The sequence below is a fragment of the Capra hircus genome (assembly GCF_001704415.2).
Source record: "Capra hircus breed San Clemente chromosome X unlocalized genomic scaffold, ASM170441v1, whole genome shotgun sequence".
Classification (NCBI taxonomy): Eukaryota; Metazoa; Chordata; class Mammalia; order Artiodactyla; family Bovidae; genus Capra; species Capra hircus.
This window is the reverse complement of record NW_017189516.1, coordinates 2,173,443-2,245,531: the sequence shown is the minus strand read 5'-3', so window position 1 is coordinate 2,245,531 and position 72,089 is coordinate 2,173,443. Positions and strand designations below refer to the sequence as shown.

At 38.1% G+C, this 72,089-nt stretch overlaps 1 protein-coding gene across 2 annotated transcripts; it reads right to left on the bottom strand.

Annotated features, from left to right (window-relative positions):
• Positions 1–41,246: 41,246 nt before the first annotated feature.
• LOC102184234 (putative P2Y purinoceptor 10) lies at positions 41,247–60,726 on the bottom strand. 2 transcript variants are annotated; one of them, XM_018044037.1, is made up of 3 exons: positions 60,613–60,723; positions 59,154–59,233; positions 41,251–42,629 (listed from the first exon to the last, which is right to left on the bottom strand). In XM_018044037.1, the coding sequence occupies exon 3, from the start codon at positions 42,578–42,580 to the stop codon at positions 41,594–41,596; it is 987 nt and encodes a 328-aa protein (XP_017899526.1). In that variant the 5' UTR covers positions 42,581–42,629; positions 59,154–59,233; positions 60,613–60,723; the 3' UTR covers positions 41,251–41,593. The 2 variants fall into 2 exon arrangements, with proteins under 2 accessions (XP_013831841.1, XP_017899526.1); XM_013976387.2 differs by lacking the exon at positions 59,154–59,233 and having other exon boundaries at positions 41,247–42,629; positions 60,613–60,726.
• Positions 60,727–72,089: the final 11,363 nt, after the last annotated feature.

Here is a 72,089-nt window from a genome sequence, read left to right as displayed (position 1 = left end):
AACTGTAATCAGAAACCTTCCAGCAAACAAAAGCCAGGTCCAGACGGCTTCACAGCTGAATTCTACCAAAAATTGAGAGAAGAGCTAACACCTATCCTACTCAAACTCTTCCAGAGTATTGCAGAGCAATGTAAACTTCCACACTCATTCTATGAGGCCACCATCACCCTAATACCAAAACCTGACAAAGATGCCACTAAAAAAAAGAAAACTACAGGCCAATATCACTGATGAACATAGATGCAAAAACCCTTAACAAAATTCTACCAATCAACAACACATTAAAAAGATCATAGACCATGATCAAGTGGTCTTTATCCCAGGGATGCAAGGATTCTTCAACACTTGCAAATCAATCAACATAATACACCACATTAACACATTGAAAAATAAAAGCCCTATGATTATCTCAATAGATGCAGAAAAAGGCTTTGACAAAATTCAACGTCCATTTATGATGAAAACTCTCCAGAAAGCAGGAATAGAAGAAACCTACCTCAACATAATAAAAACTATATATGACAAAACCATAGCAAACATTATCTTCAATGGTGAAAAATTGAAAACATTTCCCCTAAAGTCAGGAACAAGACAAGAGTGCCCACTTTCACCACTACTATTCAAAATACTTTTGGAAGTTTTGGCCAGCAGAGCAGAAAAAGAAAAGGAATCCAGATTGGAGAAGAAGAAGTAAAAATCTCACTGTCTGCAGATGACATGATCCTCTACATGCTGCTACTGCTGCTAAGTCGCTTCAGTCATGTCCGACTCTGTGTGACCCCATACACAGCAGCCCACCAGGCTCTCCCATCACTGGGATTCTCCAGGCAAGAACACTGGAATGGGTTGCCATTTCCTTCTCCAATGTATAAAAGTGAAAAGTGAAAGTGAAGTTGCTCAGTCGTGTCTGACTTTTAGCCACTCCATGGACTGCAGCCTACCAGTCTCCCCCATCCATGGGATTTTCCAGGCAATAGTACTGGAGTGGGTTGCATTGCCTTCTCCAGATCCTCTGCATAGAAAACCCTAAAGACCCCACCAGAAAATTACTAGAGCTAATCAATCAATATAGTAAAGTGGCAGGATATAAAATCAACTCACAGAGATCCCTTGCATTCCTATATAGTAATAATGAGAAAATAGAAAGAGAAATTAAGGAAACAATTCCATTCACCATTGCAATGAAAAGAATAAAATACCTAGGAATATCTACCTAAAGAAACAAAAGACCTATATATAGACAACTACAAAACACTGGTGAAAGAAATCAAAGAAGACACTAATAGATGGAGAAATATACCATGTTCATGGATTGGTAGAATAAATATAGTGAAAATGAGTATACTACCCAAAGCAATGTATAGATTCAGTGCAATCCTTATCAAGCTATCAGTGGTATTTTTCACAGAGCAAGAACAAATAATTTCACAATTTGTATGGAAATACAAAAAACCTCAAATAGCCAAAGCAATCTTTAGAAAGAAGAATGGAACTGGAGGAATCAACCTGCCTGACTTCAGGCTCTACTACAAAGCCACAGTCATCAAGAGAGTATGGTATTGGCAAAGACAGAAATATAGAACAATGGAACAAAATAGAAAGCCCAGAGATAAATCCACACACCTATGGACACCTTATTTTTTACAAAGGAGGCAAGAATATACAATGGATTAAAGACAATCTCTTTAACAAGTGATGCTGGGAAAAGTGGTCAACCACTTGTAAAAGAATGAAACTACAGCACTTTCTAATGCCATACACAAAAATAAGCTCAAAATGGATTAAAGATCTAAATGTAAGGCCAGAAACTATAAAACTCCTAGAGGAGAACATAGGCAAAATACTCTCCGACATAAATCACAGCAGTATACTCTATGAGCCACATCCCAGAATATTGGAAATAAAAGCAAAAATAAACAAATGGGACCTAATTAAAATTGAAAGCTTCTGCACAACAAGGGAAACTGTAAGCAAGATGAAAAGACAGCCTTCTGAATGGGAGAAAATAATAGCAAATGAAGCAACTGACAAACAACTAATCTCAAACATATACAAGCAACTTATGCAGCTCAATTCCAGAAAAATAAATGACCCAATCAAAAAATGGGCCAAAAAACTAAATAGACATTTCTCCAAAGAAGGAATACAGATGGCTAACAAACACATGAAATGATACTCAACATCACTGTTTATCAGAAAAATGCAAATCAAAACCACAATGAGGTACCATTTCACGCCAGTCAGAATGGCTGTGATCCAAAAGTCTACAAGCAATAAATGCTGGAGAGGGTGAGGAGAAAAGGGAACCCTCTTACACTGTTGGTAGGAATGCAAACTAGTACAGCGACTATGGAGAACAATGTGGAGACTTCTTAAAAACCTGGAAATAGAACTGCCATATGACCCAGCAACCCCACTGCTGGGCATACACATCGAGGAAACCAGAATTGAAAGAGACACATGTACCCCAATGTTCATTGCAGCACTGTTTATAATAGCCAGGACATGGAAGCAACTTAGATGTCCATCAGCAGATGAAAGGATAAGAAAGCAGTGGTACATATACACAATGGAGTATTACTCAGCCATTAAAATGAATACATTTGAATCAGTTCTAATGAGACGGATGAAACTGGAGCCTGTTATACAGAGTGAAGTAAGCCAGAAAGAAACACACCAATACAGTACACTAACACATATATATGGAAGTTAGAAAGATGGTAAGGATAACCCTGTATGCGAGACAGCAAAAGAGACACAGATTTATAGAACAGTCTTTTGGCCTCTGTGGGAGAGTGAGAAGGTGGGATGATTTGGGAGAATGGCACTGAAACATGTATAATATCATACGTGAAACAAATCGCCAGTCCAGATTTGATGCACGATACAGGATGCTCGGGACTGGTGCACTGGGATGACCCAGAGGGGTGGTATGGGGAGATAGATGGGAGGTGGGTTCAGGATGGGGAACACGTGTACACCCGTGGCAGATTCATATTGATGTATGGCAAAACCAATACAATATTGTAAAATAATTACCCTCCAATTATAATAAATAAATTTATATTAAAAAAACTAAAAACAGAAACAACAACAACAAAAATTCTCCAAAGACACTCTACTTTTTCACCAGAATAACCAACCCATATATTCTGATTTGCCTGCAAAGGTCCTAATTTACACCTGTTATCCCAGTACAATAAATAAATAATGGCATGTCCTTTCATTTGAAAAGCGTCCTACTTTGGATAATGTTATATGATCACTCTGCAATCTGCCCATGCACACAATCTAGGTGATACTTTTAACTTCATCATCTGCTAAAACAACCAAATACAACCTTCAAATAATATGATTTCTAACATCCTAATTTTAAAATTTAGCCAACCCTCTTTTTCAGCATTGTCTCTATCCTGTTTCAGAAAGCCATCATCTTTAAAAACATGACTATGGCAAAAAAAATTCTGACTAAAACATATATATTGTTTCCAAATAATCCAAAATGTGAAAGAAATAAGAAATGATGGTTAAAGATGTCAAGTCTCAAGGAAAAACATGACACGTAGTTTAGTGTGTGTGAACGCTGAAGAAGTCCACAAGTGAGAAAAAATATTCACAAAAAATGGCTGAAAGTTTTACAAATTTCATGCATGACATAAATCTATGAATTTTAGAACTGAGTTTACCCTAAATAGGCTGAATGCAAATAAATTCACATACAAGAGCATCATAATCAACCTTGTAAAAAAAATAAGATTACAATAAAATATCAAAAGACTCAGAAGGAATACATCATATATAGAGTAACAGCAGTTCAAATGGCAAGAGATTTCCCATCTAAAACCACGAATGTCAGCAAAATATCTTTTGCAAATATGCAGATGAAGTAAATTAAGTTGATATGTTCTAAAAGTACTGCAAAATAAAGTTTTTCAAGCATAAAAGACATGCTAACAGGGGGGGAAAAAAGCCCTGAATTTTGAGAACGAAGAAAAAAACAGCTTACAAAATAAAATACCCAGAAAAATCATCTGTCAAAATGAGGGAAAATTAAGACAATCCCAAATAAATAAAAATTTAAGGAAATCACCTATACTGGTGTTCTCCAATAAGATATAATAAAATTAGTCTTTTTAAAAAATATATTGGAGTATAGTTGCTTTACAATGATGTGTTTGTTCCTATTCTACAGCAAAATGAATAAGTTATACAATATCCACTTCTTAGATTTCTTTCCTTTTTAGTTTGCCACAGAACATTGAGTAGAATGCCCTGTGGTAAAGAGTAGGTTCTCATTAGTTACCTATTTTATACATATGTGTATATATGTAAATCTAAATATTCCAGCTTGTTCCCCTTTTCTCTCTTGGTAGCCATAAGTTTGTTCTCTACATCCATGACTCTATTCTCTCTATGCCAATATGTTCATCTGTACAACTTTTCTAGATTCCATATATAAGTGATTTTATACATTTTTTTCTCTTTCTGACTTATTTCATATTGTACAACTATCTCTAAGTGCATGCACGTCTCTGCAAATTTTAATTCATTCCTTTTTTTACGGCTGTGTAACATTCCATGGTATATATGTACTGCATATTCTTTAAAAAAAAAACTTTTTATTTTGTATTGGGATATAGCCTATTAACAATGCTGTGATAGTTTCAAATGAACAGAGAAGGGACTCAGCCATACATATACATGTATCCATTTTCCCGCAAACTCCCCTCCCATCCAGGCTGCCACATAACATTGAGCAGAGTTCCACATGCTATTCAGTAGGTCCTTGTTGGTTTGTATTATTTCTTTTTTAGATTCCACATATAAGGAATGTCATATGATATTTCTCCATCTCTGACTTACTTCATTCAGTATAACAATTTCTAGGTCTATCCACGTTGCTGCAAATGACATTAATTCATTTTTAATGGTTAAGCAATATTCCATTTTATATATGTACCACATCCTCTTGACTCATTCCTCTGCTGATGGACATTTAGGTAGTTTCCATGTACTGGCTATTGTAAACAGTACTGCAGTGAACATTGTGGTGCATGTATCATTTTGAATCTTTTTTTTTTTTCTGGATTTATCCTCAGGAGAGGGATTGAAAGTTATATGGCAGCTCTCTAATTTTTTTTTAAGGAACCTTCATGTGTTTCTCCAAAGTTGCTGCAACAATTTTCATTCCTACCAAAAGTATAGGAGGGCTCCCTTCTCTCTACATCCTCTCTAACAATTATACTTAGTGGATTTTTTTAATGATAGCCTTTCTGGCTAGTGTAAGGTGTTACCTCGTTTTAGTTATGATATGCATTTCTCTAATAATTGGCAATGTTAAGCATATTTTCATGTGCCTCTTAGCCATTTGTAACTCTTCTTTGGAAAAACATCTTTTTAAGACTTTTACCCATTTGTTGATTGGGTTGTTTGTTTTTGATGCTTTTAAACATCATGGGATGTTTGTAAATTGTGGAGACTAATTTTTGTTGGTCACATCATTTGTAACTATTTTCTTCCATTCTGTGGGCTGACTTTTCACTCATTAACAATTTCCTTTGCTTTTGCTGTGCAAAAGCTTTTGAGATTAAGAAACCTGAGCACGGAAGAATTGATACTTTTGAACTGTGGTGTTGGAGAAGATTCTTGAGAGTCCCTTGGACTGCAAAAGATCCAATCAGTCCATTCTAAAGGAGATCAGTCCTGGGTGTTTTTTGGAAGGAATGATGCTAAAGCTGAAACTCCAGTATTTTGGCCACCTACCTCATGTGAAGAGTTGACTCATTGGAAGAATCTCTGATGCTGGGAGGGATTGGGGGCAGGAGGAAAAGGGGACGACAGAGGATGAGATGGCTAGATGGCATCATCGACTCAATGGATGTGAGTTTGAGTGAACTCCGGGAGTTGGTGATGGACAGGGAGGCCTGGCATGCTGTGAATCATGGGGTCGCAAAGAGTCAGACAGGACTGAGAAGCTGAACTGAACTGAACTGAGGCCTCAATTGTTTATTTTTGTTTCTGGGTCCATTATTATGGGAGATGGATCAAAAATAATATTGCTGCAAGTTATGTCAGAGAGCATTCTGCTTATGTTTTCCCTGCGCAGGCACAGAAGGGCCTAGAGGAGCTATTCCATGTTGAAGGTCAGGAACGGCAGTGGTAAGGAGATACCCCTCGTCAAAGGTAAGGAGAAGCGACTGTGCTTTCCTGGAGCAGCCTTGAAGAGATACCCCACGCCCAAGGTAAGAGAAACCCAAGTAAGATGGTAGGTGATGCAAGAGGGCATCAGAGGGGAGACACACTGAAACCATACTCACAGAAAAATAGTCAATCTAATCACACTAGGACAACAGCCTTGTCTAACTCAATGAAACCAAGCCATGCCTGTGGGGCAACCCAAGACGGGCGGGTCATGGTGGAGAGATCTGACAGAATGTGGTCCACTGGAGAAGGGAATGTCAAGCCACTTCAATATTCTTGCCTTGAGAACCCCATGAACAGTATGAAAAGGCAAAATGATAGGATACCAAAAGAGGAACTCCCCAGGTGAGTAGGTGCCCAATATGCTACTGGAGATCAGTGGAGAAATAACTCCAGAAAGAATGAAGGGATGGAGCAAAAGCAAAAACAATACCCAGTTGTGGATGTGACTGTTGATAGAAGCAAGATCCAATGCTGTAAAGAGCAATATTGCATAGGAACCTGGAATGTCATGTCCATGAAACAGGGCAAAATTGGAAGTGGTCAAACAAGAGACAGCAAGGGTGAACGTCGACATTCTAGGTATCAGTGAACTAAAATGGACTGGAATGGGTGAATTTAACTCAGATGACCATTATATCGACTACTGTGGGCAGGAATCCCTCAGAAGAAATGGAGTAGCCATCATGGTCAACAAAAGAGTCCAAAATGCAGTACTTGGAAGCAATCTCAAAAACGACAGAATGATCTCTGTTCGTCTTCAAGGCAAAACATTCAATATCACAGTTATCCAAATCTATGCCCCAACCAGTAACGCTGAATAAACTGAATTTGAATGGTTTTATGAAGACCTACAAGACCTTTTAGAACTAACACCCAAAAAAGATGTCCTTTTCATTATAGGGAAATGGAATGCAAAAGTAGGAAGTCAAGAAACACCTGGAGTAACAGGCAAATTTGGCCTTAGAATGCAGAATGAAGCAGGGCAAAGACTAATAAAGTTTTGCCAAGAAAATGCACTGGTCATAGCAAACACCCTCTTCCAACAACACAAGAGAAGACTCTACACATGGACATCACCAGATGGTCAACACCGAAATCAGATTGATTATATTCTTTGCAGCCAAAGATGGAGAAGCTCTATACAGTCAACAAAAACAAGACCAGGAGCTGACTGGCTCAGATCATGAACTCCTTATTACCAAATTTAGACTCAAATTGAAGAAAATAGGGAAAATCGCTAGACCATTCAGGTATGACCTAAATCAAATCCTTATGATTATACAGTGGAAGTGAGAAATAGATTTAAGGGCCTAGATCTGATAGATAGAGTGCCTGATGAACTATGGAATGAGGTTCGTGACATTGTACAAGAGACAGGGATCAAGAGCATCCCCATGGAAAAGAAATGCAAAAAAGCAAAATGGCTGTCTGAGGAGGCTTTACAAATAGCTGTGAAAAGAAGAGAGGCGAAAAGCAAAGGAGAAAAGGAAAGATATAAGCATCTGAATTCAGAGTTCCAAAGAATAGCAAGAAGAGATAAGAAAGCCTTCTTCAGCGATCAATGTAAAGAAATAGAGGAAAAGAAAAGAATGGGAAAGACTAGAGATCTCTTTAAGAAAATTAGAGATACCAAGGGAACATTTCATGCAAAGATGGGCTGAATAAAGGACAGAAATGGTATGGACCTAATAGAAGCAGAAGATGTTAAGAAGAGGTGGCAAGAATACACAGAAGAACTGTACAAAAAAGATCTTGACAACCCAGATAATCATGATGATGTGATCACTCATCTAGAACCAGACATCTTGGAATGTGAAGTCAAGTGGGCCTTAAGAAGCATCACTATGAACAAAGCTAGTGGAGGTGATGGAATTCCAGTTGAGCTGTTTCAAATCCTGAAAGAAGATGCTGTGATAGTGCTGCACTCAATATGCCAGCAAATTTGGAAAAGTCAGCAGTGGCCACAGGACTGGGAAATGTCGCTTTTCATCCCAATTCCAAAGAACGGCAATGCCAAAGAATGTTCAAACTACTGCACAATTACACTCATCTCTAAAGTAATGCTCAAAATTCTCCAAGCCAGCCTTCAGCTATACGTAAACCATAAAGTCCCTAATGTTCAAGCTGCTTTTAGAAAAGGCAGAGGGACCAGAGATCAAATTGCCAACATCTGCTGGATCATGAAAAAAGCAAGAGAGTTACAGAAAAACATCTATTTCTGCTTTATGGACTATGCCAAAGCCTTTGACTGTGTGGATCACAATAAACTGCGGAAATTTCTGAAAGAGATGGGAATACCAGACCACCTAACCTGCCTCTTGAGAAATCTGTATACAGGTCAGGTAGTAACAGTTAGAACTGGACATGGAACAACAGACTGGTTCCAAATAAGAAAAAGAGTATGTCAAGGCTGTATATTGTCACCCTGCTTATTTAACTTATATGCAGAGTACATCATGAGAAATGGTGGACTGGAAGAAACACAAGATGGAATCAAGATTGCCGGGAGAAATATCAATAACCTCAGATATGCAGATGACACCACCCTTATGGCAGAAAGTGAAGAGGAGCTAAAAAGCCTCTTGATGAAAGTGAAAGAGGAGAGTGAAGAAGTTGGCTTAAAGCTCAACATTCAGAAAACTAAGATCATGGCATTCGGTCCCATCACTTCATGGGAAATAGATGGGGAAACAGTAGAAACAGTGTCAGACTTTATTTTTTTGGTGCTCCAAAATCACTGCAGATGGTGACTGCAGCCATGAAATTAAAAGACACTTACTCTTTGGAAGAAAAGTTATGACCAACCTAGATAATATATTCAAAAGCAGAGACATTACTTTGCTGACTAAGGTCCGTCCGTCTAGTCAAGGCTATGTTTTTTCCTGTGGTCATGTATGGATGTGAGAGTTGGACTGTGAAGAAGGCTGAGTGCCAAAGAATTGATGCTTTTGAACTATGGTGTTGGAGAAGACTCTTGAGAGTCCCTTGGACTGCAAGGAGATCCAACCAGTCCATTCTTAAAGAGATCAACCCTGGGATTTCTTTGGAAGGAATGATTCTAAAGCTGAAGCTCCAGTACATTGACCACCTCATGCGAAGAGTTGACTCATTGGAAAAGACCCTGATGCTTTAAGGGATTGGGGGCAGGAGGAGAAGGGGATGACGGAGGATGAGATGGCTAGATGGCATCACTGACTCAATGGACATGAGTCTGAGTGAACTCCGGGAGTTGGTGATGGACATGGAGGCCTGGCGTGCTGCGATTCATGGGGTCGCAAAGAGTCGGACACGACTGAGCGACTGAACTGAACTGAATGAGATTTATGGTATCTGGTCTTACATTTATTTAGGCCTTTAATTCATTTTCTGTGTATATTAGTGTATGGCATTAAAAGATATCTAATTTCAATTTTTACATGTAGCTATCCAGTTTTCCCAGCATCATTTGTTGTAGAGACTATCTTTCCAACATTGTGTAGTCTTGCATCCTTTGTCATAGATTAATTGGCCTTAGGTGCATGGGTTTATTTCTGGGTTTTCTGTCCTATTAATCTATATTTTTAATTTTATGTTAGTAAAATAATTTTTATAATTGCAGCTTTGTAGTAATCTGAAGTCAGGGAGCCTGATTCCTCCAGCTCCTTTTTTCTTTGTATTTCTGTGGTATCAGTTGTAACTCTTCCTTCTTCATTTCTTATACTGATTTGAGTCTTCTCCCCCCCCTTTTTTTTTCTTGAATATGGATGAAGGTTTATTGATTTTTTTTTATCTTTGCAAAGAACAGATTTTAGATTTTACTTGATCTTTGCGTTTGTTTTAGTTCTATTTCATTTATTTCTGCTCTCTTTATGATTTCTTTCCTCCTACTAACTTTAGGTTTTGCTTGTTCTTCTTTCTCTAGTTGTTTTAGGTATTAAGTTGTTTACTTGAGATTTTTCTTGTTTTTGAAAGTAAGATGGTATTACTATAAACTTCCTGTTACAACTGCTTTTGCTCATCGTATAGGTTTTGATCATTGTGCTTTCATTTTCACTTGTTTCAAGGTATTTTTTAATTTTTCTGTTTAATTTCTTCAGTGATCCATTGTTTAGTACCATACTGTTAAACTTCCACATATCTAAATTTTTATAGCTTTTCTCTTGTAGTTTACTTCTCATCTCATAATACTATGATAAGAAAAGATGTTTGATGTGATTTCTGTTTTATTGAATTTGCCATGGCTCACCTTGTGACCCAGCATGTGGTCAATTCTGAAGAATGTTCCATGTGCCCTTGAGAAGAATGTGTATGTAGTCTGCTTCTTTTGGATGGAATGCTCTATAAATATCAATCAAGTTCATCTAGGCTAAAATGTCACTTAAGGCTAGTGTTTCCTCATTAATTTTCTGTCTCAATGACTTGTCCACTGATTAAATTGGGATGTTAAAGTCCTCCACTTTTATTATACTACTGTCAGTTTCTACCTTTATGGTTGCTGGTATTTGCCTTACATTTTGAGGTGCTCCTATGTTGGATGCATATAGATTTCTAATTCATATATCTTCTTAGAATGAAACCTTGATCACTGGATAGTGTCCTTTTTCTGTCTTTATAAAAAGACTATATAAGAGTCTTTGTTTTAAAGTCTATTTTGTTTTATATGAGTATTGCTACTCAAGCTTTATTTGATTTTTACTTTCATGGAACAACTTCTCCCATCCCCTTATTTACATTCTGTAAGTGTCCCTAGGTCAGAGGTTGGTTTCTTATAAACAACATATATACAAGTCTTAATTTTGTAACCTCCCAGGCAGTCTATGTCTTTTGGTTGGTGCATTTAATCCATTTACATTAAAGTAATCTTCAATATGTATGATCCAATTGACATCGGTGATGCCATTGAGTTGGCAGTGCCATGGATGGCATCACCATCTCTATGGACATGAGTTTGAGCAAGCTCCTGGAGTTGGTGATGGACAGGGAAGCCTGGTGTGCTGCAGCCCATGGGATCACAAAGAGTCAGACATGACTGAACGACTGAACTGAACTGAATTGATGATCTCATTACATTTTATTAATTGTTTTGAGTTTATCTTTCATAAATCATTTCCTTCTTTTGTGTCTCCTACCTAGAGTAGTTTCTTTAGCATTTGTTGTAGAGCTGGTTTGGTGGTGCTGAATTCTCATAACTTTTGCTTGTTTGTAAAGCTTTTGATTTATCCATCAAATCTGAACAAGAATCTTGATAGTATTCATGGTTACAGATTCTGCCCTTTCATAATGTTAAATATATCATGCCATTCCCTTCTGGCTTGCAGAGTTTCTGTTAAGAAACTAGCTGATATACTTATGGGAGTTCCCTTGTATGCTATCTCTTGTTTTTAACTTGTTGCTTTTGTTTATCTAATTTTTAATATTTGTCTGTTTGATTTCTATGTATCTTAGTCTGTTCTTTTTTTGTTTTATCCTGTCTGAGACTCTCTGCACTTCCTAGCCTTGGTTGATTATTTTGTTTCCCATGTTAGGGAAGTTTTCAGCTATTATCTCTTCAAATATTTTCTCTCTCTTCTCCTTCTGGGATCCTTATAATCTAAATATTGGTGTATTTAATGCTGTCCCAGAGGGCTCTGAATCAAGGTAAACTGGTCCATGAATCAAGGTAAATTTGAAGTGGTCAAACAGGAGATGGCAAGAGTGAATATTAACAATTTAGGAATCAGTGAACTAAAATGGACAGGAATGGGTGAATTTCATTAGATGACCATTATATCTACTAGCATGGGCAAGAATATGGGCAAGCATTGCTTAGAAGAAATGGAGTAACCCTCATAGCCAAAAAAAAAAAAAAAAAAAAAAAAGAATGGGAAAAGCAGTATTTGGGTACAATCTCAAAAACGACAGAAAGATTCTGGTTCATTTCCAAGGCAAATCATTCAATATCAGAGTAATCTAAGTTTATTCCCCAACCATTAATATCGAAGAAGCTCAAGTTGAAAATGGTTCTATGAAGGTTTACAAGACCTTCTAGAGCTAATATCAAAAAAAGATGTCCTTTCCATCATAGGGGACTAGAATGAAAAGTAGGAAGTCAAGAGATACCTGGAGTAACAGGAAAGTTTGTTCTTAGAGAATAAAATTAAGCAGGACAAAAGCTGACAGAGCTTTGCCAACACACACTGGTCATTGCGAACACCCTCTTCCAAAAACACAACAGACAACTCTACACGTGGACATCACCAGATGGTCAATAATGAAATCAGATTGATATTCTTTGCAGCCAAAGATGGAAAAGTTCTATACAGCCAACAAAAACAAGACAGGGAGTTGACAGTGGCTCAGATCATGAACCCCTTATTGCAAACTTCAGACTTAAATTGAATAAAGTAGGAAAACCACTAGGCCATCAAGGTATGACCTAAATCAAATCCCTTACAATTATACAGTGGAAGTAACAAATAGATTCAAGGGATTACATCTGATAGAGTGCTTGAAGAAATATGGACAGCAGTTCTTAACATTGTACAGGAGGTGGTGATCAAAACCATCCCAAGAAAAAGAAATGGAAAAAGCCAAGATGATTGCCTGAGGAGACCTTACAAATAGCTGAGACAGGAAGAGAAGTGAAAGGCAAAGGAGGAAAGGAAAATTTAGCCATCTGAATGCAGTTCCAAAGAATAACAAGGAGAGAATACAAAGCCTTTTGAAGTGAACAATGCAAAGAAATAGAGGAAAACCATAGAATGGGAAAGACTAGAGATCTCTTCAAGAAAATTAGAGATACCAAGGAAAAATTTCATGCAAAGATGGGCACAAAAAAGGACAAAAATCATATGGACCTAACAGAAGCAGAATATATTAAGAAGAGATGGCAAGAATAAAAAGAACTATACAAAAAAAAAATCTTACTGGCCCAGACAACCATGATGATGTGATCACTCACCTAGAGTCAGACATCCTTTAGTACAAACACAAGATGACCTTAGGAAGTATCACTATGAACAAAGCTAGTGGAGGTGATGGAATTCCAGCTGAGCTATTTCATATCCTAAAAGATGATGCTGTGAAATTTCTTCACTCAATATGCCAGCAAATTTGGAAACCTCAGCAGTGGCCACCAGACTGGAAAATGTCAGTTTTCATTCCAATCCAAAGAAGGGCGGTGGCAAAGAATGCTCAAACTACTGCACAACTGCACTCATTTCACATGCTACCAAAATAATGCTCCAAATCCTCTAAGCTAGGCTTCCACAGTATGTGAACTGAGATCTTTCAGATGTACAAGCTGGATGTACAAAAGGCAAAGGAAACATCAAATAGCCAACATCCATTGGGTCATAGCAAAAGCTAGAGAATTCTGCTTCATTGACTATGCTAAAGCCTTTGTATGAATCACAACAAACTGTGGAAAAATTCTTAAAGTGATGGGAATACAAGAAGACCTTACCTCCTGAGAAATCTGTATGCAGGTCAAGCAGCAACAGTTAGGATTGGACATGGAACAATGGACTGTTTCAAAACTGGGAAAGGAGTTCTTCAAGGCTGTATACTGTCACCCTACTTATTTAACTTATATGCAGTGTATATCATGTGAAATGCCAGGCTGAATGAAACACAGTCTGGAATCAAGATTGCAGGGAGAAGCAAAGATAACCTCAGATATGCAGATGACACCACCTTTATGGCAAGAAGTAAAGAAGAATTAAAGAGCCTTTTGATGCAAATGAAAGAATAAAGTGAAAAAGCTGGCTTAAAACTTAACATTTAAAAAGCAAAGATGATGGCATCTGGACCCATCACTCCATGGCAAATAGATGGAGAAACAATAAAAACAGTGAAAGACTATTTTCTTCGGCTCCAGTATCATGGGAGAGTGACTACAGCCATGAAATTAGAAGACATATGCTCATTGGAAGAAAAGCAATGACAAAACTAGACAGCGTATTAAAAAGCAGAGATATTACTTTGCCTACACATGTCTGTATAGTCAAAGCTATGGTTTTTCCAGTAGTCATGTATGTATGTGAGAGTTGGACAGTAAAAAAGGCTGAGCGCTGAAGAACTGATGCTTTCAAACTGTGGTGCTGGAGAAGACTTGAGAGTCCCTTGGACAGCAAGGAGATCAAACCAGTCAATCGCAAAGGAAATCAGCCCTAAATATTCATTGGAAGGACTGATGCTGAAGCTGAAGCTTCAATACTTATGCAGGGAAAGATTGAAGATGGGAGGAGAAGGGGGCAACAGAAGACTAGATGGCTGGATGGCATCACTGACTTAGTGGATATGAGTTTGAGCAAACTCTGGGAGATGGTCAAGGACAGGGAAACCTGTTGTGCTGCAGTTCACGGGGTTGCCAATAGTCTGACACGACTGATCGACTAGAACAACAGAGATCTTTTAGGCTGTCCTCTTTTTTTTTTTTAATTCGTTTTTTCTATATTCTGTTTTGTGCAGTGATTCCTATCATTCTGTCTTCTAGGTCACTTATCCATTCTTCTTGCTCAGTTATTCTGCCATTGATTCCTTCTAGCATATTGTTTATATCCATTTGTTTGTTTTCTAGTTCTTGAAGTGACTTAGCAGTAGCAGTAGCAGCCGCAATAGGTCTTGGGTAAACATTTGTTGTCCGTTCTCCACTCTTTTTCCAAGATTCTGGATCATCTTCATTGCAATTATTCTGAATTCTTTTTCTGAAAGCTTGCCTATCCCTACTTATTTGTTTGTTTTGGCAAGTTTTATCTTGTCCCTTCATCTGGGACAAAACCCTCTGCTTTTTCATCCTGGTTAACTTTCTGTGATGTGGTTTTGTTGCTACCCACTGCAAGATTGTGGTTCTACTTGTTTCTTCTGTCTGTTCTCTGGTGGATGAGGCTAAGAGGTTTGTACAAGCTTCCTGATGGGAGGAACTGGCAGTGGGGAAAACTGGATCTTGCTCTGGTGTCCAGGGACATGCTCAGTAAAAAATTTGATCCAATTGTCTTCTGTATCAGGCTGTACTCCCTCCCTGCTGGTTGATTGACCTGTGGCAACCCAGCCCTGGAATCTACAGGTTATATGGTAGGTCTAATACTGGTGGCCTCCAAGAGAGCTCACACCAAGGAGCACCTGCAGGACTGCTGCTGCCAGTGTCCTTGTACCTGTGGTGAAACTTTGATAACCAATTCCTCCACAGGAGACCTTTCAATATTAGCAGATAAGTCTAGTTCAGTCTTCTGTGGGGTCACTGCTCTTTCCCCTGGGTCCTGGTGCACACAAAATTTTGTTTGTACCCTCCAAGAATGGAGTCTCTGTTTTCCCCACTCCTGTGGAAGTCATGTAATCAAATCCTGCTGGCTTTCAAAGTCAGACTTCCTGGAAATTCTAGTCCCTTTGTTGGATCCCCAGTTTGGGAAGCCTGGCATGGGGCTCAGAACCTTCATGGGAGTTGGGACACTTCTTTGTTATTATTAAGCTGGGCTTCCCTGATGGCTCCCATGGTAAAGCGTCTGCCTGCAATGCAGAAGACTCAGGTTCGATTCCTGGGTTGGGAAGGTCCCCTGGAGAAGGAAATGGCAATCCACACCAGCACTCTTGCCTGGAAAATCCCATGGATGGAGGAGCCTGACAGGCTACAGTCCATGGGGTCGCAAAGAGTCGGAGAAGACTGAGAGATATCACTTTCACTTTCGACATCACTTTGTTATTATTGTTCTCCAGTTTATGAGTTTCCCACCCAACAGATATGAGATTTGACTTGATCTCCATTTTGCCCCTCCTACTGTTTCACTGTAGCTTATCATTTGTCTTTGGATGTAGGGCATCTTTTTTCGTGGGTTCCACCATCCTCCTGTCAATGGTTATTCAACTGTTCATTGTGATTCCAGTGCTCTCTCAAAAGGAGATGATCACACATCCTTGTGCTCCACCATATTGAACCAATTTGTACAACATCTTCTTTATCCATATCTCTGTTGATGGATATCTGCATTGCTTCCATGTCTTGGGTATTGTAAATAATGCTGCAATAAATATCCGTGTGCATGATTCTTTCAAATTACGGTTTTCTTCAGATATATGTTTAAAAGTGAGCTTTCCGTGTCATATAGTAGCTATCATTTTAGTTTTATGTAGGAACTCTATACTGTTTACCATGCTTGCTGTACCCGTTTACATTCCCATTAACAGTTTAGGAGGATCCTCTTTTCTCCACACCCTCTCTAGCATTAATTGTTTATAAATTATTTTATAATAGCCTTTTTGACCAGTATGAGGTGATATCTCATTGTAGTTTTAATTTTCATTTCTTTTTCCTACATCTACTGATGCAATCAATCATATGGTTTTTATTCTTCAATTTGTTAATATGGTATATCTCACTGTTTCATCTGCCTTTATTGAAGAATCTTTGATGCCTGGGATAAACCCCAGTTGATAATGGTATATGATCCTTCTAATGTATTGTTTTAATGTGTTTTCTAGTATTTTGTTGATTTTTCCATCTGTCTTCATCAGTGTGATTGGTCTATAATTTTATTTTTTAGTGATATTTTTGTCTGTTTTTGGTATTACACTAACAGTGGCCATGTATAATCAGCTTGAAATAGTTCCTTCTTCTGCATCTCTAGAAGTTTTTGAGATGGGTAAGTATTAGCACTTCTCTAAGTATTTGCTAGAAGTCACCTTAGAAGTCATCTTGTCCTGAGCTTTCGTTTGTTGGAAGATTTTAAACCACAGTTTTCATTTCATTACTTTAATCGCAGTTTCCTTTTTCACCACTTTACTTCATTACTTCCCATTGCATTACTTGTGACTGGTCTTTGCATATTTTCTGTTTCTTCCTGGTTCAGTCTTAGAAGGTTGGACCTTTCTACAAAATTAACTGCTTGTTCCAGTTTTACTTGTCTATAGTTTTTTGTAGTATTCTCTGATGATCCTTTGTATTTCTGTGTTGTGAGCTGTGAGTTCTCCTTTGTAGTTTCTAATTTTATTGATTTCAGTCCTCTCCCTTTTTTCTTGATATGCCTGGATAAAGGTTTATCGACTTTATCTTTTATAAGAACCAGCTTTTAGTTTCACTGATCTTTTCAATTTTTTTATTTTTCCTCTATTTCATTTATTTCTGCTCAGACCTTTAGGATTTCTTTCCTTCTACTTACACTGATTTACGTATATTTGTATTTCTCTAGTTGCATTATGTATAATGTCAGGTTGTGTTTGTTTCTTTGAATTTTTTTTTGTTTGTTTCTTAAGGTAAGATTGTATTGCTACAAATTTCCTTCTTAGAACTGCTTTTGCTGCATTTTCACTTGTTTCTAGGTGTTTTCTGATTTCCTATTTGATGTTTTTCAGTGATCTACAGATTATTAAGGTAGCATATTGTTTAACTTTCACAAGTTTCTGCTTTTTACAGTTTTTTTTTTCTGTACTAGATTTTTAATCTCATAGTTCTGTGGCCGAAAAAAAAAATGTCCAATATGATTTCAGTTTTGTTTGTTTTATTGTAGTGTAATTGCTTTATAATGCTGTGCTAGTTTTTGCTATACAATGAAGTGAATCAGTTATATATATATATGTATACCCCTTCCCTCTTGAACCTCTCAACCAACCCACATCCTACCCCTCTTAGCCATCTCAGAGCATTGAGCTTAGCTCTCTGTGCTATATACAGCAGCTCCCAATTAACTATTTTACAAATGATATGTATATATGCAATTCCTACTCCCCAAATTCATTTCACTGTTCTCTTCCCTTGTCCCTGTGTCCATTCTTTACATCTTCATCTCTATTCCTGCTGTGCAAACTATTTGTGCTGACTTTCTAGATCACATATGTATGCATTAATATATGATATCTGCTTTTCTCTTTCCAACTCACTTCACTCTTTGCGATAGACTGTACCTCTACCCACATCACTACAAATGAACGAATTTCAATCCCTTTTAAGACTGAGTAATATCTCATTGTATATATGTACCACATCTTCTTTATCTGTTCATCTGTCAATGGACATTTAGGTTGCTTCCATGTCTAGGCTATTGTAAATAGTGTTGCAATGAATATTGGGGTACATGTGTCTTTTTGAATTATGATTTTCTCAGAGTATATATCCAGCAGGGGAGTTGCTGAATCATATGGTAGTTCTAGTTTTTGATTTTTAATTATTCTCCATACTGTTCTCCATAGTGGTTGTAGAAATTTACACTCCCACCAACAGCTCAAGAGGATTCCCTTTTATCCACACCCTCTCCAGCATTTATCATTTGTAGGGTTCCTGATGGCTATTCTGACTGATGTGGAGTGACACCTCATTTAGTTTTAATTTTCATTTCTCTAATAATTAGTGATGTTGAACATTTTTTCATGTGTTTGTTGGCCAACTTTGAGTCTTCTTTAGAGAAATGGCTGCTTAAGACTTCCATTCATTTTTTGGTTGGCTTTTATATATATATATATATATACACTAAGCTGCTTGACTTACTTGCATATTTTGGAGATTAATTCTTTGTCAGCTGATTCATTTCCAAGTATTTTCTCCCACTCTGATGGTTGTCTTTATAGTTTCATTTGTTATGCAAAAGATAAGCTTAATTAGATCCCATTGTTTTTTGTTTATTTTTATTTTCATTAATCTAGCACATAGGTGGAAAATGATCTTCCTGTAGTTTATGTCAGAGTGTTCTGCTTATCTTTTTGCCTTTTCATACTGTTCACAGGGTTCTAAAGGTAAGAATACTGAAGTGGTTTGCCATGTCCTTCTCCAGTGGACCACGTTTTGCCAGAACTCTCCACTATGATCCGTCCATGTTGGAAAAGACTCTTGAGAATCCCTTGGGCTGCAAGGAGATCAAACCAGTCAATCCTAAAGGAAATAAGCCCTGACTATTCATTAGAATAATTGATGCTGAAGCTGAAGCTCCAATACTTTGGCTACCTGATGCGAAGAATTGACTAATTAGAAAAGACCCGGAAGCTGGGAAAGATTGAAGGCAGGAGGAGAAGGGAGTGACAGAGGATGAGATGTTTGGATGTCATCACTTATTTGATGGACATGAGTTTGAACAAGCTCTAGGAGCTGGTGATGGACAGGGAAGCCTGGTGTGATGCAGTACACGGAGTCACAAAGAGTTAGACAAGACTGAGTGACTGAACTGAACTGAACTGTTCTGCCTATGCTTTCCTCTAAGACTTTTATAGTGCCTGACCTTATATTTAACTTATTTTGAGGTTTGTGTGTGTGTGTGTGTGGTGTTAAGCATAGTTCTAATTTCATTCTTTAAAGTGTAGCTGTTCAGTTTTTCCAGCATCACTTTTGAAGAGACTGTCTTTTTCCAAGATTAGGTGACCATAAGTGCGTAAGTTTTTTCTCTTGATTTTCTATCCTTTTTCATTGATTTATATCTCCGTTTTGGTGTCAGTATCATATGGTCTTGAATACTTTAGCTTTGCAGTATAGTCTGAAGTCAGGGAGCTTGATTCTTTCAGTTCCAGCTTTTTTTCCTCAAAATTTCTTTTGGTATGTATGATATTTCGTATTTCTATACAAATTATATAAAAAAAATTTTTTTGTTCTACCCCTTTGATAAATTCCATTGATACTTTGATAAGATTTGCACTGAATAGGTAGATTTCTTTGTGTGGTACAGTCATTTTCATAGTATTGATTCTTCTAGTCTAAGAATATGGTATATCTTTCTGTTTGTGTCATCTTTAATTTCTTTTATTATTGTCTTATAGTTTTTTGCATACAGGTCTTTTGTTTCCTTAAGTAGGTTAATAAACCCAGTATTTTACCTTTTCTGTTGCAATGCCAAATAGAGTTGTTTCTTTAATTATTCTTTCTGATCTTTCATTAACAATGTACAAGATTTCTGTGTATTAATTTTGCATCCTGTGACTGAGGGCTACTCCAATTCTTCTCAGGGATCCTTGTCCGCAGGAGTATTGATATATATAATGGTCATCTGAATTAAATCTTCCCATTCCTGTCCAATTTAGTTCACTAATTCTTAAGATGTAGGTGTTCACTCTTGCCATCTCCTGCTTGCCCATGTCCAATTTGCCTTGATTCATGGACCTAACATTCCAGATTCCTATGCAGTATTTTTCTTCACAGATCAAACTCTACTTTCACCACCAGACACATTCACAATGAGTCATTTCCTGTTTGGCCCACCTTCTTCATTCTTTCTGGAGCCATTCTTAATTGTCTTCAATTCTTTCCCTGTAGCATATTGGATAACTTCTAATCTAGGAGGCTCATCTTCTGATGTCATATATTTTTGTCTTTTCAAACTGTTCATGGGGTTCTCAAGGCAAGAATATTGGAGTAGTTTGCCATTTTCTCCTCTAGTGAACCACATTATGTCAGAAAGCTTCACTATGACCACTCCATCTTGTGTGGTCTTGTATTTCATGGCATACAGTTTTATTGAGTTATGAAAGCCCCTTCAGCAAGAAAATGCTGTGATCCATGAAGAAGGAAGAAGGCTGCACACTGAAGAATTGATGCTTTTGAATTTTAGTCCTGCAGAAGACTTAAGAGACCCTTCAATTGCAAGGATGTAAAACAAGTCAATTATAAAGGAAACCAACCCTGAGTATTCACTGTAAGGACTGTTGCTGAAGCTGAAGCTCCAATACTTTGGCCACCTGAAGCAAACAGCTGACTCACTGGAAAAGACCTTGATGCTGGGAAAGACTGAAGGCAAAGGAGAAGGTGGTGGCAGAGGACCAGATGGTTAAATAGCATTACCAACTCAATGGATATGAATTTGAGCAAGTTCTGATAAGGAGTAGAGGACAGAGGAACGTGTTGTGCTATAGTCCATGAATTCAAAGAGTCGGACACAACTTACCAAATGAACATCACTGACAACAGACTTTCCAAAACAAACAAACAAAAAAAATTGAGTTTATCATCACCAGGCTTTCCATACAAGACATGTTATAAGAAGTTTTTCAAGGCAAAATAAACAGTGATAACTAGTACTATGAAAACAAATGAAAATATAAAACCTATTGTTATACATTAATATACACTCAAATTCTGAATATCTTAATAATTTTAAATAATGGTGTTTATCAATTAAATCTTTTGTAAGGTTTTAAAAGAAAATATTAAAAAATGTCAACAACACTCATGTGTTAACAGATATAATATATCAGTTCAGACAGTTCAGTCACTCAACCGTGTCTGACTCCTTGTGACCCCAAGGACTGCAGTGCATCAGGCTTCCCAGCCCATAACCAATTATCAGAGCTTGCTCAAACTCATATCCCTTAAATCAGTGATGCCGTCCAACCATCTCACCCTCTGTCATCTCCTTCCCCTCCTGCCTTCAATCCTTCCCAGCATCAGGGTCTTTTCAAATGAGTCAGCTCTTCGCATCAGGTGTTCAAAGAATTGAAGTTTCAGCTTCAGCGTCAGTCTTTCCAATGAATATTCAGAACTAATTTCCTTTAGGACTGACTAGCATGATCTCGTTGCAGTCCAAGGGACTCTCAAGAGTCTTTTCCAACACTACAGTTCAAAAGCATCAATTCTTTGGCACTCAGCTTTCTTTATAGTCTAAGTCTAATATCCATACATGGAAATCCATAGCTGCTGGAAAATCCATAGCTTTGACTAAAAGAACATTTGCTGACAAAGTAATGTCTTTGCTTTTTAATATGCTGTCTTTGTTGGTCATAACTTTTCTTCCAAGGAGTAAGTGTCTTTTAATTTCATGGCTGCAGTCACCATCTGCAGTGATTTTGGAGCCCAAGAAATAAAGTGTCTCACTGTTTCTATTGTTGCCCCATCTATTTGCCAAGAAGTGGCAAATTGGAAGTGGTCAAACAGGAGATGGAAAGAATGAATACTGACATTCTAAGAATGAGTGAACTAAGATGGACTGGAATGGGTGAATTTAACTCAGATGACTATTATATCTACTACTGTGGGCTGGAATCCCTTAGAAGAAATGGAATAGTCATCATAGTCAACAAAAGATTCTGCAATGCAGTACTTGGATGCAATCTCAAAAATGACAGAATGATCCCTGTTCATTTCCAAGGCAAACCATTCAATATCAAGGTAATCCAAGTCTATGTCCCGACCAGTAATGCTGAAGAGGCTGAAGGTGAACATTTCTATGAAAACCTACAAGACCTTCTAGAACTAACACCCAAAAAAAGATGTAGGAATGCAAAAGTAGGAAGTCAAGAAACACCTGGAATAACAGACAAAGTTGGCCCTGGAGTACAGATTAAAACAGGGCAAAAGCTAATAGAGTTCTGCCAAGAGAAGGCACAGGTCATAGCAAACACCCTCTTAAAATAATACTAGAGAAGACTCTACACATGGACATCACCAGATGGTCAACACCAAAATCAGATAGATTATATTCTTTGCAGCCAAAGATGGAGAAGCTCTATGCAGTCAGTAAAAACAAGACTGGGAGCTGACTGTGCATGAACTCATTATTGCCAAATCATGAACTCATTATTGCCAAATTCAGATTGAAATTGAAGAAAGTGGAGAAAACCAGTAGACCATTCACATATGACCCAAATCAAATCCCTTATGACTATACAGTATAAATGAGAATTAGATTTAAGGGACTAGATTTGAGAGACAGTGTCTGATGAACTATGGACAGAGGTTCATGGCATTGTACAGGAGACAGGAATCAAGACCATCCCCAAGAAAAGGAAATGCAAAAAAAAAAAAAAAGGCTGTCTGAGGAGGCCTTACAAATAGCTATGAAAAGAAGGGAAGTGAAAAGCAAAGGGTAAAAGGAAAGATATACACATTTGAATGCAGAATTCCAAAGAATAGCAAGGCGAGAAAAAAAAAGCCTTCTTCAGTGATTAATGCAAAGAAATAGAGGAAAATAATAGAACGGGAAAGATGAGAGACCTCTTCAAGAAAATTAGAGATAACAAGGGAACATTTTATGAAAAGATGGACTCCATAAAGGACAGAAATGGTAGGGACCTGGTGGCTCAGACGGTAAAGCGTCTGCCTGCAATACAGGAGACTCGGGTTCGATTATCGGGTCGGGAAGATACCCTGAAGAAGGAAATGGCAATCCAATCCAGCACTCTTGCCTGGAAAATCCCATGGACGGAGAAGCCTGGTAGGCTGCTGTCCACGGGGTCACAAAGAGTCGGACACGACTGAGCGACTTCAATCACTCACTCACACGCTAGTAAAGCAATGCTCAAAACTCTCCAAGCCAGGCTTCAGCAATATGTGAACCGTGAACTCCCTGATGTTCAAGCTGGTTTTAGAAAAGGCAGAGGAACCGGAGATCAAATTGCCAACATTAGCTGGATCATGGAAAAAGCAAGAGAGTTCCAGAAAAACACCTATTTCTGCTTTATGGACTATGCCAAAGCCTTTGACTGTGTGGATCAAAATAAGCTGGAGAAAATTCTGAAAGAGATGGGAATACCAGATCACCTGACCTGCCTCATGAGAAACCTGTATGCAGGTCAAGAAGCAACAGTTAGAACTGGACACGGAACAACAGACTATCACCCTGCGTATTTAACTTATATGCAGAATACATCATGAGAAATGCTGGGCTGGAAGAAGCACAAGCTGGAATCGAGATTGCTGGGAGAAATATCAATAAACTCAGATATGCAGATGACACCACCCTTATGGCAGAAAGTGAACAGGAACTAAAAATCCTCTTGATCAAAGTGAAAGTGGAGTGTGAAAAAGTTGGCTTAAAGCTCAAAATTCAGAAAACGAAGATCATAGTATCCGGTCCCATCACTTCATGGGAAATAGATTTGGAAACAGTGGAAATGGTGTCAGACTTTATTTTTCTGGGCTCCAAAATCACTGCAGATGGTTACTGCAGCCATGAAATTAATAGACGCTTCTTCCTTGGAAGAAAACTTATGACCAACCTAGATAGCATATTCAAAAGCAGAGACATTACTTTGCCAACAAAGGTCCATCTAGTCAAGGCTATTGTTTTTCCAGTAGTCATGTATGGATGTGAGAGTTGGTCTGTGAAGAAAGCCTGAGTGCCAAAGAATTGATGCTTTCGAACTGTGGTGTTGTAAAAGACTCTTGAGGATCCCTTGGACCGCAAGGAGATCCAACCAGTATATTCTGAAGGAAATCAGCCCTGGGATTTCTTTGGAGGGAATGATGCTGAAGCTGACATTCCAGTACTTTGGCCATCTCATGCGAAGAGTTGACTCATTGGAAAAGACTCTGATGCTGGGAAGGATTGGAGGCAGAAGGAGAAGGGGAAGACAGAGGATGAGATGGCTGGATGGCATCACTGACTTGATGGACGTGAGTCTAAGTGAACTCCAGGAGTTGGTGATGGACATGGAGGCCTGGAGTGCTGCGATTCATGGGGTTGCATAGAGTCGGATGTGACTGAGTGAATGGACTGAGCTCAACTGAACTGAAACATGAGCAGAAGACCTCAGACACCTAAAAGGACAAGATAGGTCCCTGCATAACTGGGTAGGACAAAAGAAAGAAAAGGAAGAAAAGAAGAAGTAAAATGGGACTGCAACCCTGTGAAGGAACTGAAGTTGAGGAGAGGTTCCCACATCTGGAGAAGCCTGCTCACTGGTGGGGAGATCAGCTGAGAGAGAAGAGGAGCTTCAGGGGCTTGAGAAAGAGCCTAACAACTGGTTAGAGACAGGCAGGGAAGAGTGAGACCTATGCCTATGCTCTGTCACAGCCCTGCATGCCCCAGCCTGAGATTGGTGTCTATCAGTACACACAAGTGCCATGTGCTGGAACATAAGGTTAGGAGAGCAGACTCAGGGAGAGGACTGCGGTTGTCTGTGAGTGGATAGCCTGAAAGGAAAGGGAGTGAGTAGCTCCACAACTGAAAATGTTCATGGAGCAAGCCCAAGCTGCCACAGATTCAAAGCACTATTGTTGAGTGATGCGCAAAGGGCAGGGAAACCATTGTAGCCTCTCTCTTCATCTATCACTACCTAGCTTCACAAACACTCAGGAGGGATCCAAATAGAGTTGGCTAATGCACCTCTTCCATCACCTCCTCTGCCTGCCTGAGCAACACACTCACCCTGATCACCACCTTATGGGCACATGAATTCCAATTGCTCTACCAACACCACTCCACCTGTGCAGCCCATTCACCCTGCTCAACACCTGAGGGTCTTACACATTTCAATCATTGCCCTAGCACCCTGCCACCTGGGTAGCACACTCGGCCTAATTTCCTGATCTCTGCCTGAAGGGTTCACCCATTCCAAATGCTACTTCAGTATCCTACCACAGAGGTGGCCTACTGGCTCTGATTTCTGCCTTGGCTCCTTCCTGCCTGAGAAGCTTGTGTGCCCCAGGAATCTCTGAAGCAGACTCTGGTTGGAGGAACACATACAGAAGTGGGGCTGAAACTACAGCTGAGCCCCAGGGGCCTTGTGAGTAAGAAAGAAGAGCTGAAATTTCTCCTTGTGACCATGTGAACCATGAAGTTGCATTTAAATTCAATACTAGTGAAACATCTGAAAGGACAAGTTCTGCAGGTAGGATGCATCTGGCTTTAACAGCTATGGGCTTCATGGGCATGTACACATGGGGTTGGACCAGGCCAAAGTCTTACCTGCTTCCATAGTCCCCACAGCAGATCAAGGTGCACAACTACTCCAGTCCAGGGATCTGACTTCAGTGGATCTGTGCTGGTGGCCTGGTGAAAGTAACACTTGGGAGTAACCAGAGCCAACTGCCAGCTATTATAATTACAATTGCTTTTACAATTTTTTATTGTTTTTAATTTTGTAACAACTTAATTAAGTGATTTTCAATCCTGACTATATATTTGCCTTTTCTATTGTGATTTTCTATGGATTCTTGCTTATTTTTTAATTTAGAGAAGATCCTTCGATATTTCTTTTAGGGTAGGCTTAATATTGCTTAATTTTTGTTTGTCTGGGGAATTCTTAATTTCTTCTATTCTAAATGATATTCTTGCTGGGTAGAGTGTCCTAGGTTGCAGATTTTATCCTTTTAGCACCTTCAATATATCATGCTACTCCCTCTGGCCTGGAAAGTTTCTGCAGAGAAATCAGCTGATAACCTTATCGGGGTTCCCTTGTTACTGACTATTTTTCTCTTAACTGCCCATAGAATTCTCTTTTTTAAAAGTTTACCATTTTAATTATTATATATCTTGGTGTGAGTCTGTTTGGGTTCATCTTGTTTGGAACCATCTATGTTTCTAGGATCTGGATATCTGTTTCCTTCTTTAGATCTGGGAAGTTTTCATCCAAAATTTCTTCAAATACATTTTCAATTCCCCTCTCTTTATGTTCCTTCTAGAATCCCTATTTTGTATAGGTTAGAACATTTTATATTATCCCATCAATTTTGTAGATTACTTTCTTTTACTTTTTTCATTGTCTTTGTGTCTGCTGTTCTGATTCTGTGATTTCCATTATTGTAAGTTCCAGATCACTTATTCATTCACCCATGTCATTTAGTCTGTATTTATTACTTTCAGATTGGTTTTTATTTTGATAATTGAATTGCCTATTTTTTTTGTTATGACAGCTTTATTACATTCAAGAAATCCCAGCCAGTTTTTTTTTTGTACATATTTTTACATAGTTCAGTTCAGTTGCTCAGTTGTGTCCAACTCTTTGCGACCCCATGAATTGCAGCATGCCAGGCCTCCCTGTCCATCACCAACTCCCGGAGTTCACTCAAACTCACGTCCATCAAGTTGGTGATGCCATCCAGCCATCCTATCCTCTGTCGTCCCCTTCTCCTCCTGCCCTCAATCCCTCCCAGCATCAGAGTCTTTTCCAATGAGTTAACTCTTCGCATGAAGTGGCCAAAGTACTGAAGTTTCAGCTTTAGCATCAGTCCTTCCAAAGAACATCCGAGACTGATCTCTTTCATTTTTATTTATTTTTTTAGTTTTTTTATTTTTTTTAATTTTAAAATCTTTAATTCTTACATGTGTTCCCAAACATGCACCCCCCTCCCACCTCCCTCCCCATAACATCTCTGTGGGTCATCCCCATGCACCAGCCCCAAGTATGGTGTATCCTGCATCAGACATAGACTGGCGATTCAATTCTTACATGATAGTATACATGTTAGAATGCCATTCTCCCAAATCATCCCACCCTCTCCCTCTCCCTCTCAGTCCAAAAGTCCATTATACACAGCTGTGTCTTTTTTCCTCTCTTGCATACAGGGTCGTCATTGCCATCTTTCTAAATTCCATATATATGTGTTAGTATACTGTATTGGTGTTTTTCTTTCTGGCTTACTTCACTCTGTATAATCGGCTCCAGTTTCATCCATCTCATCAGAACTGATTCAAATGAATTCTTTTTAATGGCTGAGTAATTCTCCATTGTGTATATGTACCACAGCTTTCTCATCCACTCATCTGCTGATGGACATCTAGGTTGTTTCCATGTCCTGGCTATTATAAACAGTGCTGCGATGAACATTGGGGTACATGTGTCTCTTTCAATTCTGGTTTCCTTGGTGTGTATGCCCAGCAGTGGGATTGCTGGGTCATAAGGTAGTTCTATTTGCAATTTTTTAAGGAATCTCCACACTGTTCTCCAAAGTGGCTGTACTAGTTTGCATTCCCACCAACAGTGTAGGAGGTTTCCCTTTTCTCCACACCCTCTCCAGCATTTATTGCTTGCAGATTTTTGGATCACAGCCATTCTGACTGGTGTGAAGTGGTACCTCATTGTGGTTTTGATTTGCATTTCTCTGATAATGAGTGATGTTGAGCATCTTTTCATGTGTTTGTTAGCCATCCGTATGTCTTCTTTGGAGAAATGTCTATTTAGTTCTTTGGCCCATTTTTTGATTAGGTCGTTTATTTTTCTGGAGTTGAGCTGCATAAGTTGCTTGTATATTTTTGAGATTAGTTGTTTGTCAGTTGCTTCATTTGCTATTATTTTCTCCCATTCAGAAGGCTGTCTTTTTTTTTTAAAATCTTTAATTCTTACATGTGTTCCCAAACATGAACCCCCCCTCCCACCTCCCTCCCCACAACATCTCTCTGGGTCATCCCCATGCACCAGCCCCAAGCAAGCTGCACCCTACGTCAGACATGGACTGGCGATTCAATTCTTACATGACAGTATACATGTTAGAATTCCCATTCTCCCAAATCATCCCACCCTCTCCCTCTCCCTCTGAGTCCAAAAGTCTGTTATACACATCTGTGTCTTTTTTCCTGTCTTGCATACAGGGTCGTCATTGCCATCTTCCCAAATTCCATATATATGTGTTAGTATACTGTATTGGTGTTTTTCTTTCTGGCTTACTTCACTCTGTATAATTGGCTCCAGTTTCATCCATCTCATCAGAACTGATTCAAATGAATTCTTTTTAATGGCTGAGTAATACTCCATTGTGTATATGTACCACAGCTTTCTTATCCATTCATCTGCTGATGGACACCTAGGTTTTTTCCATGTCCTGGCTATTATAAACAGTGCTGCGATGAACATTGGGGTACATGTGTCTCTTTCAATTCTGGTTTCCTCAGTGTGTATGCCCAGCAGTGGGATTGCTGGGTCATAAGGTAGTTCTATTTGCAATTTTTAAAGGAATCTCCACACTGTTCTCCATAGTGGCTGTACTAGTTTGCATTCCCACCAACAGTGTAGGAGGGTTCCCTTTTCTCCACAGAAGGCTGTCTTTTCACCTTGCTTATATTTTCCTTTGTTGTACAGAAGATTTTAATTTTAATTAGATCCCATTTGTTTATTTTTGCTTTTATTTCCAGAATTCTGGGAGGTGGATCATAGAGGATCCTGCTGTGATTTATGTTGGAGAGTGTTTTGCCTATGTTCTCCTCTATGAGTTTTATAGTTTCTGGTCTTACATTTAGATCTTTAATCCATTTTGAGTTTATTTTTGTGTGCGGTGTTAGAAAATGATCTAGTTTCATTCTTTTACAAGTGGTTGACCAGTTTTCCCAGCACCACTTGTTAAAGAGATTGTCTTTACTCCATTGTATATTCTTGCCTCCTTTGTCAAAGATAAGGTGTCCATATGTGTGTGGATTTATCTCTGGGCTTTCTATTTTGTTCCATTGATCTATATGTCTGTCTTTGTGCCAGTACCATACTGTCTTGATGACTGTGGCTTTGTAGTAGAGCCTGAAGTCAGGCAAGTTGATTCCTCCAGTTCCATTCTTATTTCTCAAGATTGCTTTGTGAATTGCCTATTTTTGATTGATTCATCTTTATAGTTTCTAGTTCCTTGTTACAATAATCTTTCTTAATTCAGTTAGAATTTTAATTCCACCTTTTTGAGCTCAGTGTCTGATAGATTGGTAATCTCTATTTCATTATTTATTCTTTCAGGGCAATTTTCTTGCTCTTTCAATTGGAAGTCATTCCTCTACCCTTTTGTTTTACCTAACTTTATCTGTCTCTATGAATTTAGGAGAAATAGTTATTGATTGTGGTCTTGAAGGGATATTTTTATGAGAGAACCTTTCTGTGTAGACTCTGTGTGTCCAGTGTCTTTGGTGTGGGACCTTATTTTGATATGGATGCCAGTCACATCTTTATTCAGAGTATGCTGGCCACTATCACCTTGAAAGGGGCTTTGGTTAGTGTTGGAAGATCTAAAACTTATGCAGTACAGGAGCCACGACTTTCTCCTCCAAGGCTGTTTTCACCTTTTCAGGGGTGGGGTCTGCTCTTCTGTCCTTAGATCAGAAACCTCCACGAGCAGGCTTGATAAGGCATTATTCCTCTTTATTGAGTGTCTTACCTCAGGGGAGGGGAGTGCTGAAGCAAGTGAGGCCAGTGCACTTATAGGAGTCTGACACACCATCTTTATAAGCAATCATGGCTCCACTCAGATACAGCTCAAGTTTGTATTTCTTCCCCTGCTGTCGTGTTTCCAAATCTAGTGCAAGACTGTGGTGTAGAATGTGCAAGACTGGGGCAATCATTACATGGGGGTGACCAGGTGTTTGGCGAGCACAGTCGCTGTGACATCGCCTCCCCCGTCCATGCCACTAGGTTTTCTGGGTGTACAACCAGCGCACCTTCTCAGGCGGATGTTGACCATCCAGAACCCAAAGAAGTCTTGATTAGAAGCAAAGCCTGCTTGCAGTTTGGCAGATAATGCCTCTCTGGGGCCGCAATTGTCCCCTTCCAGCTCTTGCTGCCCTCGCCTGCCTCTCACTGGAGGAGGATAGGCTGATCTGCAGCCAGTTAGCTCTGCTCAGTCCTTTGTTCAGTGAGTGGGCCTGATGATGTCTTAGGTTCGGGCTTTTCATGTAGCTGTAGTCAGTCCTTTGTTCTGTGAGCGGGCCTGGCAGTGTCTTAGGTTAGGTCTTTTCACGTGGTAGCTATCGCACAGTCTGGTTTGTTAGCCCAAGTTAGTTCCCTCAGATTGCCCTTGAGGCATTCACGCCAGATCCTTACTCTAAACAAAGCAGCCCACGCCTCCCTGCCCTCACTTGCTAGTGGCGAATGCAGGTGTCTGCGCTACTTCTCCGCTGGGGGACTTGCCATTGGGCACGTAATCTGTGGGGTTTAATTATTTATTTTTCATCCAGTTTTTTATGTTGCCCTCTGTGATTCCAAGGCTTGCCACAGACTCAGCAGTGAGAGGGTTTCCTGGTGTTCGGAAACTTCTCTCTTTTTTAAGACTCCCTTCCTGGGATGGAACTCCGTCCCTACTTCTTTTGTCTTTTTGTCTTTTACATTTTTTCCTGTCTCATTTCGAAGACAATGGGCTGCTTTCTGAGTGCCTGATACCCTCTGCCGGCATTCAGAAGTTGTTTTGTGCAATTTACTCAGTTTTCAAATGTTCTTTTGATGAATTTGTGTGACAAAAAGTGGTCTCCCCATGCTATTCCTCCACCATCTTAGGACCGCCCCCTATATTTTACTTTAGAATTGTCCAATAGTCTGTATCAAATGATACATTTTGCTTATTTTACCAGATTTGTAGACTTTAAATTTTACTAATAATATGCATGTTAAACTTTGAGCACTATGTTGCATCGGGTGGTACGTTTGTTGCACATACATGATTTCTTTTACATGTAAGAAAGGAATTCTGAAAAGGGACTCAAAAACAGAACATCTTAAAAATTAAGGAATCCTTAATGCCATTCCATTATGACCCCTCAATACTGCATATGAGAAAACTAAGGCCCTGAGAAATAAAGTATCTTGCACAGGTACATATATCAGACCTAGAAACTCAAATATATTTTTTGAAATTCAGAATGTCAATTACTTTCCATGTGAATTAAGTTAGTTACAACTAAATGGTGCCCAGAGTAGCACATATAAATTTCTTAGCTTTCAGGTAAGTTTTACCTTTTCACTAAGTCAACCATTTCTCATTAAAATTCATTGTTTATATAAACAATTGACAAAGGTCAATCTAGTCAAAGCTATGGCTTTCCCATAGTCATGTAAGGATGTGAGACTTGGACTACAAAAAGAGCTAAGCACCCAAGAATTAATGCTTTTGAACTGTGGTGTTTGGAGAAGACTCTTGAGAGTCCCTTGGACAGCAGGGAGATCAAACCAGTCAATCCTAAAGGAAATAAATCTGAATGTTCATTCATTGGAAGGACTGATTCTGAGGTTGAAATTCCTAAACTTTGGCCAACTGATGTGAAGAGTCAACTATTTTGGAAAGACCCTGATGCTGGGGAAAAATGAGGGCAAGAGGAGAAAGGGGCAACAGGAGATGTGATGATTAGATGGGATCATGTGTTTGAGCAAGCTCTTGGAAACAATGAAGGACAGGGAAATCTGGCATGCCTCAGTCCATGGAGTCACAAAGAGTTGGAAACAACTTTGCAGCCAAACAATAAGTTGAAGGTGTGCCAAGACCTTTGGGACAGTCAGTATCCCTAAGTTGAGGATCTCAGTCAGTAAAAAATTTATGCTGATTGGAAGCCAAACCCTCATGTGCAGCTTTAAAAGAGTTCAAATGCATATTGTTCTGTGGAAATGCAAACATAAGCCCCATTGGCCACCAAAGCCAAGTGATCTAGAGGTATCCCTTGGGAGGGAGTCACAAGAATTAGTCTCCAGATAAGTGTATAAACTCAATTTTAGGAGAAAACCTGTGAGTTGTAGTGAGGTTGTAGTGAGATAGGAAGAGGACACAAACATGGCCCCTGGCCTACATGCTCTGACAGGTCTTCAGTCAGTCAGTCAGTTCAGTTGCTTAGTCGTGTTCAACTCTTTGCAACTCTATGGACTATAGCACACCAGGGATCCCAGTCCATCACCAACTCCCAGAGCTTGCTCAAATTCATGCCCATCGAGTCAGTGATGCCATCCAACTATCTCATCCTCTGTTGTCCCCTTCTCTTCCTGCCTTCAATCTTTCCCACCATCAGAGTCTTTTCCAATTAGTCAATTCCTCCCATCAGGTGGCCAAAGTATTGGAGCTTCAGCGTCAGTCCTTCCAATGAATAGTCAAAACATTTTCCTTGGGATTGACTGGTTTAATCTCCTGGTAGTCAAAGGAACTCTCAAGAGTCTTCTGCAACACCACAATTCAAAAGCATCAATTTTTTGGAGTTCAACTTTCTTTATGGTTCAACTCTCACATCCATACGTGACTACTGGAAAAACCATACACTTGACTAGACAGACTTTTGCTGGCAAAGTAATGTCTCTGCTTTTTTATATGCTGTCTAGGTGGGTCATAGCTTTTCTTTCAAGGAGCAAGTGTCTTTTATTTCCATGACTGCAGTCACCATCTACAGTGATTTTGGAGCACAAGAAAATAAAGTCTGGCACTGCTTCCATTGTTTCCTCATCTACTTGCCATGAAGTAATGGGACCAGATGCCATGAACTTAGTTTTTTGAATTTAAATTTAAGCCAGCTTTTTCACTCTCCTCTTCCACTCTCATCAAGTGGCTCCTTAGTTCCTCTTCACTTTCTGCCATAAGGGTGGTATCATCTGCATATCTGAGGTTATTGATATTTCTCCCAGCAATCTTAATTCCAGCTTGTGCTTCATCCAGCCCAGAATGTCGCATGATCTACTCTCCATATAGGTTAAAGAAGCAGGGTGACAATATACAGCCTTGACATACTCCTTTCCCAATTTTGACCAATCTGTTTTTCCATGTCCAATTCTAACTGTTGCTTCTTGACCTGCATACAGATTTCTCAGGAGGCAGGTAAGGTGGTCTGGTATTCCCAACACTTTAAGACTTTTCCATAGTTTATTGTGATCCACACAGTCAAAGGCTTGGCATAGTCAATAAAGCAGAAGTAGATGTTTTTTTTGGAAGTCTTTTGCTTTTTCAATGATCCACTGAATATCAGAAATTTGATCTCTGGTTCCTCTGCCTTTTCTAAACCCAGCTTGAACATCTGGAAGTTCACAGTTCATGTACTATAGAAGCCTGGCTTGGAGAATTTTGAGCATTATTTTGCTAGTATGTGAGAAGAGTAAAATTGTGCCATAGTTTGAAAATTCGACATTGCCTTTTTTGCAGATTGGAATGAAAACTGACCCCATCGAGTCCTGTGGCCATTGCTGACTTATCCAAATTTGTTGGCATACGGAGTGCAGCACTTTAACAGTATCTTCTTTTAGGACTTGAAGTAACTCAGCTGGAATTTCATCACCTCCACGAGCTCTATTTCGAGTGTTTCTTAACACTCACTTGACTTCAGACTCCAGGATGCCCGGCTCTTGGTGAGTGATCACACCATCGTGGGTATCTGGGTCATGAAGGTCTTTTCTGTGTAGTTCTTCTGTGTATTCTTGCCACATCTTCTTAGTATCTTCTGCTTCTGTTAGGTCCATACCTTCTGTCCTTTATTGTGCCCATCTTTGCATGAAATGTTCCCTTGGTATCTCTAATTCTTTTAAAGAGATCACTAGCCTTCCCGTTCTATTGTTTTCCTCTATTTCTTTGCATTGATCACTGAAGAAGGCTTTCTTATCTCTCCTTGCTATTCTTTGAAACTCTGCATTCAGATGGGCATATCTTTCCTTTTCTCCTTTGCCTGTAGCTTCTCTTTTCTCCACTATTTGTAAGGCCTTCTCAGACAACTATTTTGCCTTTTTGCATTTCTTTTTCTTGGAGATGGTCTTGATCACTGCCTCCTATACAATGTCAAGAATCTCTGTCCATTGTTCTTCAGGCACTCTGTCTATCAGATCTAATCCCTTGAATCTATTTGTCAATTTCAAAGTATAATCATAAGGCATTTGATTTAGGTCATGCTTGAATGGTATAGTGGTTTTCTCTACTTTCTTCAATGTAAGCCTGAATTTGGCAATATGGAGTTCATGAACTGAGCCACAGTCAGCTCCCAGTCTTGTTTTTGCTGACTGTATAGAGCTTCTCCATCCTTGGGTGCAAAGAATATAATCAATCTGATTTTGGTATTGACTGTCTGGTGATGTCCATGTGTACAGTCTTCTGTTGTGTTGTTGGAAGAGGGTGTTTGCTATGACCAGTGTGTTCTCTTGGAAAACTCTGTTAGACCTTGCCCTGCTTCTTTTTGTACTCCAAGGCCAAACTTGCCTGTTACTCTAGGTATCTCTTGACTTCCTACTTGCGCATTTCAGTCCTTGATGATGAAAAGGACAAGTTTTTTTTGGTGTTAGTTCTAATATTTCTTGTAGATCGTCATAGATGTCTTGGAGGTCTTTATAGAACCATTCAACTTCAGCTTCTTCAGCATTAGTGATTAGGCCATAGACTTGAATTACTCTTATATTGAATGGTTTGCCTTGGCAATGAACAAAGATCATTCTGACATTTTTGAGATCACACACAAGTACTGCATTTTGGACTCTTTTTTTGACTATGAGGGCTACTTGATTTCTTCTAAGGGATTCTTGCCCACAGTAGTAGGTAGAATAGTCATCTGAATTAATTTCACCCATTTTGGTCAATTTTAGTTCACTGGAGAAGACTCTTGAGAGTCCTTCGGACTGCAAGGAGATACAACCACTCCATCCTAAAGGAAATCAGTCCTGAATATTCATTGGAAGGACTGATGTTGAAGCTGAAACTCCAATACTTTGGCCACCTAATGGGAAGAGCTGACTTATTTGAAAATACCTTGATACTGGGAAAGATTGAAGGAGGGAGAAGAAGGGGACACCAGAGGATGAGATGGTTGGATGGCATCACCAACTCAATGGACATGAGTTTGAGTAAACTCCAGGAGTTGGTGATGGACAGGGAGGCCTTGCGTGCTGCAGTGTATGGGATTGCAGTGGCACATGACTGAGCGACTGAACTGAACTGAACTTATTCCTAAATTGTTGATGTTCACTCTTGCTATCTCCTGTTTGACCACTTCCAATTTACGTTGATTCATGAACCTAACATTCCAGGTTTGTGTGCAAAACTGTTCTATACAGCATCAGACTTTACTTCCATAATCAGTCACATCCACAACTGGGCAGTGTTTTAACTTTGGCTCTCTCTCTTCTTTCTGTCTGTAGTTATTTCTCTACCCTTCTTCATTAGCACATCGGGCACCTACTGACCTGGGAAGTTCATCTTTCAGTGTCATAATTATTTGCATTTTCATACTGTTCATGGAATTTTCAAGGCAAGAATACAGTAGTGGTCTTCAGTTACCCCTAAATATGTACCGACCCTGAATCCTGCTCCTAACACAGAATCTATAAGACAAGGAAGTAGGCCTTTTTGTATTGTTTTTTTTTTAATTATTTATTTTATATTGAAGGATAATTGCTTTACAAATTTTGTTTTCTGTCAAACCTCAACATGAATCAACCATAGGTATACATATGTCCCCTCCCTTTTAAACCTCCCTCCCCACCCTACACATCTAGGTTGATACAGAACCCCTGTGTGAGTTTCCTGTACCATACAGCAAATTCCTGTTGGCTATCTATTTTACATATGATAATGTAAGTTTCCATGTTAGTTTTTCCATAGACCTCACCCTCTCCTCTCCTCTTACATGTTCATAATTCTATTATCTATGTCTGTTTCTCCATTCAGTTCAGTTCAGTCACTCAGTCGTGTCCGACTCTTTGCGACCCCATGAATCTCAGCACGCCAGGCCTCCCTGTCCATCACCAACTCCCGGAGTTCACTCAGATTCACGTCCATCGTGTCCATGATGCCATCTAGACATCTCATCCTCTGTCATCCCCTTCTCCTCCTGCCCTCAATCCCTCCCAACATCAGAGTCTTTTCCAATGAGTCAACTCTTTGCATGAGGTGGCCAAAGTACTGGAGTTTCAGCTTTAGCATCATTCCTTCCAAAGAAATCCCAGGGCTGATTTGCTGCCCTATAAATAAATTCTTCAGTACCATTTTTCTAGATTCCATATATATGCATTACAATACAATATTTATCTTTCTCCTCTGACTTACTTCACTCTGTATAATAGGTTCTAGGTTCACCCACCTCATTAGAACTGACTCAAATGCTTTCCTTTTTATGGCCAAGACATATTCCTTTGTGTATATGTACCATAATTTCTTTATCCGTTCATCTGTCAATGGACTTCTAGGTTGATTCCATGTTCTAGCTATTGTAAATAGTGCCGCAATGAACATTGGAATACATGTGTCTTTTTCAATTTTGGTTTCCTTATGGTATACACCTAGGAGTAAGATTGCTGGGCCCTGTGGTGGTTTTATTTATAGTTTTTTAAGGAATGTCCATACCATCTTTCATAGTGGCTGTATCAATTTACATTCCCACCAACACTGCAAGAGCATTCCCTTTCCTCCACACCCTCTCTAGCATTTATTGTTTGTAGACTTTTTGATTATGACCATTTTGACCGGTGTGAGATGATACTGCATTGTAGTTTTAATTTGCATTTCTCCAGTAAGGAGCAATGGTGAGCACCTTTTCATGTATTTGTTAGCCAATGGCATCTTTGGAGAAGTGTCTGTTTAGTCCTTTTTCCCAGTTTTTGATTTTTTTTTTCCTGGCATTGAGTTGTATGAGCTGATTGTATATTTTGAAAATTAATCCTTTGTTAGTTGTTTCATTTGCTATTATTTCCTCCACTTTTGAGGGTTGTCTTTTCACCCTTGCTTACAGTTTCCTTTGCTGTGCAAAAGCTTTTAAGTTTTATCAGGTCCCACTTGTTTATTTTTGTTTTTATTTCTGTTACTCTAGGAGGTGTGTCATAGAGGATCTTTCATTTATGTCAGAAAGTGTTCTGCCTATGTTTTCCTCTAAGAGTTTGCTAGTTTCTGGTCTTGCATTTAGGTCTCTAATCCATTTTGAGTTTATCTTTGTGTATAATGTTATGAAGATTTAATTATGTTATAAATAGCTGTACAGTTTTCCCAGCATGATTTATTGAAGAGGCTGTCTTTGCCCCATTGTATATCATTGCCTCCTTTGTCAAAAATAAGGTGCATGGGTTTATTTCTATGCTTTCTTTTTTTTTCCATTGGTCTATATTTCTATTTTTGTGCCAGTACCATACTGTCTTGATGACTGTGGCTTTGTAGTACAATATAAAGTCAGGAAAGTGGATTCCACCAGCTCCATTCTTCTTTATCAAGACTGTTTTGGCTATTCAGGTTCTTTTGTGTTTCCATATAAATGGTGAGAATTTTTGTTCTAGTTCTGTGAAAAACACCATTGGTAATTTGACAGGGATCACATTGAATCTGTAGACTGTAATTGGTAACATAGTCATTTTCACTATATTAATTCTTCCTACCCAGGAACATGGAATATCTCTCCATCTGTTTATGTCATCTTTGATTTCTTTCATTATTGCCTTATAATTTTCTGTGTACAATTCTTTTGTCTCCTTAGTTGATTTATTCTTAGATATTTAATTATTTTTGTAGCAATGGGGAATGGGATTGATTCCTTAATTCCTCTTTCTGATTTGTCATTGCTAGTATATAGAAATGCAAGTGATTTCTGTGTATTGATTTTGTATCCTTCAACTTTGCTAAACTCACTCATTAGCTCTAGCAATTTTCTGATGCTATCTTTAGGGTTTCCTATGTACAGTATCATGTCATCTGCAAACAGTGAGAGATGTATTTCTTCTTTTCTGATCTGGATTCCTGTTATTTCTTTTTTTAATTTTTTTAAAATATAAATTTATTTATTTTAATTGGAGGTTAATTACTTTACAATATTGCATTGGTTTTCCCATACATCAACACGAATCTGCCACAGGTATACATGTGTTACCCATCCTGAACCCCCCTTCCTCCTCCCTCCACATGCCATCCCTCTGGGTCGTCTCAGTGCACAAGCCCCAAGCATCCAGTATCATGCATCGAACCTGGACTGGCGATTCGTTTCATATATGATATATGAAACATGTTTCAATGTCATTCTCCCAAATCATCCCACCCTCTCCCTCTCCCACAGAGTCCAAAAGACTGTTCTGTACATCTGTGTCTCTTTTGTTGTCTCGCATACAGGGTTATCATTGCCATCTTTATAAATTTTATATTTATGCATTAGTATACTGTATTGGTGTTTTTCTTTCTGGCTTAAATCACTCTGTATAATCAGCTCCAGTTTCATCTACCTCATTAGAACTGATTCAAATGTATTCTTTTTAATGGCTGAGTAATACTCCATTGTGTATATGTTTCCAATGCAATTCTCTGAGTTCTACTCACAGAGAAGTTTCTTATAAACACAAATTTGTTCAGAGTAATATATAACAATGTTTAGGAATGGGCAAACTAAAAAGAAAATTAATTTTGCATAATGCTGATCTTATTTCTTTCATCTATGAATGGAGTTTGTATTACCCACATTAAGACTTAAAATATATTTTGTGCTGAATAATTAACTATTTGGAGTGTCTTATATCTAGTTTGCAGAGAAGACAATGGCAACCCACTCCAGTATTCTTGCCTGGAAAATCCCATGGGCAGAGGAGCCTGATAGCCTGCAGTCCATAGGGTCGCACAGAGTCGGACACGACTGAGCGACTTCACTTTCATTTTTCACTTTCATCCATTGCAGAAGTAAATGGCAACCCACTCCAGTGTTCTTGCCTGGAGAATCCCAGGGACGGGGGAGCCTAATGGGCTGCCGTCTATGGGGTCGCACAGAGTCGAACACGACTGAAGCGACTTAGCAGCAGCATATCTAGTTTGAGACAGTATTAGATCAAGCTATTTATTATTTGATATCTTGCAACTTGAAGCCTGACACATCATCCCCACAATCTAGCAAATTGTGTACAAACAGTCTTTGTTTTGTGTAGCTTAGGCCTAGTCTGCATTTTCACCATCCAAACAAAGTTTAGTATTCAGTTCACTTCAGTCACTCAGTCATGTCTGACTCTTTGTGACTCCATGGACTGCTGTACACCAGGCTTTCCTATCCATCATCAACACCCAGAGCTTGCTCAAACTCAAGTCTATCAAGTCGGTGCTGCCATGCAACCATCTCATCCTCTGTCATCCCCTTCTCCTTCTGTTTCAATCTTTCCTACCATCAGGGTCTTTTCCAATGAGTCAGTTCTTCACATCAGGTGGCCAAAGTGTTGGAGTTTCAGCTTCAGCATCAGTCCTTCCAATGAATATTCAGGACTGATTTCCCTTAGGACTGACTGGTTTGATTTCCTTGCAGTCCAAGGGACTTTCAAGAGTCTTCTCCAACACCATAGTTCAAAAGTATTAGTTCTTCAGGGCTCAGATTTTTTAAAAAATTTATTTGTTTTAATTGGAGGTTAATTACTTTACAATATTGTATTGGTTTTACAATACATCAACATGAATCCACCACAGGTATACACCTGTTCCCCATCCTGAACCCCCCTCCCTCCTCCCTCTGTGTACCATCCCTCTGAGTCGTTTCAGTGCACCAGCCCCAAGCATCCAGTATCATGCATCAAACCTGGACTGGCTATTCGTTTCATATATGATATTATACATGTTTCAATGTCATACCCCCAAATCATCCCACCGTTGCCCTCTCCCACAGAGGAATCGACCTGCCTGACTTCAAGCTCAGATTTTTTTTTATGGTCCAGTTCTCACATTCATACATGACTACAGGAAAAACCATAGCTTTGACTAGATAGACTTTTGTCGGCAAAGTAATGTCTCTTCTTTTTAATATGCTGTCTAGGTTGATCACAGCTTTTCTTCCTAGGAGAAAGCATCTTTTAATTTCATGGCTTCAGTGACCATCTGCAGTGATTTTGGAGCCCAAGAAAATAAAGTTTCCATCGTTTTCCCATGTATTTGCCATGAAGTGATGGGACCAGATGCCATGACCTTAGTTTTTTGAATGTTGAGTTTTAAGTCAACTTTTTCACTCTCCTCTTTCACTTTCATCAAGAGGCTCTTCAGTTCTTCTTCGCTTTCTGTCATAAGGGTGGTGTCATCTGCATATCTGAGGTTACTGATATTTCTCCCAGCAATCTTGATTCAAGCTTGTGCTTCACCCAGCCTGGCATTTCACACAATGTACTCTGCATATAAGTTAAATAGGCAGGGTGACAATATACAGCCTTGAGGTACTCCTTTCCTAATTCAGAACCAGTCTGTTCTTCCATGTCATGTTCCAACTGTTGCTTCTTGACCTGAATACAGATTTCTTAGGAGGCAGGTAAGGTGTTCCGGTATTCCCATCTCTTTAAAAATTTTCCGTACTTTGTTGTGATCCACACAGTCAAAGGTTTTGGCATAGTCAATAAAGCAGTAGTAGATAGTTTAGCATTAACCTAACAAATAACAACAGAAATAGAAGCAATATCCTAAGCATATGTGTTGTATTCAGGGCAAATTTTGCCTTAGCACTGTTTATCCCCAGTGAAGTCACTTCATCTCTCTGATGTTTCATTTATTCATTTGGATTGGAACCTTCCACAAGTTTATTAGAAAAGCCAGGTGAGATGCTGTAGGTGAAAATACCCAAGAGAATGGCAACCCAGAATACAATAAGCATACAGTATATGTTCAATGAATAAACACATTCTGATGCCTTTTCTTCAGTAAGGGTTTGTATCCTCAAATTTATTCACATGTTGCTTCAATGCTCACAACCCCTTGCCTGTGCACTTATCCCTTATAAATACTGGATAATTTTTTGCTTTCATTTACAGGTAATATTCTTCATATGAAAGAGATTTGCTTTTGCCTTGTGTGAGGGATTCATGCATTTATTGTATCATTAACAGCATCACGTTTACTAAAGAAAGGTTTAAGATAAAATATGCAATTTTCATTTGTTTAAAACATCTGTAAAATCTTGATCTAAATCTCTCAAGTAAGAAAGTGTCTTGAATTTCAAAGAGGAAGCAGGAAAGTCTCATTTTCCCTTCATCTCCCACATTTCACACTCTGCCTCTATTGTCACACCCCTGTGAGCACAAATATTTCTGTTCTTCCCAAAGTTCAGTTAAAGAAACTGTGTGTCTAGTCATTTTGGTCTTTGGCAAAAGCAATGAGAAACATAGTTAAACAAAGCCATAATCAAGAGCTCTTTTATTTTTAACCAATCATTGATGAACCACTCTCCCTGCTCATTAGGCGGGAACGAGTCACAGAGCTACCATGGCGAGATAGTTGGTCACGAAACTCTGAGGCCATGAAGTAATAGAGAATCGGATCCAAAAGGCAGCAGAGACTTGCAAGGCATAGACAAAAAGGATGGAAATACAGTGTGCTTTGGACAATGGGACAACTGCTAATGATAGCTTCCTTTACCATGGTATAAAAAATAAAGTTAATATGATAGGGAGTGAAGCAGATGAAGAAGACTGCAGCACACATGTAAACCATCCTCAGTGCTTTTTGCTTTTCACTGATTCCTTGGAAAGCCATAGGTGGTTGTCTCAAGGATATAGTCATTTTCCAGGTGCACCATGCAATGATGACTACTGGAATCACAAATCCTGCCAGTTCAGCAGCTGTAATCATCCCAACCAAAGCCACTGCATTCATTTTCTTGTAACCAAGATCAGCAAAGCAGGAATCAGTGTTGTTGGCTAAGTCTGTGCTTCTCATGATGGGAAATGGCAAACAGGCAGTACCCACGATGACCCATATGGCAGCACTGATGCCTACATCGTACCTACGCTTCCAGTCTCTGGCCTTGAAGGGTTTGAGGAGAAAGAAGCACCTCTGAAGGCTGATGCATGTCAGGAAACAAATGCTGGCATACATGTTGAGATACTTCAGGTAGAAGCATAGCAGACAAGGGATCCTCTGGAAAGGCCAATGGTGGCTGATGTAATAGTAAATCCGGAGGGGTAAGGACAGCACGTGGGCAAGGTCAGCCACAGAGAGGTTTATCATGAAAATAATGGCTTTATTTTTCTTGCTGATAAAGCGGCACAGAACCCACAAGGCTGCACTGTTGGCCAGTAGACCAGGAATGAATATGAGGATGTAGGTGGTTGCATAGAGAGAGTAATGAAATGTCACATTGGGGTCATTGCAGTGAGTCTCAGCATTGCTGGTGCTGTTGCTTCCCATCTTGAATATTTCAGCTTATTTATCAAGGTAAGCCATGAAGTTATAATCCCTGCCCAAAACAAAACAAACAAACAAACAAAAAAAACAGTATCATGGTTAACCACTTTAGCTGATATCCAGATTTTCTTAAACTGAAGCTTAGTTGATTCACAATGCTTTAGGTGTACAGCAAAGTGATTAGCTATATATATTTTTTCAGATTCTTTTCCATTAGAGGTTATTACAAGATATAGAATATAGTTCCCTGTGCTACACAGTAGGTCCTTGTTGTGTATCTATTTTATATATAGAAGTGTATATCTCTTAATTTCAAATTTCTAATTTATCCCTCCCTCTTTTTCCCTTATGGTAACTGTTTGTTTTCTATGTCTGTGAGTTTATTTTGGTTTTGTAAATAAGTTCATTTGTATCATTGCTTTAGATTCTAATGTAAGTGATATCATATGACACTTGTTTTTATCTGTCTGACCTATTTCACTGAGTATGATAATCTCTAGGTCCATCCATGTTTCTACAAATATCATTATTTCATTATCTTTATTGCTGAGTAATACTCCATACACACACACACACACACACACACACACACTATCTTAATAATCCATTCATTTGTAGATGGAACATTAGGTTGTTTCCATGTCTTGGCTTTTGTACATAGTGCTGCTATGAACATTGGGATACATGTAGCTTTTTGAATTAGAGTTTTTGCCTTTTCTGGCTATATGCCCAGAAGTGGGATTGATGGATCATAGGGTAACTATTTCTGTTTTCTTTTTCTTTTAAAGGAGCCTCAATATTGTTCTCCATAGTCACTGTGCCAATTTATATTCCCATCTACATTGTGGAAAGGTTCCTTTTTCTCCACAGTCTCTCCAGTATTTATTATTTGTAGATTTTTCTATGATGGTCATTTGACTGGTGTGAGGTGATATTTCATGGAGACAGAGAAAACCCAGAAAAGCCAAAATAATATTGAGATAGAAGAATGGAATTGGAGGAATCATACTCCCTGACCTTAGACTATGCTATGAAGTTACAGTAATCAAAACTGGAGCCAATTATACAGAGTGAAGTAAGCCAGAAAGAAAAACACCAATACAGTATACTAACACATATATATGGAATTTAGGCAATGACGACCCTGTATGCAAGACAGGAAAAAAGACACAGATGTGTATAACAGACTTTTGGACTCAGAGGGAGAGGGAGAGGGTGGGATGATTTGGGAGAATGGCATTCTAACATGTATACTATCATGTAAGAATTGAATCGCCAGTCTATGTCTGACGCAGGGTGCAGCATGCTTGGGGCTGGTGCATGGGGATGACCCAGAGAGATGTTGTGGGGAGGGAGGTGGGAGGGGGGTTCATGTTTGGGAACGCATGTAAGAATTAAAGATTTTAAAATTTAAAAAATAAAAAAATAAAAAATAAATTAAAAAAATATTATGGTACTGGCACAGAAACAAACATATAGACCAATGGAACAGTATGGAAAGCACAGAAATAAACCCACACACTTAAGGTCAATTAATCTAATGACAAATGAGGCAAGAATATACAATGGAGAAAAAATAGCCACTTTAATAAGTAGCGCTGGGAAAACTGGACAGCTATATGTAAAATAATGAAATTAGAACATTCTCTTACACCATATACAAAAACAAACTCAAAATAGATTAAAGATTTAAATGTAAAGACCAGATAGTATAAAACATCTAGAGGAAAACATAGGCAGAATACTCTTTGTCATAAGTTACCATATTGAAATTCATCTATTAGAGTAAGGAAACAGAAACAAAAATACACAAATGGGACCTAATTAAACTTAAAAGCTTTTGTACAGCAAAAGAAAACATAAACAAAACACAAAGACAACCTATGGGAGAGAAATTCTTTGCAAATGATGATACTGACAAGGCCTTACTTTCCAAAATTTATAAACAGTTTGCACAGCTCAATAAAAACAACAACAACAACAACAACAACAAAACAACCCAAGAAAAAAGTGGACAGAAGACCTAAGCAGACATACAAAGGAAACATACAGATGGCCAACAGGCATATGAAAAGATGCTCAACATCAATAATCATTAGAGAAATGCAAATTAAAAATGAGTTATTACTAGATTTGTTTTTATACCTACAAAGTCATAGGATATTAAAATTAGAAGGGGCCTGTTTATAGGTGCTAAAGGAAGGTATACTATTTATTCAAGGTCATCCAGTGAACCAGAGAACCACAGAATTGTCCTCAAAATGCCTTGTCAGATTGTCTAAGCTGTGTCTTGCACACAAAGAAGTCCTGAAATACTGTCTTTTGTTCTAATAGCAGAAAAAAAAAAAAAAAAAGAATATGGTATTTGAGTCTGTTTCTTTTGTGTCAAGATTTCTCTTGCCTCTGGTTGGTATGAACACTGTTCACTCATTTCCAATGGCAATGGTAGAAATTCAGTCTTATTGTTCTGATCTGCTTGCCTCTCTTTTGTCCACCACCTTTCCCACTGGGTTCTGACTTCCTAACTTGACACCACAGCACTGGGAAAATAGATTTGCGTCTTTTAGCCTGAAGTACCAGTATCCTAGCTGATTTTTGTGGCTTAGGAAAATTACTTCCTTATTATTTTATCACAATAGCTGGTGGTTTTCATGCATTCTCTATCTGTCTCTCTCTAGGCTTAAGTTTCATTCCAAATTTACATTAAACTTTTCAGTAATAATAATATTAAAAAAAAAAAAACTAAGAGCATGGCATCCATTTCCATCACTTCATAGTAAATAGATGGGGAAAATGCAGAAATATTGACAGATTTTATTTTGTTGGACTCCAAAATCACTGTGGATGGTGACTGCAGCCAAAAAATTAAAAGACACTTGCTCTGTAGAAGAAAGGCTATGACCAAAGTAGACAGCATATTAAAAAGCATAAATATCACTTTGCTGACAAAAGTCTGTATAGTGAAAACTATGGTTTTTCCAGTAGTCATGTACAGATATGAGAGTTGGACCATAAAGAAGGCTGAGAGCTGAAGAATTGATGCTTTTGAATTGTGCTGCTGGAGAAGACTCTTGAGAGTCCCTTGGACAGCAATGAGATCAAACCAGTCAATCCTAAAGGAAATCAATCCTGGATATTCATTAGAAGGACTGCTTTGGCCACCTGATGCGAAGAACAAATTCAATGGAAAAGACCTTGATGCTGGGAAAGACTGAAGGCAGGAGGAGGAGGGAATAACAGAGGATGGGATGGTTAGATAACATCCCTGACTCAATGGACTTGAATTTGAGCAAACTCCAGGAGATAATGAAGGAGAGGGAAGGCTGGTGTGCTCCAGTCCATGGAGTCGCAAAGAGTTGGACATGGCTTAATGACTAAACAACAAGAAATGAATTTAGAAGCTGATAGTTCCCCTTATGTAGTAGGGAAGGAGAGAAACCTATTATCTATCTAAGGGGAATTCTGTACTGGTGCAACATCATCTCATGGCAGATTATCCAAAATCATGGTGAATACTGATTAGGGTATTAGCAAAATAAGCCACTAAAACCTTTTGAAACAATGTAAGGTTTAATTTTCTTATTAAAGTGGTCTTTATAATGGGATTTTTTTTTTTACTTAATCTTATTAAGGTAGAATAAGCAAGGCCCAGAGGGGCATTTATTAAGGCCACAAATATACTAAATGAAAGACCTAGGACTTCAAATAGGAGGACAGAGCAGATAATCTTTATACACACCCTTCTGTTCATCATTTGTTTTCCTCCTAAAGACAAATTTTACAAACATAGCTTCTATCCATAGTGCAGGAATGTGTATTGCCTTTAAAGCTAGAAGTAGAGAAAAAAAGTGCTGAGGTTGTTCCTCAAATGGAATTTTGTTGTTGGTATGTTTTTATTTTGTTTTCTTTTAAGTATGTTTACAAAAACAGAGTGGCTTCTTTGAGATTCTCCTCGTAAATAGCACAATGACTTTCTATATCATTCTAAGTCTTACTCCAGGAAATAAATGATAAAAGAAAAAAACCCAAGAGATTATTCACAGATAAAAGAGTAAACTTTATCAACTACCAATACTGTAAATAATACTTTCATCTTCCCTCCTCATATACTCCCTAGTTAGTCCATCTGTGATAGATCCTAAAGAGTTACGCAGTCATCATTCTTATGTATGTATGACTTAGAACAAAAGTAGAAGGATACTCACAGGTGAAAAAAAAGTAAATAATTACTATGATCTGATCAATGATATATGCCAGAATCTTCAATGGAATTGTTCATATACATTATGTAATTAAATTCTCACAACCATCCTAAGATGAAGTTCCATTATTATTCTTCTAGTGCAGATGAGGAAACTGAGGTTCAGAGAGATTCAGTAAATTGTCTTGGGTAGCAAATTTAAAAATGAGGTTTATTATCAAGCTTGATTTGCTCCAAATTCTGTACTATTTCCATTACAACAATTTACCTCTCCCTACTCAAGAGGGACCTTTTAATAACATGAGAATCATTGTGCTATCCAGAGAGCACATTATGGCAGAATCTTTCTCATCTCATAGAAGGACCTCAGGATCTTATAACCTTAGGATTGCTCTAGCTATGCCATCAATATATAACTAAACATCTGTCATCACACATGTCACCAACCCTTTCTTACCACCCATTTTGACTTCAGTATTGATCTTATTTCTACTATAATCTATTACTTATGCATAGGCTGTGAAAGAACAAGGCAGGCTACATAAGGTGCATTACAGTACTAAGAACTAGAAACAACTCACACCCACCCATTTACACCTCCACTTCTGCATTTTACAAACATGGATATTTGTTTCTGCTTCATTGGTACAGAAATTTTCACTTATTAAAGAAGCAGATTGTTTTTATACCTCTGTGCTAAATAACGAAGTCCTATTAGTCCAAAACAGCAAGCTAGAGGTCATGATCACAACTTATTTGTTTCTGTGGTTTCTTATGCCTCTGCAATTCAGTTTATTTCAAATTTAGAGATTTATATGGTTTGCTTTCCTAAATGATTTTTCTTCTCCAGACTGAAGGGGAGGTAGAAAGGGTTTTTCCCCAAATATGTTTGGTGACAATTAAATGTAAAATCCCCATGGTGATAGGAGACTGGGGGAATTTGTGTTGGGTAGGGTGAAAATATAAACTCTCTCAGATAGGGAACATTTCGCTTCCTGTTAGCAATCTGTGACGCTTCTGAAATTTTAAAAAGGAGAACAACTTAAGAAGCCACTAACAAAAATAGGTTGAATGGAAGGGCCAAAGTCAAAACATGTTTTTTCTCTCATCCTCTGCCTCTGTTTCTATCTCTTTTGTGTTTCTCCCTTTGGCTTTATTATTGACTATTTTTGGTTGGTTTGTGCCCTCTGTGTAACCAATCCCCCTCTTTAAATCTAGATATATCTTTGGTTCCTCTCTCAGGAAAGATATGAAATTGGTGACTTACTCTTGAATCTAAGCTCTCCTTCTCAGTCTGTGCCATGACCAGCCTCCTAGACATTACAGACAGAAACTGGGAGTTCATCCAACTCCTATCACTACATTTCACCCATATCTAGACAGAAACCAGGTGATTATCTCCCCCTTAAAATTTCTCCAATCTATCTCCAATCCATCTTCATTTCCACTGTTGCCTTTCTAATCCTCATAGCAGCCAAATAATTATTACCATATTACAAATGAGGAAACTGAGATACAGAGAGATTAAATACATTGTGCCAAAGTCACAATACTCACTTAGTGTAGAGGTGGTATATTAGAATTAGAGCACATGCTTATCTCCATATTCCCTTACCTTTGCCATGGCAGATGATACTGATGATCCTACCTGCATTCAGGGCAGTAAAAGAGACACAGACATAAAGAACAGACTTTTGGACTCAGTAGGAGGAGAGGGTGGGATGATTTGAGAGAATAGTATTGAAACATATGCATAATCATATGTAAAATAGATGACCAATGTGAGTTTGATGCATGAAGCAAGGCACACAAAGCCAGTGTTCTGGGACAACATAGAGGGATAGGGTGGGAATGGAGGTGGGAAGGGGATTCAGGATGGGGGAGGCACATGTATCAGTTCAGTTCAGTTCAATCACTCAGTCTTGCCCAACTCTTTGTGATCCCATGGACTGCAGCACACCAGGCTTCCCTGTCCATCACCAACTCCCAGAGCTTGCTCAAACTCAGGTCCATCGAGTTGGTGATGCCATCCCACCATCTCATCCTCTGTCGTCCCCTTTTCCTCCTGCCTTCAATCTTTCCCAGCATCAGAGTCTTCCAATGAGTCAGTTTTTCACATCAGGTGGCCAAAGTATTGGAGTTTCAGCTTCAGCGTCAGTCTTTCCAGTGAATATTCAGGACTGATTTCCTTTAGGATTGACTGGTTTGATCTCCTTGCAGTCCAAGGGACTCTCAACACATAGGACATGTAGGACACATGTATGCTGCTGCTGCTGCTAAGTCGCTTCAGTCGTGTCCAATTCTGTGCGACCTCATAGACAGAAGCCCACCAGATTCCCCCGTCCCTGGGATTCTCCAGGCAAGAACACTGGAGTGGGTTGCCATTTCCTTCTCCAATGCATGAAAGGGAAAAGTGAAAGGGAACTTGCTCAGTCATGTCTGACCCTTCACGACCCCATGGACTGCAGCCTACCAGGCTCCTCCATCCATGGGATTTTCCAGGCAAGAGTACTGGAGTGGGGTGCAATTGCCTTCTCCGGGACACATGTATACTTATGTTCAATTCATGTTGATATATGGCAAAAACCATCAAAATGTTGTAAAGCAATTATCCTCCAATTAAAATAAATTAATTAAAAAGATAACATTACAATCACTGAACTTCACTGCAAGTTGCATCATGTTAGCTTGCACCACACACTCACAGAGACCTTAAACTTCTCTCCATTTCTTATGGCCCAATCTGTCACCCTCCCTCATTTTGCTTCCTTTTCTATGCAGACTAGATTGAATGGTCAAATTAACTATTCTTACACAAGAATCCTCAACCTTCTTTGCTCACCATTCTTCTGCTGTACCAGCTTGAAAAAGTTAGTGTTAGTCCCTGAGTTGTGTCCGACTCTTTGCAACCCCGTGGACTGTAGCCTGCCACGCTCCTTTGTCCATGCAATTCCCCAGGCAAGAATACTGAAGTGAATTGCCATTTCTTTCTCCAGGGGATCTTCCTAACCCAGGGACCGAACCCAGGTCTCCCTCATTGCAAGCTGATATTTTACTGTCTGAGCCACTAGGGAAGCCTGGCAAGGCCTTAATCCCAGATCAAGTCCACAAACCATTTTATTTTCTATTATCCAAACTGATGAATGATCCTATTGAAAATACCAGGATCTATTTGAAGTGCTAAAACTAGGAATCATGAATTTCTAGTTTTAGCACTTTAAGCAGAAGATTTTTTTTTTTTTGCTCCAGCCTCTTTTCCCACACCTCTGATTAGTTTATTCTCCTAAGAAATTAATTAAGGTGCAAAAAAAGAGAGTGCTGGTTATTTCATAACTCTACTAAAATTTCTTCTACTCTTCTCTTCTCCCATCCCCATATTTCTCAGTAGAGGCTCTTACCTCTTAAAGCACAAGAAAATTGAGTCTATTGGGTAAGAAATAATTCAGTTTCAAACATTGTCCCCTCCCAACACACGCAATCTTATCTACAACTGCATCCTTCCCAACACAGCTGTCTTTTCTGTTTTACAAGTTGAATTCCCATGCTCTTAATCCCTTTTAGCTTTCTCAGGATTTTCTTTCATTAATTGTTCCCTTTCACTCCCAGATCATCATGTTGTCCTTCACTCTCAGCTAGATATTTGTCATTAAATCTCTTTGACTCCTACAATAATATTTCTCTTGTCAATGCATCTTATTCTAGCTTTGTGTCATGTTCCTTCTTTTCTTAAACATCTCATAGTATTTTTTGACACTGATTGCTTTCTTTTCCTCACTTTATATCCATCCTTTAATGCACTACAATGTGGCATGCCTATCTTTATAATCTCACTAAAACTACTTTAGTAAAGGTGACAAGTGGCCATCATGTTGCTAAATCAAGCAGGACTTTTCTGCTGAGTTAGACAGTCTGACCACTTCCATGTTTTTGAAATGCTCTCTCATGTTGGCTTCTAAGCCACAACTCTGTTTTGAGTCTCCTCTTAACTATTGGTCTATTCATACGGAGTCTTCTTTATGTTTTCTTTCGTCTCTGCACATCCTTTAAATATTTGTTTTCCCTAGGTCTGCATATTCTCTCCTTATTCAGTGTCTTCATGCTAAGTAACATCACCCACTTTCATGACTTCAATAACCACCCATATCCAAATGCCTCTTATGTCTCTGTGTCCAGGGCTGGTCTCTTCTCAGATATTAAATCTGTATGTCCAATTTTCAGCTGAAATTTCCCTTTTCAGTGTTTTCTAGGCATCTCTAAATAAAAATGCCCAAAACTAAATTCATCATACTCTCTGACCTTTTACTTATCCACCACCATCTATCTAATTACAAAAGCCAGAATACTTAAAATAATTCTAGACTCCTCTCTCATTCAATCAATCAAGTTTTCTCTCTCTTCACTCATTTTCTCTCCTCTCTCTCTGAATTATTAAACCATTCTTTAATTGATCTACCTGCTTCTAGGACTGCTCTCTTAAAAAAATATATTCTATACTCTGTTCCCAAAATGATATATCAAATTAGCAAAGCTGGATTACCATACTGTCACAGGGATTGCTTTAACAATGTACTTACTGTACCATATTGAGTGTTTTCATTTATATCTCTTTATTTCTAACTAAACTATGAGCATTTTGAAGGCAAAGGCTATGACCTTCTTTAAATTTCCAGAACCTAGTAGAATTATCTATACATAATCAGTTAGTAAATATTTTAAGTGGGTAAATATTCTGCCTTATGACAACACATTTGTTGTTCATTTGTTTATGAATCACTCTACACTGGGCTATGAGCTTTGTGAAGTCAGAGGTTATGTCCTAAATTTTGTTCTCTCTTTCTCTCTAAACCCAAAGCAAGGCTAAACATACAGCACTATTTTAAAAATTGATAACTGGCCCATGTAGAGATTAATCTCCAAAAGTTAGTCTCATTGCTGTTGCATAACCAACTCAGTTAATCAGGACCACCACACAGATAATGCAACCCAGGCAAAATTATAAGCTGTGAAAATACCATATCTTCAGAATATACTTGAACTCCTAGCTATAGTATTGTGAGCCACCCAGATAGATATGAGGATCAAATTCCCAATGCCTCCAATGCCGTTCTTAAAAAAGTAACTGCCTCTTGGTTTCACCAGTGTCAGTGCTCTATGCAGAGTACATTCTGCCTACATCAAAGGCTGGGAACTTCCTAGAGGGATGCCTCTTTCCTCTAAAAAGAGTTCTGGTAACAGGAGCCAAACTCTAAAGAGAATGATCAGCATAGACTTCTAATCTAATAATCAAAGAGAATTAGCTACCTTCACTGAACTAACAAGATTCACTTCCAATGTGTGGCTGTAAGAATATTTCTGATAATGAAGATTGGTATAAGGTTATGACTGAAACTTCATCAAACTCCTTTCTCCCTGGATCCCATCTCAGAAGTCAATATTTTACTCCTCTCTTGAGATTCTATCTCAACTCTCATCTTTTCCTTGCATGGGGCAATCTATTCATACCTTTTCCTTTGTACTTTCGCTAGACTTTTAGGCTACACTATAAAAATGTAGTCTCTATGAGGGACGATTGTATCTTGCACTTTTATATCTCTCATTTTGCTTAGCAGAGGGTTAAGCATGCAGAAGCTACTCAGCTCATACACATTGGTTTATAAAGGGAAGAGTAGGAGAATAAGTACATATTAGCAGAGTCTTAGTCTGTTTTAGTTGTAATGTCTCTTCCATAAGCTGCTCTCCCAAGCAATAGTCATAGTTTTTCTCCCGTTGTTACTGAGGAAACTATGGTCAAGGCAAGGACAATAAGGTTGGAATCTAACATATCTGGATACCTAACAGCTCCAAAGCCTATAATCTAAACCTTTTATTATAAAATCAGTAGCAATTTCATAACGTTGAGTGAGAATTCTGTCATTAAACACTTGACTTTATCAGTTCAGTGAAGTTCAGTCACTCAGTCGTGTCTGACTCTTTGTGACCCATGAACCACAGAACACCAGGCCTCCCTGTCCATCACCAACTCCCGGAGGCCACCCAAACCCATGTCCATTGAGTCGGTGATGCCATCCAACCATCTTATCCTCTGTCATTCCCTCCTCCTCCTGCCCTCAATCTTTCCCAGCATCAGGGTCTTTTCAAATGAGTCAGCTCTTCCCATCAGCTGACCAAAGTATTGGTGCTTCTGCTTCAACATCAATCCTTCCAATGAACACTCAGGACCGATTTCCTTTAGGATGGACTGGTTAGATCTCCTTGCAGTCCAAGGGACTGTCAAGAGTCTTCTCCAACACCATAGTTCAAAAGCATCAGTTCTTCTGCACTCAGCTTTCTTTATAATCCAACTCTCACATCCATACATGACCACTGGAAAAGCCATGGCCTTGACTAGACGGACCTTTGTTGACAAAGTAATGTATCTGCTTTTCAATATGCTGTAGGTTGGTCATAACTTTCCTTCCAAGGAATAAGCGTCTTTTAATTTCATGGCTGCAGTCACCATCTGCAGTGATTTTGGAGCCCAGAAAAATAAAGTCAGCCACTGTTTCCCCATCTATTTGCCATGAAGTGATGGCACGGGATGCCATGATCTTCGCTTTCTGAATGTTGAGCTTTAAGCCAGTTTTTTCACTCTCCTCTTTCACTTTCATCAAGAGGCTCTTTAGTTCTTCTTCGCTTTCTGCCTTAAGGGTGGTATCATCTGCATATCTGAGTTTATTGATATTTCTCCCAGTAATCTTGATTCCAGCTTCTGCTTCATCCAGCCCAGCATTTCTCATGATGTACTCTGCATAGAAGTTAAATAATCAGGGTGTCGATATATAGCCTTGATGTACTCCTTTTCCTATTTGGAACCAGTCTGTTGTTCCATGACCAGTTCTAACTGTTGCTTCCTGACCTGCATACAGGTTTCTCAAGAGGCAGGACAGGTGGTCTGATATTCCCATTTCTTTCAGAATTTTCCACAGTTTGTTGGGATCCACACAGTCAAATGCTTTGGCATAGCCAATAAAGCAGAAATAGATGTTTTTTTCTGGAACTCTCTTGCTTTTTCCATGATCCAGTGGATGTTGGCAATTTGATCTCTGGTTCCTCTGCCTTTTCTAAAACCAGCTTGAACATCTGGAAGTTCACCGTTCACGTATCCTGGCTTGGAGAATTTGGAGCATTACTTTACTAGCACGTGAGATGAGTGCAATTGTGCAGTAGTTTGAGCATTCTTTGGCATTGCCTTTCTTTGGAATTGGAATGAAAACTGACCTTTTCCAGTCTTGTGGCCGCTGCTGACTGGCATATTGAGTGCAGCACTTTCACAGCATCATCTTTCAGGATTTGAAATAGCTCAACTGGAATTCCATTACCTCCACTAGCTTTGTTCATAGTGATGCTTTCTAAGACCCACTTGACTTCACATTCCAGGATGTCTGGCTCTAGGTGAGTGATCACAATAACTAAATTTTGTTTTAGAACACAAAGTTAGGTCAGGCCTCTAAATATGAATCAGTGATTCTGAATACAAGAACATCGTAGGTACTAATAATGTGTATGTAAAGGCAGCTTCACTTCCCAACCAACTAGCTCAATGCTGTGTTTTTGCAAAGGCACATAGTGAACTTATATTATGATGGCATCAGAATTTGTTTCAGACTCCTACGTTTTAGTGAAATACTAAGTACGAGAGGTCTCCACTTGCATCCTGCCACTAGCTAAGTGCTATTACTATTGATATATTACCTTTGACCTTTGAGAGAACCCTGAGTTAATTATTATTGTACCGATTTTAGGGCTTCCCTGCTGGCTCAGAGAGTAAAGAATCTGCCTGCAGTACAGGAGACCTTGGCTCGAATCCTGAGTCTGGAAGATTTCCTTGAGAAGGGAATGGCAACCCACTCCAGTGTTCTTGCCTGGAGAATTCCATAGACAGAGCAACCTGGATGGGCTACAGTCCATGGGGTTGCAAAGAGTCAGATGCAACTGAGCAACTAACACTTTCATACCCCTTTATGGATCAGAAAATGAAGACTCAAAATTATTGCTTCTTCCTCAAAGTCTCAGTTATTACAATTTAAGTCATAATGAGGCTCTTCATGAGCAGAGAAAACTAAAGATTTTCCTTTGTAAGCAATTAGTTGCACAAAAATATGTTAAAGTCACATTTATATGGATAAAACATTCTTCAGAGATGAAGATGCTAATAATCTCATTTGTATTTCTTGCACTTTTATGACTATGTTTTTGTTGTTGTTCAGTCGCAAAGTCGTATCTGACTCTGTGATCCCATGGACTGTACCATGCCAGGCTTCCCTGTCCCTCACCATCTCTGGGACTTTGCTCAATTTCATGTCTATTGAATTGGTGATTCCATCCAACCATCTCATCCTCTGTTGTCCTCGTCTCCTTCTGCCTTCAATCTTTCCCAGAATCGGGGTTCTTTCTAATTAGTCAGCTGTTCACATCCAGAGGCCCAAGTATTGGAACTTCAGCTTCAGCATCAGTCCTTTCAAAGAGTATTCAGGGTTGATTTCTTTTGAGACCTTTGGTTTGGTCTCCTCGCTTTCCAAAGGACTATCCAGCACCACAGTTTGAAAGCATCAGTTCTTCAGTGCTCTGCCTTCTTTATTGTCCAGCTCTCACATGTCAATATGACTACTGGAAAGACCATAGCCTTGACTATGCAGACCTTTGTCCACAGAGTAATGTCTCTGCTTTTCAAAACACTGTCTAGGTTTGTCATAGCTTTCCTGCTAAGAAGCAGTTGTCTTCTAATTTCGTGGCTGCAGTCACCATCTACAGTGATTTTAGAGCTTAAGAAGAGATTTTCAGTGTTTTCACCTTTTCCCCTTCTACTTCTCATGAAGTGATGTATCACTGCACATATATGGCAAATGATTGCCACCAGGTGTCTGGGTAGGGTACTATCAAAACCAGGAATCTTTAACAAGCTTTGCTTATGAACCCAAACCACAATAGATCTATGGATAAAGTACTGGAATGATGGATTTATAAGAGTATTGTATGCTCATTTGCTCAATCATCTCCAACTCGTTTCGACCCCATGGACTGTAGCTCTCCATGTTCCTCTGTCCATGTGATCTTCCAGGCAATAATACAAAGTGGATTGCCATTTCCTTCTCTAGATCTTTCTGATCCAGGGATTGAACCATGTGTCCTGAGTCTCCTGCATTGGCAGGCAGAGTCTTTACCACTGAGCCACCTGGAAAGCCCTAATAGTAGTGAGCCAAATGTAACAAGGCATATAAGATGGGGAAGACTCAGAAGCTGTAAAATATATTATAAATAACACTGGATTTGGAGCTATAGCACTTGGATTCTAGCAATTATTCAAATACTATCTCTTTGTTTTGTTTTGCTAAGCCCCTTCCTTTATGAGAGTTTCATTTCCCTCATTATTAAGATAAGATAACATGAACTATATGATCTTAACTACCTTCTGCTCTAACTTGCCATAACTTTATGGGTCTGGACTCTCTAAACCCCTGCCTCTAACTAATACCATCAGCACTGCCACTTCCATCATTAATGCAACTGTCACCATCTCAATGTTCCTGCACTTTTCAAAGCATTATTACAGCTATAATTACTATTAATTATTATTTAAAGTTCATATATACATATTATATATATATATCTCATATATTATATATATATATTTCAGATATATATATACACACATATATATATATATATCTCATATATATATAACAAACTAAGTCATTACCATTCTACAGATCAGGAAAGTGGGACTCAAAGAAGTCATCACATTTATCACATTTACCTGAATGCTATACAAGTGGCAGAGTGAAGAGTGTGGAATATAGGCTTCTGGCATCGAGATAACTACTCAGTTCTACAAAGCTTTAACTTCTCAGTCCTCTCCCTCTCTTCACCTCTCGTCATTAAGTCAGTAATACCATTAAGTGAACAAATTTATCAAATAAATCAAATATGTGTCTCCTATTTTCTTTGATAATAGGACCAGCATGTGGGCTTGTTATCTTGGGAAGAAAAGAGAAAATTAGAGAAAGGTTGCTGATATATGACCTCCCCACTTTCCAGGGGAGGATATTCACAGGCCATTTGGGAATGTAACTTGCTTTTTTTTTTTTTCTTTAGCATTTTTCTTCTTATTTGAATCACAAAAGTCTCATATGATCTACCCAAGCCAGTCAGATACCCATGCCCCAGTGTCCTTCATTCAGTCATTCATAACCACAGCCAAAGAAGAGCAACTTGAATTTGGAACGCTACCATTTCCTGAGTTAATTAAAATCAACTGTAAATAACCTGGCTTGATTTCAGAAATATAGAAGTTTGGATATGTTCTGCAAGTCTAGACATTTCCCCTATAAATTAAAAGTGAAACATTTTTATCCTTAAAATGAATTAGAATAAAATTTGAATTGAACTGCCATGCATGTATCTTTATTGGATTTTTAATCAGATAAGAAGGAGGCCTAATTATTCATCATTTTTTTCATTTGGGGCAGTATTTTGGAGTGCAAAGAATCATCTTCTTTGGACAGACCCGGGGTCATGTCTTGACTCACTTATTAGCTCTCCAGCCTGAAATGACTGACTTCATATTTAGTGGCTTCAGTTTCCTCATTTATAACACTAGGATCATAGTACCTGTAATATATATCATTGTGAAGATTAAATAGGAAATGTACATGATTAAGGAGTCTGATGGCTCAGGTGGTAAAGCGTCTGTCTTCAGTGCAGGAGACCTGGGTTCAATCCCTGGGTCGGGAAGATTCCCTGGAGAAGGAAATGGCAACCCACTCCAGTATTCTTGCCTAGAGAATCCCATGGATGATGGAGCCTGGTGCAAGCTACTGTCCATGGGGTCGCAAAGAGTGGGACACAACTGAGGGACTTCACTTTCACTTTCAAGGAGATCAAATCAGTCAACCCTAAAGGAAATCAACCCTGAATATTCATTGGAAGGATTGATGCTTTGACTACCTGATACAAAGAGCCAGCTCGTTGGAAAAGACTGGTGCTGGGAAAGATTGAGGGCAGGAGGAGAAGGGGCATCATTGACCGAATGGACATGAGTTTAAGCAAACTCCAGGAGATAGTGAAAGACAGGGAAGCCTTGTGTGCTGCAGTCCATTCCACAAATAACCAGACAGGACTGAGTGAACAACAATGACAAAAAAGTAGAAAACCTATCTATAATCCTGTCTGGTACACAGTATACATTAAATAAATGTTAGTTCATTTCTACTTTACTTGTACTGAGAGTAACCTCCATGAGATTTTGGTTGGATTGTGTACTTTTCTGAGTTTAGAAAATCTCCCCAAAAGCATAGGTGTGAGAAATATTAAGTAGGATTAATGAAATAATTCTTAATGTAAAAGAGTGGGAAACATGTATTACTTGAAAAAAAATCCTTATTATAGTAAACACATTTGAAAATAAAAATTATTTTCCACATAATGCAAATTAAAAGTACAGATCTGCAAAAATATTTCTGACTATTTTTTCCACAGTACTTGGAAAATGGCAATGTGATGGGATGTTTTATTTTAGGAATCCAGGATCAGGATCTAGTTCTTAACTAGGCAAGTCCACAATAACTTTGCAGTGAGATTTTTGTTTTTCAAATGGAACTTTTCATTTAAAAGATTAAGAAATACTGATTAAGTGACACTGTCAGTGTGGAAATCAGATTTCAGAATTCTTTCCCTTGTATGTTTTCATTTTATCATTTAAAAAAAGGAAATTATTTGCAAAACACTGCCTGTGGTTTAAAAGTTGAAACTCTCATGATGACATTACTCTGAAAGAAGTATAGTGGCCCTTAGCATAGATTACTAAGTTCCCTTTGAAAACTAGACTGTATTTCCAGAAGGTTCTAACTATAGTTAGATTTCCCTACTGTCTCCTTATTTACCACTTCATGATATACTCTTCTCAGGCACCAGGAGCCTAGAGTCAAACAACTGTACTAGAAAGGAAATTAAAAGACTATCTATTTCAAGCCCCCACCTTATCATAGATGAGACTACTGAGACTCAGAAAAATAAAATAACTTGCCCAAAGCCAAAAGTGAATCTTTGACAGAACTTGAACTAAAATCAAGATTTCTTTCTGCATTTTGGTCCATATACTTCATGACTCTGCCTATGATGCATGTGAATCAATACTAGATGAAAATTTAAATGCAAAATATCCTGAACTGAAATATAAGTAGACATTTTTAGCAAGAGTTTTTAAATAAAGCATAGGCTTCCCGCCAGTCATTACCCTGATTGTAGGAACACTTGGAAAATGTGGATTCACAAGACAGTTCTGTCCTCTTTACTTGGGCCATAGGACCGTCCTGCTTCTTAGTACATAGATTGACTTACCTCAAACACAACAAGCTGTGAAAAGTCACCCAAAACCATCCAGAAGTATATTCACTCATTTGAAGTCTTGTGTTCCACAACTGCCAGAATTTACACAGTTTGTACAATTTAAATTCAACAATTTTTCCAGTTGACCCCCCCCCCAAAAAAAAAGAACTGCTTTTGACTAAAGAAGGACCTTTGTTCAACAGGAACTGTTGCAAACATAATTACACCAAATGCATGACTTTATTCTGGTTCAGGCCATTTTCTACCTCAATATATCAGCATATCACATATTTTTTAACAGTGAATAATTTTACTCGGTTGCAATTGCTAAGGGATAACCTCCTCAAATAATAGAAAGGGCAATGAGTCCCACATCCATTTGAAAAACAAAAATAAAAACTATTCCCACTTGCAGGATTCTTGGGACTGAGACAACTCCATCCAAAATGCTCCACAAAGCTTGTTATCATTATATCCAAAATTATCCTGGTACCAACTGTTGTGGCACAGTTCACCTTGAAGGATTCCTCAACTGGAAGTTTTCTTTAGATTCGGTCATCTTAGCTCAGAACAAGAAGGGTTGCTAGCACTCAACACAATAAGAATGACAATTGCTGAAAAGATAGGTACCACTTCTGTGAGCTCTGCTATCTAGTAGGTCTGAAGTTGGGTCAAAATACAGCTTTCAAAGGATCAAGAAATGCCTTTGAACAGATTGAAATAATTTTAACAGAGTTTGTCATCTGGGATATTTTCTTCTTTCCTAACTTAAAATCCAACATAGTTATAAATATATTTACAGTATTCTCTGGGAGATACAGGCTTCTGTAGGAAAAAGAGACCATGATTTAGAAGACATACTCTAGTTCCAGCTCTGCCACTAACCAGCTGGGTGATCTCAAATGTCTTCACTTCATATCCTCTCAGTTTTCCCATCGGTATTGTGAGGGATTTGGATCCCTAGGCGCTCCTTCATCTCCAAAATCTATGATCTGACTTTCTTTCTGTCTGTCTTATCTGTGACAGTTAAACTTACCAAAGCAAGGAGCTTATACATAAAAAAATGTTCCTTCATTAAGCAACTACAGAGCAGAAATCCAAATCCTCTTTTTCTGGCTGAATAGGTTAAGCTATCCCAATAAATTTCACTGAATGTACTCTTTTCTTATACTTTGTGCTGTCTTCCCTGGATGATAAGGAAATAAAGAGTCCTCAGCAAAGAGTGAGCTGCATCACAGACTCCTTGATCCTGTAATAATGGTGGGGACTAATGGCATTAACTTTAACTTTGTATTCTAATCAGAACCAAGGAAAATCACCATTGCTCCTGCTGTAATAAGTCTGAAAGAGGCCAGGAACCATTTTAAAATTGGACACTGGTCTCATGTCTGCCCTTGTCTTGGATCTTCATGACCCACCAACCTTCCCACATGAAATTTTACCAGTTCCCATATATTAAGCTGTAACTTACCTTGGAGCCTTGCTGGGCTTGTTTCTTTGCAGGGAGTTGGTGGTGAAAAAGCTAACTCTTGGTGTCTCGGAGCCTACTGATAGCTGACAAATTTGTTATTGAAAGAGGAAGTTAAGTGCATCTGGTGTCTCACCACAAAAACCTAAAGGTAAGTCCCTTGAGCAGAAGATATTACTCGTTTTGTTTAGTTTTTATTTCACTGGTGCAAAGAAGTTCAAAAAGCTGAGAGCCAAAGTGTGCAAAATCAAATGATGACTACATACAAGCTTTCCTCATTGTCTCTTACCCTATCTCCTTCCAGCACAACCCAAATGCCTATTCATCTCACTATATTCCAGTAAGCTCTATTTTAAGATAGGATTCTGAGGCAAAATCTGAATACAGTTTACCTAAGAACAAGAAAACAGCAACTTTTTCAAATCTGAGAGGTAAAGAGAATATGTGTCAGAACTAATAGCAGTAGGACTACATTTGCTTAAGCTATTCCTTCCAACTGTAGTACCCTTCCCTCAGCCTTTCATCTCAAGGCTTTTATAATTTAATGTGCAGTTTATTTTTGTACATTTCTTAGTGTATTGCAAACTGCTTAGGGGCAAAAATCATATCTGACTTGTTCTTGTATTTCTAACTAGTCTAGCACAAGGCACTTTCATAAATGATTGTTGAATGAAAAATTGAAGGAATTAATGAAAAAAATTCAAATAATGAATAAATAAATAAACCATATATCCTACAGTCTCCCTCCAATGTACCAATGCACCAAGGTTTCAGTTTCTGTAATGTCTCTGAGGCCTTTAAAAGTATGCAAGTAAAGAAAGATCATACACTTGGGGACTATAGAGTAGTTCTGAAAAACAAGTCTTGCAAAGCAACACAAACCTCTGTGGGCATGTGAGGAAATTACATTTAGAACCCAGGGCCTAGAACTGCAAAGAGACTTCTGGGTAATAATAATAACAAAGGAGAAAAAAAAATACTGTGAGTTAGATCAAACACTAGCATTCTGATTTACCGATAGGGCTGATTAAAGAAGGAAGTGGATGACAAAATTTTTGTAAAAGGCAACCTGGATCTCCCTGTAAACTAGAATCATTCAAGAACAAGATGGAGCCATGCCCAACACTCAGAGATCACCAATATAAATTTCAAGGGCATAGAGAGACGGAAAAGAAACACTTTCATCACTAGAAACTAGGAACTTGAACTGATTGATGAAAAGGCCATGGCTTGTAAGAACTGGTAAAGGAAGAGGATACCCATCCTGGCTGAGGTATATCAAATGAAACATGCCTGACCTCACAATCCCCTTCTTAATTCTTATTTTATATATTTATACAGCTTCGATCTGTTGTTAGTTTAGTTTGCTGACTTGGCATACCTTCTGAAAGGAGAATGCACGGATAGGCCAACACATGTTTCATTCCATTTGTTAGTTCTAATCTTCACTATGAATTATTAATATTAAACTGTCTTTATGTTACAAATTCATCTTTTCTGAGCTTGGGAAACATGAGCCAGTTTTCCTAAGCTATGATCCTTCCCGGGCCAAAGAAAATTTCAGACCTGTTGATCTTTAAAGCCAAACCTTAGGACAAAAGGATAAAAAGAAACCTTTCCTGACAATTAGCTATAGTCACTACCACCTACCTTCATTTCCCAGACAACATCTTAACATTGCTAAGAAAATGGCTTGCCAGCTTGCTTCATTGCTCTCTTGCACACAAGTATCTTCTCCTTTCATTAGGTCTAAAAAGGGAAACAAAAGTAGCTCAGAAATAAGTGACCCAGTTTCGGCAAAGGATATTTCAACTCAGCTAAAATTTTGAGTGTTAGTTAAAAGGAGCAAAACTGTACACAAACCAAAAAAATGATAATTTGACAATCATCTCCAATTAACTTTTAGAAGAATATTTTTAACTATTGAATATGACTGATAATCTAAGACTTATTATCATCTCAAACCAAGAAGTAAAAATATCCAGTCATAAGAGTCTGAAAAAATAGTTCAGCTACCCCATTTTGCTCATAGTTCTGAATTATTCCCTTCTCTCATACGTACACTTTCAAAGTTTAACTGGGGCATAATATCTTTCCTAGATCTGGGAAAGTTTATGAGTTGTTGCTTCAAAGGCTCTTATGTCTTCTCTAACCACAACAGTGTATTAGGTGTGATAGCTATTGTTGAGGATATCATTTGTTACAATACATTATGTTTTCTAAAAGGGATATTGGGAAGAGCTAGATTTTTCCTAATTGGTTTGATTAAACTCCTAACGGATAGTGATAATTGTGACATATGTCCTTTTTATAGAGTCTGCTGAAAACCATGGGACTAATTTAGAGTCTACTGATTGCAAGTTTGGAGATTTTTTATGGTGTACTTTTCTTTCATGGCTTTAATTTTATGACCTTTTATATTTTTTTCTTTGTTATTTCCACCTATTATTCATTTCTATACCTTACTATAGTATGCATCCTTTTAAACTATCTTCAATCCTTTCTGGAACGATAATATAACAAAAAGTGAAAAAAAGAGGAAAGAGTGAGTTGTGATTTCAATTCCTTTTCCATTAGAACTGCTTCTGCTGCTGCTAAGTCACTTCACTCGTGTTCAACTCCGTGTGACCCCATAGACAGAAACCCACCAGGCTCCCCTATCCCTGGGATTTTCTAGGCAAGAACACTGGAGTGGGTTGCCATTTCCTTCTCCAATGCATGAAAGTGAAAAGGGAAAGTGAAGTCGCTCAGTCGTGTCCAACTCTTCGCGACCCCATGGACTGCAGCCTACGGGCTTCTCTATCCATGGGATTTTCCAGGCAAGAGTACTGGAGTGGGGTGCCATCACCTTCTCCATTCCATTAAAACTAGTGAGTATTAATTGCTTTAGATAAACTGTCTTTAAGAGTTTCTTATATCTGATTCTGCAAACACATATTATTCCTGCACTTTTCCAAAAATAATCATTCAATAGATACTTATGGAGCTACAACAATGATTGATTTGGGATACTTAGTGGGAAGAGTGGGATTCAGAAGCATAAAATATGTTCTCTAGCTTCCAAGAATACATAGTTTAAGTAACAGATTAATCACTCATAAACAAAATGGAAACCATAAATAGTATGATTTACTATTAAATTATATGGAAGTTAAGATGAGTTCAGTACAGGCTAAATCTGGGAAGATTGGCTGATCTTTGCTCAATAAACAAATTTGGTTTCACTAATATTCCCAATGGGTGAAACATGTACCACTGAAGACATGCAAGTTTATTTTGGGTGGTGCAAGGAATGCCTTTTTAAACATTTTCAAGTTATACAGTTTGTTTTTAAGGCTCTAAAATGTAATAAAATTGTACACCACATTTTTTATTTCATGCATAATACTACTTAAGATGAAGCTAAAGTATGTAGCTAAGTTTTAAAAAGTTTGATTAAGCAACATACACACAAATAAAAGTATAGAGGGTAAGTCAGTCAATTCAGTTCCTCAGTTGTGTCTGACTCTTTGCAACCTCATGGACTGCAGCACACCAGGCTTCCTTGTCCTTCTCTATAGAGGGTAAGTAGATATAACAAAAAATAATAGAGAGATATATTTGCATATCTGAAATTTAACAAATATCAGCTTAAAAAGAGAAGAGAAGTCAAAGACTCCAGGAGAGAGAAGAAATATTGCCAAAGATGTGAAAGAAGAGTAAGCATACTATTTGTGTGATAGTGAGGACAAAATTTTGACTACTGCAAGGGCATGCTAAGGAATAGAAGGAAAGAATTTTGGAGGGTGAAAACATATAAAGAAAAACTTAAGAGCATAGAAGCCATAGGATAAAAGAAATTATTGAATGCATTTAAAGAGAGCTGAGGGGGGAGATTAAACAGTCTTATTTAGTGTGTGTACTTTCTATGTACTGGTCACCATTCTAAGCAATTTGCATGCATCATTTTACTTAATCCTCAGAATAATCCTAAGGAATAGGGACTAATATTATGTCCTGTCTTAGCCATAAATAAATTGAAGCACAGAGAAGTTAACTTCCCTAATATCATACAACAAATAAGTGGGAGAGATGAGATTCAGATCCAAGTATGTCTGACTTCAAAGCCCAACCTCTTTATAACCACTCCCTGAAGGATTACTGAGACAAAGGTGCACAGAATGCATTGGGAAAAAGATGAAACAGGAGGTGGAGAGCCCTAATGGAGGAAACACCAATAATTTAAATTTAAGGTATTAATAACAAGAGCATTAATTAAGAAAACGTATATTTTTAAAAAATAATGCTCTTAAGTAAGAATGAAGATAAAGAGTAATTTCAAAAGAACTAGTTTTACTAAAATAACACAAAACTGTAATCAATAAAAATGAAAGAGGAAATTAATCTTCACAAGTAGGAATAAATTAGTCTTTGAAGGGGTTTAGTTTTTGCATATTTTTCACTAAAACTTTTTGATTCATACACTAAAATATTTCTCTCCAGTGGGAAGACCTTACTTTGCAACTGGAAGAGGAGTTAATTTCCTTGAACCCCAGAAGCTTGTTTTGAAGACAAATATAAGCATAAGGCAACTTCTTGAGACCCCCCTCTGAGGAACCTACAATCCTGAAAAGGGAAGTGGTTAGTCTCACAGATTGTGAATTTCTAAAGAAATGTATTTCAGAAAATTTCCATAAGAAGGAGGTTCCTTCAGCTAAATGGCTGGTTGTATATGCATGTTGTGAAATAACATAAATTAGCTTTTCTGAAATTCTTGTTTATCAATATTGTTTTTATATAGTCAAAGTTATGAACAATGGGCAAAAAGCCAAAGGATGAGGAAAAGTATTTCTTCTCTAGGTTTCTTATTTTGGGTTCCTTGTTATGAGGCTTACTAACTTTATATATTTCACTAGGAAAGTGGTGGAATAGGTGAAGGCTATATTTGTGCCCTACCTTCTTTTTCTGGCCTTTTTGTTCAGCTTTCTCTCCAAAGATATGGTGCCTTTCTAGACACTCTGGGATCCTTCTGTCACAAAAGAATTTGATGTGATTAGGTCTTTAACAGTAAAATGGGAAGTTTTTTTAGGATTTGGACACTGTAAACACATGGGAATGGATTCCAAGTGTCTGAAATTTCAGGCATTGACAAGTGGCAAAGATTCTTCAAATCAGCAACTAAATCAAATTCCCCAAATAAGCAATTCTCAAGCTTTTTCTCTCAGACCCCTTTACACTCTTAAAAATCATTTAGAATCCCCCAAAAGTTTTTACTTATATCGGATGTACCTATTGTAAGTAATAAACAAAAACCTAAATTAGAGTTGGGAGTCCAGAAGGTGGAGCTCTCAAGCTCTACAACTATGACTGAGCCCAGAAAGACTCCTCTTCTTTCCTAGCAAGTATTCAGTGAATGAAAAGCCACGGACTCTTTGTTTATTATCACCCTCCCAGCTTCCTTTTCCTCTCTATAAAACACTCTCCTTCCCTTTCTGTGTAGGGACTTACACTTGGCTCATCACGTTTATAGACCCCAAATTGCAATTCTCGGTTGATCCTGATAAATCCATGTTTGCTGGAAAAATATCTGGCTATTTTGTTTCAACAAACAAAATTTGTCTACTTGTTTCAACACTATCAATATTTCCCATACTAGACATTAAAAATTGATAGCATAGAAAACAAACCTATGATTATCAAAGGGGAGATGATGTGGGGAGGAATAAATAAGGAGTATAGAACTGTGCACATGTTAAGTCGCTTCAGTTCAGTTCAGTTCAGTTCAGTCGCTCAGTCGTGTCCGACTCTTTGTGACCCCATGAATCGCAGCACGCCAGGCCTCCTTGTCCATCATCAACTCCCGGAGTTCACTTAGACTCACGCACATCGAGTTAGTGATGCCATCCAGCCATCTCATCCTCTGTCGTCCCCTTCTCTTCCTGCCCCAATCCCTCCCAGCATCAAAGTCTTTTCCAATGAGTTAACTCTTCACATGAGGTGACCAAAGTACTGAAGTTTCAGCTTTAGCATCGTTCCTTCCAAAGAAATCCCAGGGCTGATCTCCTTCAGAATGGACTGGTTGGATCTCCTTACAGTCCAAGGGACTCTCAAGAGTCTTCTCCAACACCACAGCTCAAAAGCATCAATTCTTCGGCGCTCAGCCTTCTTCACAGTCCAACTCTCACATCCATACATGACAACAGGAAAAACCATAGCCTTGACAATACGGACCTTAGTCGGCAAAGTAATGTCTCTGCTTTTGAATATTCTGTCTAGGTTGGTCATAACTTTTCTTCCAAGGAGTAAGTGTCTTTTAATTTCATGGCTGTAGTCACCATCTACAGTGATTTTGGAGCCCCAAAAATAAAGTCTGACACTGTTTCCACTGTTTCCCCATCTATTTCCCATAAAGTGATGGGACCAAATGCCATGATCTTCATTTTCTGAATGTTGAGCTTTAAGCCAACTTTTTCACTCTCCTCTTACTTTCATCAAGAGGTGTTTTAGTTCCTCTTCACTTTCTGCCATAAGGGTGGTGTCATCTGCATATCTGAGATAATTGATATTTCTCCTGGCAATCTTTATTCCAGCTTGTGTTTCTTCCTTCAGTCATGTCCAACTCTTTGCAACCACATGAACTGTAGCCCACCAGGCTGCTCTGTCCATGGGATTCTCCAGGCAAGAATACTAAAGTGAGTTGCCATGCCCTTCGCCAGGGGATCTTCCTGACCCAGAGATTGAACCTGTGTCTCTTGTGTCTCTGGCACTGGCAGACAGGTTCTTTGTCACCAGCACCACCTGGGAATCCTTAGGGGTATGAGACTAACAGATACAAACTACTATATGTAAAATAGATGAGAAACAGGATTTTCTGCATATCACAGGGAAATATATTCAATATCTTGCAATAACCTATAATGGAATATAATCTAAATATAATTGCTTTGTGTACATTTAAAACCAATACAATGTTGTAAGTCAACTATACTTTAATAAAAACTTTAGTTTATTAATCCACTTAAAATAATAAAAATTGTATGTTAACACAAATAACACCTATTTTGTGAGATAAAATTAATTTGCAAAAAAAAATTATAATGAGAAAAGTGACAATGTTTACATTTTTGCAAACCTCCTTAACAGAAAATATTTGGACTCTAATATCTTTATTTTTTCATTCAATCTGTTGTGATATATTGTTTTGGTTGTAATTTAGGAGAAAATATATGATTTTATATGAATGAGATGAAAAAGGGTGAGCATTTTAATAATATTTTCATTGAATAGTACATACTCTTTGTAAGAGGGTTTTCTCAGTGGCTCAGCAGTAATGAATCCACTTGCCAATGCAGGAGCCTGATGGGCTAAGGTCCGTATGGTTGCAAAGATTCAGACATGACTGAAACAAGTTAGCACAAGCACTATTCTTTGTAACAACACCAAAAATAAACTAGCAGTAGTCTTTTACAGGATAATTGCAATTTGAATTCTGAAAGTCCACCAAGGAATTTTTCCTATTCTATTTTAATAAAATTAATTGATATAGCTTGTATTTTGAATGGATCATTTAGCCGTGCATTATTTGTAACAACTTGCATTGGAACATATTGGTTCATTGAGTTATGCTACTGTTGATATCATTCACTATACAGAATCAAAAATTCATCACATTTGTTACTATCACGACTGATTTCATCAGAAAGTCTGTAAGTAATAGGAAACCATCAAGGATAGCATGATTGGTGCAAGTTGTCCAAATTTCTAATTTACTTGAAAATTCAAGTTTTAACATTGGCAACAAACAGTTGTCAGTTGTTTTTCCTTGAAGTGACAGGCTTACTTTGATCATTTCTAGGAAATGTCTGGCAAATACTCAAATTTAAATAACCATAATCTTCTTTCCATCCTTCTTTCAAGTAAAAAGGATGTTCTTCGCAAGAGTGTCTAGTTCAGCACAAACCTTAAATAAGTTGCAAGTGTTTTTCTTTGAGACAACCATTATACTTCGATGTGTGGCAGAAGTACATTGCATATACTCCCTATTTTTTTTTTTTTTACACAAAACATTAAAAAGACTTTTATCCATCCAGCGATCCCACCCCTGAGCATATACCCAGAGAAAACCATAACTCAAAAAGACACATACATCCCAATGTTCATTGCAACACTATTTACAGTAGCTAGGACATGGAAGCAACCTAAATACCCAGAAACAGAGGAATGAATAAAGAAGATGTGGTACATATATACAACAGAATATTACTCAACCATGTAAAGGAATGTAATTGTGTCATTTACAGAGTCATGGATGGATCTAGAGACTGTCATACAAAGTAAAGCAAGTCAGAAAGAGAAAGACAAATATTGCATGTTAACTCATATATGTGGAATTGAGGAAAAGGGTAAAGATAATCTTATTTGCAAAGCAGAAATAGAAACACAGACATAGAGAACAAATGTATGGATACCAAGAGGTAAGGGGAGGTGGAATGAACTGGGAGATTGGGAGTGACACATATACGCTACTATGTATAAAATAGATGACTAATGAGAACCTACAGTTTAGCACAGGGAACTCTACTTGGTGCTCTGTGGAGACCTAACTGGGAGAGAAATAAATAAATAAATAAATAAGTGGGGGGGGGGTATATGTACACCTATGGCTGATTCATTTTGCTGTATAGCAGAAGCTGACACAGCAGTGTAAAGCAAATATACTCTAATAAAATATTAAAAGATTTGTACTCAATGGTCAAGATTTAATAAAATTAGTTTTAATGCTGCATTAAGGACATTCTTAAGAGAAGCTCCTTTTTTTTGCACAAGAATACTTGTATACTTTGATACAACTGCCTTGATTGATATTAAGGCATTAGAAGTTTTACCCTCCATAGCTTTTGTACCATTAGTGCAAATATCAATACAATGGAAAAGAAAAAATTGTTTTAGTATTATTACAAAAATAGTTTTGATCTTGAGGGCTCACTAAAAGTCTTAATACCTTCAAGGGTCCGCAGAGCACACCTTATGAATCCATGCCTCAAATCATGTTTCATAGGTAATCATACAGGGCACTGTTTAAAAATTTAGTCAAAATATCATGATTAAATAACTATAGATATAAACAACATTTAATGCTGGGAATAATGGTATATTATATTATTCTAACATTAATGTGAAAGTAATATATTCCCTGTAGATCCTTTTTGGCTGCCTTCAAATGTACCTTTGGTATACTCTTTGCTTTCTCCCCTGTCTTTATTTTCCTTTATTCATTTGAATTCAAGATCTTGTTCTAGGATATGTTTGGGTGGATTCAGTGATAAATAAGACAAGTCCTTGCTCTTAAGTAATTTGAAACCTAATTTAGAAGGTTTAGAGATGTGTACACATAGTGCTAGAATACAATGCAGACTGTGATCAGATTTATTCAACTTTGCTCTTTCAGAGGTAACCACCATATTTAGGTCCTTATCTATGCTTTCACAGATACGCTATGCACATACAAGCACACACATATGTTTGCTCTCTTGTTTTTTATACTAGAAAGTAGTATACTACATACATCCATCTGTATTTTGATTTTCCACTTAGTAAATTATCTTAGATATAATTGTTTACCTGCAAAAATAGAGGTACCAATAATTTTTGACAATTCGACTATTTAATAGTTTATTTAATTCTTTTCCACTGGTTATTTAGTGGTCTATAATTTCTTACTATTGAAAATTGTTCTGCAAATAGTATCATTTTACCTATGGCATTTCAGCATATGAATTTATAAAGTAACATAATAGAGTGGTTTGGGTTTGATTCCTAGCCCTCCTACTTACTAGTTGTGTGCCTTAAACAACTTTCTTAACCTGTATGAACCTATTTCTTCATTTTAAAAAGAGCACAGGTTCATGTATATGAAGAACTGATAGTAGTATCTAACATATATTAAACATTCAATACATGTAAATTATTGATTTTAACCTTCATGCGACCAGTGAAGCCATTGAAATTACTTGTAAAAGTTTGTGCACACATGAAATTTTCTAGAAGAGAATTCAAAGCTTTCATCAAATTCTGAAAGAAATATGGAGTCCCCCTAAAAATGTAAGGACCATTCCTGGGGGTAATATTAATAGCTACTGGGTCAAATAATTTCGACTATCCTCTCTTACAGCAGTAGCTTTTTTTGAATCATAACTCTTATCTTAATTCCTTTAAAGAATAAATGCCTAATATTGATATATAAAATGCTTTACATCCATTATATGTAATCCTCACAACAATACTGCAAGACAGGAGTTGACATTTTACTCCTGAGGAAATTGACATTCAAAGAAGTCAGTTAATAGGCCCAGGATTAATAGACTGTATTTGAGCTCAGTATAGTCTTTCTTCAAAGTTTGAAAGGTTAACTATATACTAACCTTTTACCTTCCTCACTTGAATAATTGCATTTTCTTTATGCCAATAGCCTTCTCTATGCTCGTTCTACAAATCCAATCCCTGATTCCTGGCTTCCACTACCTCTCCTGTACTAGAATTGATTTATTAAAGGTTGTCAAATGCATCATAATCACACATTCTGATGGATCTTTCTTCAATACCTTCTTGAACTCTCTGATATTTGACATGGTTAGTCAGTGTGAAGACATCATGTACAAGAAATTAGGTCTAGGTGTGGCTGAGATATCCACAATGGTGTGATCACTCACCTAGGGCCAGACATCCTGGAATGCAAAGTCAAGTGGGCCTTAGGAAGCATCATTACAAAGAAAGCCAGTGTAGGTGATGAAATTCCAGTTAAATTCCAGATGAAATTCCTGTTGAATTTTAACATATATAGACATATATTAAATATACCTATTAAATATATATTGTTTATAATAAATAAATAATTTTCCACTAAATGCCATGTAGCAACCTGGGGGGAAGGTAAGTTTGGGAGAGAATAGATGCATGTATATGTATGACTGAGTCCCTTAGCTGTTAACCTGAAACTCTCACATTATTAATCACCTGTACCCCAATAAAAAATAAAATGTTTAAATAAATAAGTAAATTTCCATTAAGAAAATTCCAGACACAGATGACTTACTGGTGAATTCTACCAATTATTATTTTTTAATAAACTAATAAAAGTTCTTCACAAACATTTCAAAAAATAAAAGATGAGCTAGTACTTATCAACTAACTTTACAAGGTCAGATTATACTGAAAGAAATGAGAATAAATTTGCAAGAAAATGAAACTATAGATCAATATCCATTATGAACACAGATACAGAAACTCTGAAGAATATTAGAATAGCTAATCCAGGAATATACAAAATAGACTATTTCAGCAACACCAAGTGAGATTTATCCCAAGAATACAAAAATGATTCAAAATATGAAAAAAGTCAATAAAATACATGATAGAATAAAACACACCAAAAAAACACATGATCTTAATATATGCAGAAAAATCATTTGACAAAATTCCATACATGTTCATTATTAAAATTC

Bases quoted from the DNA above. Each gene is read 5' to 3' on its own strand.
- LOC102184234 (XM_013976387.2), bottom strand. From the start codon at position 42,580: ATGGGAAGCAACAGCACCAGCAATGCTGAGACTCACTGCAATGACCCC.